The sequence below is a fragment of the Triticum aestivum genome, chromosome 7B (genome assembly GCF_018294505.1).
Source record: "Triticum aestivum cultivar Chinese Spring chromosome 7B, IWGSC CS RefSeq v2.1, whole genome shotgun sequence".
In the NCBI taxonomy this organism is placed as follows: Eukaryota; Viridiplantae; Streptophyta; class Magnoliopsida; order Poales; family Poaceae; genus Triticum; species Triticum aestivum.
In genome coordinates, this window is record NC_057813.1 from 136,598,635 (window position 1) to 136,670,723 (window position 72,089).

Sequence of the window (72,089 nt, forward strand, 5' to 3'; positions counted from 1 at the left end):
GAGCGTCGTGTTAAATTTTGGATTTTTCCGTGGATCATTTGGACATTTTTATACGTTAATTGAGTTTTGTAGGCATTTATGTGCACAATTCAAAATTTAACTACATGCACATGCTCCAGTCCATAAAAAACGGGTTGCAAAATCAAATGTTTGTCTTTGGTTGCAAGATTAGGTCACATGCAAGAAATGAGAACGAATGTCGAACACCTTGACACTGTCGCTCGGCCGCTAACACTGAGATACATGGTTTTAAAATTCTAGTAAATCGAAAACTCATGTGAAATTCATGAAACTTGACATGATATCATGGAATGGCAGCGATATGCCGTGGTAAAAATATTGTCCCATTTGGGGCAGGTGTGGGTATAAGCTTCCCGCAAACCAGAGCTTCTCTCACAACAAGCGTGATGGTTTCGGTAGGGTACGTGCCACCTTGGGGGACGAAACGATATCTGTTGCCTCTTCTTACTTTCAAAATGTTTCTCGTGTCAACATAGAACAACACGAGTGTTGTGTCATTTTTTGGGATTTTTTGGGGTTCACTTGGACATTTTTATACATTAACTGAGTTTTCTATGCATTCATGTGCATAATTCAAATTTGAACTACAAGCACATGCTCTAATGCATATAAATTATTTGAAAAATTAAAATATGTGTCCTTGGTTGCATGCTTAGTTCCCATGCAAGAAATGGGAATTCTAGTAAATCCAAAGCTCGTCTGAAATTCATGGAACTTGGCATGCTATCATGGAGCGGCATCAACATGTCGTGGTAATTTTTTTGTCCCATTTGGGGCAGGTTTGGGGATATGCTTCTCACAACAACCCAATAGGTTTCGATAGGGAATGTCCCACCTTTGGGGACGAAACGATATCCATTGCCTCTTATTGCTTTCAAAAAAATTCTCGTGTCAACATAGAAAAACAGAGTGGTGTGCCAATTTTTGGGATTTTTCGGGGTTGGTTTGGACATTTTTATGCATTAATTGAGTTTTCAATGCATTTGTGTGCATAATTCAAATTTGAACTACATGCACATGCTCTAATGCATATAAATTGGTTGAAAATTCAAATATGTGTCCTTGGTTGCATAGCTTAGGTCCCATGCAAGAAATGAGAATGAATGTCAAACACCCTGCCACCGTCACTTGGCCGCAAACATTGAGATACCTGGTTTTAAAATTCTATAAATCCAAAACTCGTCTAAAATTCATGAAACTTGGTATGCTATCATGGAGCGGCATCAACATGCCATGGTAAATTATTTGTCCCATTTGGGGCAGGTTTGGGTATAAGTTTCTCACAAACCAGAGCTTCTCACAACAAGCCTGATGGTTTTGATAGGGAACATCCCACCTTTGGGAACGAAACAATTTCTGTTGCCTGTTATTGCTTTCAAAAAAATTCTAGTGTCAACATAGAACAACAGGAGTGTTGTGTTCAATTATGGAATTTTTCGGGGTTCGTTTGGACATTTTTATACATTAACTAGGTTTTCTAGGCATTTTATGTGCATAATTCAAATTTGAACTACATGCACATGTTCCAATACGTGCATATAAATTGTTTGGAAAATCAAATATGTATCCTTGGGTGCATGCTTAGGTCACATGCAAGAAATGGCAATGAATTTCAAACACCAGGGCGCCGTTGATTGCCGACAAACTTGAGACACTTTGTTTTTAAATTCTAGTAAATCCAAAACTCGTCTGAAATTCATGAAACTTGGCATGCTATCATGGAATGGCACCCGACATGTTGTGGTATTTTTTGTCTCCATTTTGAGAGAAGGCACATTCGAATAATAGCCAACAAAGGCATTTTGAAAAAATAGCTGCCACTTTAATATATCAAACATTTGTATAATTCAAATCGTGTGTGTTCTGTTAACCATTTACGTGACTCCACGTGTCTTCATTTTAATGGCTATAGGAGGTGCCGTGCTGACAGCTGCTTGACTGAACCGGAGGCGTGCGAGTGCAGTCCGGTGCGCAGGCTCACCGAGAGGCTCATCGGGAAGCATGCAAGTTGTTCAATGCAGGATTTGTGCATCTCTTCAACGCAAACGGTTCAGATTGAATACAGTATGAGATTTTAACCGTGCCATGCTTCAGTTAAGCTGTAAAGCGGCAGAAAATAAACCAAAAAATATACGTGCTGCCACATGCCTCGTGTGCTGTGCGAGCAGGCGTGAATTGAGGGGACGCATGCGAGCAGTCTGCCACGTAGGCATACTGGGAGGCGTGCATGCATGTGTGCATATTGACGGGGAGGCGTGCGAGTAGCTGTGTGAAATGATGGTAGGAATGGTAGAAGTCCGCCGCGCAAGCTCATCGGGAGGCGAGACAACTTTTGATCGCAACCTACCTCGCTCCCACTGGTTCGTATTAATTGCACGCCCGAGCCTCCAGTCATAATAGGCGGCCGCACCCCCAGTCCACAGTGGTCACCAACTTCTGGACTCTGGAGTGATGACGATGCCACCCAAGCGCACCATCGGAGGGAGTGGCAACGCCGGGGCTGGAGAAGCACCTGCGCAACGCGTGATGCTAGGCACAGAGGTTTCTGTTGCTGCCGACAAGATCTCGCGTGGGCAGTAGCACGACCTTGACTTTGTCGGCACCATCGTGCCCCCCTAGCCGGAGCCGGAGGTCAACAGCAACTCCGGCAACGACTGCGACTTCGATGAAAAACCGGTTAGTCATCATATACCCATTTGTGTGGCAAACATATCATGTGTTTTCTGGAATACAAATCCTATGGTTATGTTCTCTCAGTCCATGAAATCAGAGTAGTTAAGATCCGTTAGATGCACGTAGTGTATTGATTGTTTTAATGTTATCCGTATAGAGTTAGTGATTAATTGTTTGCTCTATACAAATGATTTTTGCTAATAATATGACTAGGGTTAGCTTGCGTGCAAATAATTCATGGCCAGATCTTGAGAATTGATTATGAATGTCCTACATATATGTTTGTGCCTTTTTTGTTCCTGATCTTGAGAATTGATTTCGAATGTCCTACATGTTATGCCATTTTTTCTTTCAGATTGGTATGTACACAGATGAGGCTCCAGCCAGCGCTACCACCGGATGTAGATCTTGGACCCGGCTGTGCGGCCAGAAGCGCCTACTGGACCTAAGGAACCAGGAGAATCTCCGGCGGACCGCATCAGCGATCTCCCGAGCGGCATCCTTGGGGAGATCGTATCCCTTCTCCCCACCAAGGATGGCTGCCGCACACAAGTCCTCGCATCTCGGTGGCACACTTGTGGCGCACCGGCGCCTATTAATCTCAACTCTTGTCAGCTATCTCTCGATGATGATTCTGAACTCCCCAAAGCCATCATCTCCTCCCACCAGGGCTCCATTCAACGCATCTGCATCCCGGCATGCTACTTGCTGGACATACCCTACATGGTGGTCCCTTGGCTGACATCCCGTCAATTCCATAAACTCCAACAGCTTGAGTTCTACCATGACTATGTATGTAACATACCACGAACCGATGTATCTGTGCCCTTACCATCGATGTCCATCACGTGGTTTTCCTCCTCTCTCCACACCGCCACCTTTGCCCGGTGCCATCTAGCAGACAATCTGGTACAAATGCTTCGACTCCCACTGCTAAAAAAACTTGCGCTTGTGGTGGTTGATCTGTCGGAGGCCGCACTGCACAGCATCATCCACTCCAGCTGCCCTGCCCTGGAGCGCTTTCTGCTTGTCTTTGCAATGTAAATTCATATCCATTGTCTCAAAATAAAGTCTCCCCACCTTGTAAGCATGGGAATTTGTTTTTTTTGGACATGATCTCATCATTGAAGATGCCCCTTCACTTCAAAGGTTGCTCCTTGATTCTGGTATAGTACCTTCGCAAATAACTGTAGCCTCTGCGCCTAAACTCGAGACCTTGGGTGCAATTTGTGATCCTTTTAGATGGTTCAAGATGGTGTTTGGCTCCACACCTATTGAGGTACTGTATATTATTCATGTAAACTTTTGTAATCTGCCTTTTTCATTTGTGCGCATAAGTTAAGTATCATCTTGGAGTACAGTTTTGGTACTAATATTATGTTCTATTCTCAATGAAGAGCATGTCCACCCTATCAGTGGTGGTGGATTCTGTCAAGACCTTACATATCAGTATGTGGTGTTTTGATCTGAACACGATTATTGGCTTGCTGCAATGCTTTCCATGTCTGGAGATTTGTATATAAAGGTGAGGATTTCACGCACATTGAAAGCCCATATATAATGTCTATAATTAATCGTTCAGCTATCAATCTTTCAACATAATCTTTTTTAGACATTAACTGTTTTCAATCTTCATCTCTATTTAGGCACTAACACATGGAGAAAAAGGTATAACCAATCGATGGTACAAGAAGCTCCGGGATTTTCTCAGATCTCATGACATTCGTTTGAATATAGTAACACTGGAAGGATATGCATCCAAGAATGCAAATACTAGCTTTGTCACAATCTTCATGTTGAATGCAAGGGCACTATTGTCTGTGAGGATTAAGTTTTTCGACAAGAAATTTCTTACGGCTGCAAGTGTTGAACACCATAAAAAGAAGTTTCAGGTGGACCTAAGGGCTTCTCATCGTGCTCGGCTTGTATTTACAATAGCTTGTCATCATGTACCCGTAGAATTTCTGGCCGGGGATCTTGATTTTATGGATCAGACCAATCCATTTGATTGTGACTACCGAAAACTTTGGTTGAGTTAGATGTCGTTGTCCTGTTCAATCTGGATTTTGTCATGAGCAATTAATCCTCGTGCTTTTGTATTGTTTGCAGGCTAGAGTTAGATATCATTTCCCTTTTCAACTCAGTTTTGACCCATATTTTCTTTCATACTAGGCCAATGGCTTGCCATTTATTTAATCAAGACATAAATACTATAAGCATTCACAACATAGGGAAAGAACATCACTCCCGCGGGATCCTTGAGATCTTTGTTCATTACAGAACCCACAAGTTCTTAGCGCCCACCAGCACCCACAAACTTATTTTCAGCTAGCACACCAAATGGGTTGTAATTCTTAATAAGAAAAGTTGCATGGTAGTGATAGATTCGGATTTGTCATTTGGGACCCACGAGGAAAAAGCCTATCTAGGGCGGTGCCGACTCGAAAGTAAACATTGAGAAACCTGGTTTTAAAATTACTGTAAATCTTAAAATCGCCTCAAAATCATGAAACTTGGCATGGTGTTATGACATAGCACCCACTGGTACGCGTCGGTCCTAAACAAATGGTTTTTAACCCCCTTCCACGATGGCATTTGGAACCGTCGCCAAGTGAGTGTGGGCGATAGGGGGGGTCCTTCTCACATGACCCAGAAACCGTCGGGGATATGCCCTCCTGGCACACACGCTCGGCAAAAAGAGGTCGTGTGCGACCGGCGAATGCTCAAATACGAAAATACATACAGTAGAGCTTAAAAAAATACAATTATACAGCAAAATTGTTTCTGGTCGCAAGTACATCCCACACAGTCAGTCCCCGCTAAACGTCCCCGTTCGTATGTATATCCCACACAGTCGCTCCAAGGAAAATGTTTCCATGCACAGGTACATCACACACAATTTTTTCCGTTAAATCATTTGTGATAGTGTTGCCATTGCACACGATATTAATAATTTTATTGTTTGCGTAATTGAATTCATCACACGTTGCGTAGAAGAAACTGTGTGGCAACAGCTGTCCATCACACACCGTTTTTATGTGGTAAACGTTTGCACAAGGTGGCCTAACACAAACAGTTTTCAAGAGAAAGTCGTGTGTGCAGTGGAGATTGATCGAACACGTGGTGGATCCTAGAAACGTTTCTGATCTCCACGTATATCGCAGACATTTCGCTTTCACAAACCGTGTGCCGTGTAATCCCTAATTAATTCCTAATTTAAAAATCACATGTTTTGAGTTTGAAAGTAGGCAATCACTTATTTCATATCAAACCATGTTTATTACAAATATATGTTCAACCACGAATGCATAATTCGATGCACATGTACATATACTGAAGAACTATAGAAGCACCAAGTAAAGAATGATGAACCACAGTTGTACTACAGACTGTAAAGACAAAGGAAAAAGACATTCTGGTTGCTGGAGAAGGTGAAGCGGAATGCCCAGATTGTGCATTCGTCCATGCGTAATGCACGCACGACTCTAGGCCAACACCTTGTGATGGCTGCCCATCCATCCTTCACTCTTTTTCATTAGGACTTCTCGATGCTCATTGCAGTCTAGATGAAATACTTTAACCTTCATTGCGTGTCCACCAATCATGTACTTTGCGAGGTAATCTTGAGTGAACTGCTTCAGGAACCACTGGGAACAAAAAAGATTCAGACATTGTTGTCTAACAACTCATTATGGGCAGTAAAAAGAGAAAGATGCAGAGTTTGTAGTTACCATCCTACAGCTCAATGTTGTGTTGGATAGATCATAAACAAATAATTTGCTTGCCACCATTCGTATATTTTGCTAATAATACTTATCAGTTTCCTCACTTGATGCTTGTTCATCAATATCTCATTGCCCCATACGCAAAAAGGGTCGATGCATGGATTGTTGCCAAGGGCATATGTACCTACAAGCAACAAGTAAATATTAGAAGCTAACTAGTGTCCAGGCTTGGATCTATATGCACTACATCATGGAACGACGGGGGGAGTACAAGCCGAGGGATGAAGCTAACTCGGCGGAAAATGGTGGCCACCCCAGTTGTTCTCCTGCATAAGCGGTGGAAAGGCATGATAAGTACAGCAACCTTAACATCAAACAAATATAGCAAAGGTAAACAACATCATCTCCAAATGATAGCTTGAATGTGTTGGTTTAAGCATGCTGCTAAACCAGGTATAAAATGGAAGGCAATGTTACCGACAGCAGGCTTAACAACCATCAAATATTGCAATTCAAACTGGTATTGTTGAAAATGAATAGAACGTAGGTAATGCTTAAACATCAAACAGGATAAATGTGTAAAACTGAAATAAAGGGCATGTGTTAACTACATCAGGAATAACTGGAACCAAATATAGTCGTTCAAACTAGTATTGATGTAGTCGAGCGACACAGTTCCGACTTGCACATAATGAACAACACATTGTGAATGACTGAAATATACAAGGCATAAATGACCAGTGTAACAACCAAATATAGCCATTGAAAACTGGACAGAGTCTCACTGCAACCAACCTAACTAGCAAATACAGATAAACAGGGCATATGCTTGAAAACTGGACGAATGCTCACTGCAACCAACCTAACAAGCAGATAAAGATAAACAAGGCATCGGCTTGATAACTGGAGAAATGCTAAAAAAGCAACCTAACAACCAAATACAGATAAACAAGGCATCTTCTTGATAACTGGACAAATGCTAAAAAAGAAACCTAACAACCAAATACAGATAAACAAGGCATCTGCTTGATAATTGGACAAATGCTCACTGCAACCAAATTAAGAACCAAATACAGATAAACAAGACATCTGCTCGATAACTGGAAAAATGCTCACTCCAACCAACCTAACAACCAAATATAGATAAACAAGGCATCTATTCACTATAAACAACCAAATATAGCCATTCGTGAAACTGAAGTGGACAATTCATACTAAAACATCACATAGACCTATTGAATAATACATTTTTGCATAACTGAAATAATTAAACACGGCACAGTTAAAGCCCCACACGGCAAATGCTACTACAACAAAGGGTACGGGTTGGCAAGCTAGAAAAGGTAAGATTTGCTGATAGAATGTTGCCTCACATTTCATGGACGGGGTCCTTCTAGTTGGAAGAGAACAGACCCATGGTGCGCTCTCTGATGTCACAGATGAGATGTTTTACCTTGGAAGAACCTTCCTGGGTGCCCTCCTCGTGGTCGTGGTCGCGGTCGATGAGATCTGACTTGGCAATTGAGGATCCCAAGCCGTCGCCATAGAATGTGTCCTTCAACAGTGACAAAATGGGATCGATGGCGTATAAAGCTCGCAAATCCTTGACCGCTTGGCAGAGGAGATCAGCGACAGGGCTGTCGAAGAGATCAACGATCGTTGAACCAGAGGGGGTGTGGATGGACCACTCAACCTGTGACATGGCCCGCGTGAAGCCGTCGGTGTTGACGAGCTTGATGTCGTAGCCAGCTTTCCCGAGATATAGTAATACGCTAGCCCGCTGACATGAAGCCTTTGGCATGGCAACATAGTCAAAGTCTTCGCCGGCTTCCATGGTGACGTGTTGCTCCGGGATCGACAGGTCGGGGCAAACGGCGACCACCTCGCCAACGTCCGCCAGAGAGGCCATGATAAACCTGTTCTTGGCCAAACACTCGCCGGGCTCCCCGGGATATGTGGTCGAGCTTAGGCTGCAACATTCTGGAGTAGGGGATGTGGATCTGGCGGGGAGGGACACCACAGGCCTCATCTAAAAACTCAGGGGAGTGGGGCGGCGGTATGGGAATCACTAGGTAACTTGAACTATGTTATCTAAGCTAGGAGGAACGGGCAGACCGACAGGGGTTGGCGGTGGCCGCGAGGTAGGGTTCGAGTGGGGAGGGGGCCGGTGGGGGACTGTGGAGGGAGGGGGTGTTTGAGGATACGCTGCGGCTACTGAAAATTTTAGTAATGGTGGGTGGAGATGGTGGTGGACGAGGGAGGGCGACGGTTCAAATGCCTCGACTACCGCAATTTTACTATAAGGTCAATGCTGGAAGTGTGTGGGCGACGATTGAAGTACGACGGCTACTAAAATTTGGGTAAAGGAATTGATGCGGGGCAGGAGTGCCCAAGATCGCGCACGGTCCAATAACAATATGCGTGTATGATAATAACGAAAAGTGGCGCGGATCCACCGATTTTTGCAACGCTCAAGGCGGGTAGTTTGTTTTTTATATTTCTAGCTAGCTGGTCTATCGCACACGGTTCATCCTAATTTCCAAATAAATTTACTTGCCTTTAGCTTGCACAGGTGGTGGTTTTACAGCGCACTTGCATCGCACACGGTTAAGGCAGTACCTCCACCTTAATTTCCTCGCGCTTGCACGGTCGTGGTGATTTCAGCGCACTTGCATCGCACACGGTTGAGCCAGTACCTCCACCTTAGTTTGCTCGCGCTTGCACAGGCGTGGTTATTCACATCGCACTTGTATTGCACACGGTTAAGATATTATACCCCGTGTTCGTTGAGCGTCATTGGAGTATTTGCAGCAAAAAATAACGTTAGAGAGGGTCAAAAGATAGCCACACCAGCATGTGGCCCAAATATATATGAGTGGAAAGGGTGTTTGTGATGTTCAAAATTCCAATGCACAACTTTGACCGTGCGGGCCCATGGTTGGGCCCATCGTTGAATATCGACGAGAGGGGCCAGAAGTCAAGAACGACCTGGAAGTGCCCAAATATACGTACGAATATTGGGGATGTTTCAAACTTTAAATACACAATGCATAACTTTGGTGGCACCTGCCTCACAAACCCCAAAGCACCCTAACAACCACCTAGATAGGATATACATAATGACATAATGTCGTACCTAGCTACGATGCTTGGCCCACCACCTCCCACTTTGTGTCAGCGGGGCGGATGCACGTAATGATCGATACTTTGGTCATACATGCATGTCGCCATGACCTACCATAAGACGGACCAATGAATCTATCATTTGGTCAAATGACAGTTGTTGTTGTCGATAAACTGCTTGGGCCAATAGATTGAACCATCATAAAAATCACACGAGAGGGACCACAAAACCAGCACCTGTTGCATTGTAACATCCCAAATTTTCAATTTGGAATGTTATATATTAGATCATCATTGCAGATCATATTTTATTGCACTTTTGGTTTGATCCAAGAAATTCTACGCAATTCAAGGACCCACGGAGAGAGTTAGGGATTTCGATATTTTTCAAATTTGAGTTTTCTCAAATTTTGAAAAAAGGATCAATTGGTTTTAATATTTTTTCTTTCCTAATATTTCTAAAATAAAAATATATGAGAGGAGATAAAATGACTTCTCCAAAACAAATGAAATATTAGAGGAAAAATATTAAAATCAATTTTAGTATTTTATTTGGGTTTTATTGCAATTTTATTTGAATTAGAAAAATTACACGTTTTCAAAATTGCATTTTAGGGCCAAGAAAATGTTCATCTCGTTCTAAATATTTTATTTAAACGGAGAAAAATTTTGTTTTGGCATTTTTAGGTTTTTATTTTATTTTTCTAGGATTTATTTTCGGCGGAACTTTATTTTAAAAAATAAATGTGCACGCCCGACTGGGCCAGCGGCCCAGCCGAGCCGGGCCGGCCTCACCCCGCCTCCGCCTGACCGACTCCGACCGAAGTCCGGCCGGAGCACGCCGCCGCCGCCGAGTCCAGGGAGGACTCCTCCTCCTCGCCCCCTTCCCCAAGCCGCCGCCCTCCTCCTTATATACCCCACCCCGCGGCCGCCACCACCACCCACCACAACCACCGACGCCGCCACTGCCCGGAGCCCGCCGCCGTCGCCTCACCACCGCCCTGCACCCCGCCGCTGCCGCCGGATACCCCCGCCGCCGCCAGAGCCCGCCGCCTCGACCACCGGACCACCGCCGGAGGTAGCCGCCGCCGCCGTCTCACCATTCGTCGGTTTTCTCAGAAAACCGTTCGGTTTTTTGAAACCCTAGATCTGGTTCGGTTATTTTTCGGTTTTGTTAGTTAGCGAATGCCCGTTCGTTCATTCATTTTAGCGAACGATTTTCACTGTTTAGCCGCAGACAGCGAACGTTCATTTGTTAGCCTGTTCATCAGTTTTTCTTTTCCAGGGTTTAAACACGATTATTCTCGATAGCGATTTCTGCCCTGATTTTCGTTTTAGTTTACCTTTTCGCTCATTTATCGGAATCAAGCGATTCAAGCTCCTAGAGTTTTGCCTCGAAACTCTCTTTCTGTTTAACCAACTTAAATATGATTTTGCTACTGTAAAATTTGACTTAAGCCTAGATTAGTAACTGGAGCTTGTTTCTTTTGCAGTTTGAGTTTCGTTTCTTCGTTTGATTTGATACTTTTTGCAAACCGGAGTTCTTAAGTTGAACTTTCTGGTTAGATCCCTTATTTGAGTTTTACCCGTGCTTCTAGTTGCGTGATTGTATGATTGTTTGTTTGCGATAGAGTACCCGGAGTGCGAAGCGTGCTACTAGGAGTCTCTAGGTTTCACGGATCATCAGCAAGGCAAGTAACACTTTGATCATACCTCTTTACTACCCAGTTTTATTGCATTAGATCAATCCTAAAACAATTGCATGGTTAGGATCTGATTAATATGTGGGTTTTGGGAAGTAGATGAGGTAGTACCTATTGTCCTGTTTATTATCAAACCTTTGGGAGTTACTTCTACGTTTGCTTATATTGCTAGGCTATGATGTAGACGTGGATTGGGTGAGCATATCTGAGGGAGTCCTGGACTAGGGGGTGTCCGAATAGCCGAACTATCACCATCGGCCAGACTCCAAGACTATGAAGATACAAGATTGAATACTCCGTCCCGTGTCCGGATGGGACTTTCTTGGCGTGGAAGGCAAGCTTGGCGATACGGATATGTAGATCTCCTACCATTGTAACCGACTCTGTGTAACCCTAGCCCTCTCCGGTGTCTATATAAACTGGAGGGTTTTAGTCCGGAGGACGAACAACAATCATACCATAGGCTAGCTTCTAGGGTTTAGCCTTCTTGATCTCGTGGTAGATCTACTCTTGTACTACCCATATCATCAATATTAATCAAGCAGGAGTAGGGTTTTACATCCATCGAGAGGGCCCGAACCTGGGTAAAAACATCGTGTCCCTTGTCTCATGTTACCATCCGCCTAGACGCACAGTTCGGGACCCCCTACCCGAGATCCACTGGTTTTGACACCGATATTGGTGCTTTCATTGAGAGTTCCTCTGTGTCGTCACCTATAGGCCCGATGGCTCCTTCGGTCATCAACAACAACACGGTCCAGGGTGAGACTTTTCTCCCCGGACAGATCTTCGTATTCGGCGGCTTTGCACTGCGGGCCAATTCACTTGGCCATCTGGAGTGGATCGAAAGCTACGCCCCTGGCCATCAGGTCAGATTTGGAAGTTTGAACTATATGGCTGACATCCGCGGAGACTTGATCTTCGACGGATTCGAGCCACAGCCGAGCACGCCGGACTGTCACGATGGGCATGATTTAGCTCTGCTGCCGGACAGTGCCCTGGAGGCTGCGCAAGAGTTCGCTCCGACCCTTAGCTCGGAGCCGACTGCGCCGATCGAGGATGGGTGGCTGGACACCGCCTCAGGAGCTCCTACCTCTACGGCGATAGAGTCGAATACCGACCCTGTCCCTTGTGAAGCTTGTGACTCCAAGGTGCCGGACTCCTCTCCGGACCCCAAACCTTCCGTGCCCCTGCCAATTGAATCCGATTGGGCGCCGATCATGGAGTTCACCGCTGCGGACATCTTTCAGCACTCGCCTTTTAGCGACATCCTGAATTCGCTAAAGTGTCTCTCGTTATCAGGAGAGCCCTGGCTGGACTATGGTCAGGACGGCTGGGATGTGGACGACAAAGAAATTCTAAGCCCACCCACCACCCACTTCGTAGCCACTGTCGATGACTTAACCGACATGCTAGACTTCGACTCCGAAGACATCGACGGTATGGACGAGATGCCGGAGACGACCAAGAACCAGCGCCTACAGGGCACTGGAAGGCCACCTCGTCATACGACATATACATGGTGGACATCCCAAAGGATGGGAATGGCGATGGAACAACGGAGGATGACCCCTCCAAGAAACAGCCCAAGCGCCAGCGTCAGCGGCGCCGCTCTAAATCCCGCCACAACAAGAATGGAGATTCCGGCATCGGAGACAATAACACCCCGGATAGTGCCGAAGACAACCCCCTCCAGCAAGATTCAGCACAGGAGGATGGAGAAACCAGCCCTCATGAGAGAGCGGCAGACAGAGAGGTAGAGGACGATAATTATATGCCTCCCTCCGGAGAAGAGGCAAGCCTCGACGACGACGAATTTGTCGTGCCTGAGGATCCCGTCGAACAAGAGCGTTTCAAATGCAGGCTTATGGCCACGACAAGAAGCCTCAAGAAAAAGCAGCAACAACTTAGAGCTGACCAAGACTTGCTAGCCGACAGATGGACTGAAGTCCTTGCAGCCGAAGAGCATGAACTCGAACGCCCCTCCAAAAGCTACCCAAAACGCAAGCTGCTACCCCGATTAGAGGAGGAAGCAAATAAACCTATATCACCAGCACACAATACGGCCGACCGCCCACCTCGTGGCCGCGACAGAGAGGCCTCTAGGCCCTCCACTAAAGCCGCACCCCAGCGTCGCTCGAAAAGCACAAAGCCACGAGGGAATGCGCCGGACTTACAAGACATATTGGAGGATAAGGCAAGACAAACAAGATCGATCTACGGATCGCGTGGGCGCCCCACCATATGTAACGACAGCCGTCACGCCGGATACAGCAATGTCGGCCGGGCAGAACACAGTAGACAAAACTCGTTCGAGCTGCGTCGTGATATAGCCCAATACAGAGGCGCCACACACCCACTATGCTTCACAGATGAAGTAATGGACCATCAAATCCCCGAAGGTTTCAAACCCGTAAACATTGAATCCTACGACAGCACAACAGATCCTGCGGTTTGGATCAAAGACTATCTCCTTCATATCCACATGGCCCGTGCTGATGATCTTCACGCCATCAAATACCTCCCACTCAAGCTTAAAGGACCAGCTCGGCATTGGCTCAACAACTTTGCCAGCAGAATAAATTGGGTGTTGGGAGGACCTGGAAGCCGCATTCCTTGATAACTTCCAGGGCACATATGTGCGACCACCAGATGCCGATGACCTAAGCCACATAATTCAGCAGCTAGACGAATCGGCCAGACAATTCTAGACACGGTTCTTAACCAAGAAAAATCAAATCGTCGACTGTCCGGATGCAGAGGCCCTTGCAGCCTTCAAACATAACATCCACGGCGAGTGGCTTGCCCGGCACCTAGGACAGGAAAAGCCGAAATCCATGGCAGCCCTCACATCACTCATGACCAGCTTCTGTGCGGGAGAGGACAGCTGGCTAGCTCGCAGTAACAACCTAACCAAAAACTCTGGTAGTTCGGATACCAAGGACAGCAATGGCAGGTCACATCGCAATAAGCACAAGCGCTGCATCAACAGCGATAATACTGATGATACGGCAGTCAACGCCGGATTTAGAGGCTCTAAACCCGGTCAGCGGAAAAAGCCATTTAAAAGAACTACTCCGGGCCCGTCCAATTTGGACCGGATACTCGATCGCTTGTCTCAGATACACGGCACCCCCGAAAAGCCAGCCAACCACACCAATAGGGATTGTTGGGTGTTCAAGCAGGTAGGCAAGTTAATTGCCAAAAACAATGACAAGGGGTTGCATAGCGATGACGAGGAGGAGACCCGGCCGCCGAACAATAGAGGATAGAAGGGTTTCCCCCCACAAGTGCGGACGATGAACATGATATATGCAACCCACATACCCAAAAGGGAGCGGAAGCGTGCGCTTAGGGACGTATACGCGATGGAGCCAGTCGCCCCAAAGTTCAATCCATCGTCCTCCTGCCCGATCACTTTTGATCGAAGGGACCACCCCACTAGCATCCGCCATGGCGGATTCGCCGCATTGGTTTTAGACCCAATTGTCGACGGATTTCACCTGACTAGAGTCCTGATGGACGGCGGCAGCAGCCTCAACCTGCTTTATCAGGATACAGTGCGCAAGATGGGCATAGACCCCTCAAGGATTAAACCCACAAAGATGACCTTCAAAGGCATCATACCAGGTGTAGAGGCCAATTGTACAGGCTCAGTTACACTTGAAGTGGTCTTCGGATCCACGGATAACTTCCGAAGCAAGGAGTTAATCTTTGACATAGTCCCGTTCCGCAGCGGCTATCATGCACTGCTCGGACGAACCGCATTTGCAAAGTTCAATGCGGTGCCGCACTACACATACCTCAGGCTCAAGATGCCAGGCCCTCGAGGAGTCATTACGGTCAACGGAAACACCGAACGCTCTCTCCGAACGGAGGAGCATATAGCGGCTCTCGCGGCGGAAGTACAGAGTAGCCTCTTAAGGCAATTCTCGAGTCCGGCTATTAAGCGACCGGACACCGTCAAGCGCGCCTGGAGTAACCCACAACAAGACCACCTGGCATGTTCTGAGCACGCGTAGCAATGCGGCCCCAACCCCAGCCCTCGCGAAATCGCGAGACCAGTACCATGCGTACATCTCTACACTCTGGAGATACCATGGGCATAGGGGGAGGGGCACGACCACGGCATGCCCAGAGTGCGGCTCAACCACACCAGGGGCTCCCAAATGTGTCATTCTTCTTTTTTTATTTTACCCTCAGGACTCCGTTTTCCAGAAGCCCTGTCCGGCAATAGACGTGCCGAACTCACGATGCAACAGCCAGGGAAGCAGAAAAGCTACGTCGAGTATCCAGGTGGTCTCCATTACGAGCATTATACCTGTCTTACATACCATTCCGCAGCCTACCCCTGGAGGGGGACATGTTAAATAGTCCCATCCATTGCTTATCGCACTATTTGTATCGTTCTGCTTTGATTCCAGTATTTTTTGAATAAACAATGCATCTCTTTTTGCCTATCATTGCATTCCTTTTTCTATCTATATATGTTCACTTATGACATGTTGCATCTGTATGCTTTGGTACGGCCAAATACACCAGGGGCTTAAGTTCCCCAAATTATGGTGTGATAAGTTCGAACACTTTCACAAGTGCGCACCCCGAACGTATAGCATTATATGCATCGGCTCCGAATCATGTCTTGGGTCAATAGTTGGGTTTGCCCGGCTCCCATGTTTTGGTACCTTACGTTCCATTATATCGGTTAAGGTAGCGCTGGGAGAACCACTGCGATTGTGCCCCAGTTGAGCTGGGTCGAGCACCTCAGTGGAGAAAGCTAAAACTGACCGTCATGATAAGGCGAGAGCTGGTCGCTGTTCGAGAGGTTTTTTCGAGACCCTAAAGACTTATGCCGCTTAGAGCAAGGAGCCGGCTTTGTCCGGCCCCAGGCGTGGATAGCGCCCCGAATTCGGTCTTCCGAACACTAGGGGCTTCGCCGAAATTTCAAATTATAGAATTCTATGGCTAAGTGGGAGTGTTCAAGCATTATAAGTCCGGTTGCCTTGTTCGTTGTGTTGAGCGCCTCCCTAGAAGGACCCAAAAATGGGAACAAGAGCGCTCAAGTTTATCCCGAACACCCCAGCACTCGTGGCATGGGGGCTGAAGCCAACGACTTGCCATCTCTCAGATTTGATAAACGGCCGCACAGAAGGTAATATTTTAAATTAACAAGCGTTGCTTAGCGCACATGAACAAAGTTTTCAGCGCACAGGATAACAAAATGCGAGTCTACTCAAAAATTACATCTTTGGAGCATTCACCCGCTATAAGGCGGGCACCCTCCAGAACACCCTTATGGTACATCTCGGGCGTGCGATACTCCTTGCCCGGCGGTGGCGCGTCCGTCACAAGCTTCTCGGCGTCCATCTTGCCCCAGTGCACTTTAGCACGGGCAAGGGCCTGACGGGCACCTTCAACGCAGGTGGAGTGCTTGATGACTTCAACCCATGGACAGGCGTCCACCAGCCGCCGCACCATACCGAAGTAGCTCCCAGGCATGGCTTCTTAGGGCCACAACCGAACTATGAGGCCCTTCATGGCCTGTTCGGCCACCTTGTGGAGCTTGATCAGCTGCTTCAGCTGGTCGCTCAGGGTCACCAGATGTCCGGCCTCAGCATACTGAGACCAGAATACCTTCTCCATCGAGCTCCCATCCTCGGCCTGGTAAAATGTGGCAGCATCGGAAAAACTGCAGGGCAGATCTGCGAATGCTCCTGGAGAGCTCCGTATTCGGGTAAGTAACAAGTAATTCACTTTCACGTGCTTGCTTTGCATGAATAATGCCTTACCCGCCGCTATCTTCTTTATCGCCTCAATCTCCTGGAGGGCTTTTTGGGCTTCGTCCTTGGCGGCTTTGGCACTCTCAAGAGCCGAGGCGAGCTCGGACTCTCGAGTCTTCGAGTCACGCTCCAAACTCTCGTGTTTTTCCACGAGAACCTGGAGCTCTTGCTGCACCTCTGCCACCCACGCCTCATGTTTCTCTCGCTCGGTGCGTTCCGCGGATGCATTGCGTTCGGCCTCGGACACCGCTTCCTTCAGGGTCGCCACCTCGTTCGTAGCCCCTGCAATACCCATGTTATTCCTGTCATTTTTTGCAACCAAATCCTTTTCTATAAGGTATAACTTTAATAAGGTATTACTTACCTTCCTTGTCCTCGAGTTGCTTCTTGGCACGGCCGAGCCCGTTCTCAGACTACTCGAGGCTCTGCTTCAATGCATTAACCTTTGCAGTCAGTGCGGCAGAGGTCAGCAGCGCAGCCTGCATTCCCATATTGACATACTTATGTTAGACTCCTGCGTATATCTTAGTAGATCCTCAGTTCGGCTTTTCTTTCCGAACACCAAAGTGAGCATTAGGGGCTACTGTCTATGCGGTACTATTCTTACATATCTTAAATTACTTACCTCAAAGCCTGTTAGAAGGCTGGTACAGGCTTCAGTCAGCCCGCTCTTGGCGGACTGAACTTTCTGGATCACCGCACTCATAACAGTGCGGTGCTCCTCGTCGATGGAAGCGCTGTTGAGCGCCTCCAGCAAATTATCCGGCGCCTCCGGTTGGACGGAGGCCACTGGCGTCGCAGTCTTGCCCTTCTTACGAAGAGCCCGCCCACCGGACTTCGGAACCACTGTAGGTTCCGGTACGGAGTCCGGCACAGGGCCGGACTTAGAACCCTCGGGGGTTCCGCCCTCTTTTCTCCCAGAGTCCGGAAGGTCGCCTTGCGGCGCCTCCAGGACCTCCTCCTCCTGGTTGGGCCCCTTCTGGGACCCCACCTCGGCATCGTCTGCGTTGCGGGGGGAGGAGGCGGTCGGAAGTGAAGCGCTATTCACATCCGACGAACCTAGGGACCCGCTCGACGAAGCGGGGAGATCGTCCTTGGGCGGTCTGCATGGTTGTATTCGGCGTTAGAAGACACTATGCGACAAAAGAGAAATCATGAGTTATTATGGGATCCGGACACTTACGATCTCGCCAGGGGCTTGGCCCTCAAAGGCCACCCCTCTTCACCGTCGTCGGCGTTGGTGGAACAGTCTGGAGGAAGGGTCCTTCCCTTCTTGGACCCTTCGGCCTCTCCCGTTAGGGAAGCCTTCCTCTTCTTCTCTTCCCCTGTTGGGGGAGAGGCCTCCTTGTTCTCCTCCTCTTCTTGATGGGAGGAGTCCGCCTCAGAGTCATTGGACGACGAGTCCGATAACACCTGGCGCCGGGAACTCCTCCGAGTTCCCGTGGCCTTCTTCTTGGCCTTCTTCTCCGGCACCACGTAAGGCGCCAGAACCAGCAGCCCCGTTAATCGGGCGTCCGCTGGGTCTTCTGGTAAGGGAGCCGGACAGTTAACCTGCCCGGACGTCTTCTGCCAGGCCTGTTAAAGGTAAAGGGAGTTTAGATCCCGCATAGAGTCAAACTATGGAAAACAAGCATCCCGTAAAGGGTAAAATAGCTTACCTCGCCGGCTTGACGCTGCGAGCTGAATCCGCGATCTTCGGAAGCAGATGCGGGAGCCTCGGCGCCCTTGAGCAGCACCCTCCAGGCATCTTCGTACGTAGTGTCAAAGAGCCTACTCAAGGTCTGGTGTTGTGTCGGATCAAACTCCCACAAGTTGAAGGCCCGTTGTTGGCACGGGAGAATCCGGCGGATGAGCATGACCTGGACTACGTTGACAAGCTTGAGCTTCTTGTTCACCAGGGTTTGGACACGGGATTGAAGTCCGGTCAGCTCCTCCGAATCACCCCATTTCAGGCCCTTCTCTTTCCAGGAGGTGAGCCGTGTGGGGATGCCAGATCTGAATTCGGGGGCCGCTGCCCATTCAGGGTCACGCGGCTCGGTGATGTAGAACCACCCCGATTGCCACCCTTTGATGGTTTCCACGAAGGCGCCCTCGAGCCATGTGACGTTGGGCATCTTGCCCACCATGGCGCCTCCGCACTCCGCTTGGCGGCCGCCCACTACCTTCGGCTTGACATTAAAAGTCTTTAGCCATAAGCCGAAGAGGGGCTGGATGCAGAGGAAGGCCTCGCACATGATGATGAACGCCAAGATGTTGAGGATGAAATTCGGGACCAGATCATGGAAATCCAGGCCATAGTAGAACATGAGCCCCCGGACAAATGTGTGGAGTGGGAAGCCCAGTCCACGGAGGAAATGGGGAAGGAACACCACCCTCTCGTGGGGCCTGGGGGTGGGGATGTGCGGACTTGGGCGCTCGAGCTCGAGTGCGCGGAGATGGATAAGCAAAGGAGGAAGAAGGCGTAGGCAAAAAGGTGGATCCTTATCCCCTTATATGGACGGACGAAACTATGCGTTCCCACCAGCCTGGTAAAACTCGCTTATCTCCCAAGCGCCGTAATCAATGGCGCGGTTGGGTTACCCACGCCCGTATGGATGAGAATCCCGGAATAAGGGGACACGATCTCTGCTTCGACAAGACGTGCCAAGGAAACCGCTTCGCTAAACGCACTAAGGTGGGACCATAAAAACAATTCGAATAAGGGCTTGGCCGTGGTGTGACGTCATGCCACAAGATACATCAGCAGATTGAACTTGTGTAAATATTATTCTCTCTACAGTGGTATGTGGAACTTATTTTGCAGAGCCGAACACTATCCTGGTGTTCAAAATCTTCTATGAATTATTCGGAGGAGGAACCCGCCTTGCAATGCCGAAGACAATATGCGCGCCGGACTCGTCATCATTGAAGCCTGGTTCAGGGGCTATTGAGGGAGTCCTGGACTAGGGGGTGTCCGAATAGCCGAACTATCACCATCGGCCGGACTCCAAGACTATGAAGATACAAGATTGAAGACTTCGTCCTGTGTCCGGATGGGACTTTCCTTGGCGTGGAAGGCAAGCTTGGCGATACGGATATGTAGATCTCCTACCATTGTAACCGACTCTATGTAACCCTAGCCCTCTCCGGTGTCTATATAAACCGGAGGGTTTTTGTCCGTAGGACAAACAACAATCATACCATAGGCTAGCTTCTAGGGTTTAGCCTTCTTGATCTCGTGGTAGATCTACTCTTGTACTACCCATATCATCAATATTAATCAAGCAGGAGTAGGGTTTTACCTCCATCGAGAAGGCCCGAACCTGGGTAAAAACATCGTGTCCCTTGTCTCCTGTTACCATCCGCTTAGACGCACAGTTCGGGACCCCCTACCCGAGATCCGCCAGCTTTGACACCGACAGTATCCATGACAGATGTGAGTGTTGTTAATTAATGGTTAACTTAAGGTGACTTCTTTAATTCACATCTAGGTGGATTGAGGCCCCTTGGGAACCCAGTGTTGCCTGTATTTTTGGAAATCCCGGGGTACCGTGTGATTCTCCTATGGACCGCCACCCAGGCTCAAAGGGATCATAAGATTATTCATGCTAGAAACTTCCGTGTGCAGCCACAAGCTATTATGGGCTCTAGCATAGTTGAGTACGTTGCAAGACCTCTTTCAGTGGTGGGCTAGCAGATGTAGGGGAAAGTAGGTGTAACTGTCCACCCGGAGTAAAGAGTTATTGTTTCAGAAAGACTGTGTCTCGTTTCTCCGACCATGGATGTATTCGAGTCTTGTGGGGAAAAGTGCGCAAACCTCTACAGAGTGTACAAACTAATCATGGTTAGTCGTGTCCCCAGTTATGGATGTTTTGAGTATCTAGTTCTTGGATTATCATGTGGATCTCATCACTCTTAATATAATTTGATTGGGTTTAATTATGATGCTTAATTGGGATTGAGAGGGGGATTACCTTCTCAATGTTTAACAACCACCATGATAGTTAAATAAAATTTATTCCTTTGTTGTAGGGAAAAATTGGCTTTATGCAAAACTGTAACCATAGAGCTTTCCACCAGTCATATATGCATGTAGTGATAGCATTATTCTGTTCATTACTCTCTTGTGTTACATTGCCAGCATATTCCATGTGCTGACCCGTTTTCGGGCTGCAACGTTCATGTTGCAGACTTTTCAGACGACGAGTAAGATGCCTTAGGTCGTGATCTTTCACTTAGTGATGTCGTTGGAGTTGTTGGACTCGCTTTATCTTCCAAGCCTTCCGCTGTTATCGTATTTAGATGGCCTTAAGCCATATTTATTGTAATAAGTTCTCTTTTGAGACATTCTATGTAATAAGTGTGTGATTGCTACTCTGTTATAAATCCTTCAAGTACTGTGCGTGTCAGCATTACCGATCCAGGGATGACACTAATGCACAGGGATCAGATTGTTTGAGGTCTGGTCGCTACACATGCGGCCCAAAATGATGTACGTTGGGAAGGGGTGATGTGTGTTTTCAATATAGAATAATGTACAATTTAGATGTGGTTCCTACCTCTCGATACAGACAACAACCATGAAGGCAATGTAGTTAAGGATGAGATACGCAGGGTTTGATGTAGGTCAAACCCAGCAATCCGAGCATGTGGGAGGGAATCCTGACAACGCATGAGCTCGAGCTTTGGTTGAGCGACATGTGACAGTGATCATCCCTAACATGAACTAGGAGGAATCCGTTCATGGCAACCACATAATACCCCTCATTATCGGTCAAAGGGATGATATATATACACTCAGGGAGCCCACATATATGTGTGTCTTCATAGAAAACCGCACAAGGGAGACGTGGTCGATCAGAAGACCCCGTATACACTGTATGCGGCCTGAAAATATGTATGGGTATGGTGATGAGTGATGTGTTTAAATCCCAAATGCACAACTTTGATGGGCCATCAACTACATTACAAACCGAACACAGTACCTGACTCCAAGCCTGGTTCAATACGTACGATGTTAGTTTCCCAACTTCGAGGCGGCGAGGGGGGGGTCGTCCAACGCATGCGCTCAAACTTTATTTGGTCTAGCATGGGACACATTTATACATCTATACACCTATATAGTGTGCGAATAACTTTGAAAGTTGGTCATTGGATGAAGCCAATCCGATGGTACAGAGATGGCAAATCCGAGCAGTACTGGCTGTTGGATATCATCTACATTCCACCAGATTCTGCCACATGCATGCATGTAAACAATCTAGAAGACTCCATGGTTGAACTTAAGCATAATGCACAAACCCCAAACACACAAGCACTTCTCCTTTGTTCTCTAGAATCTTCCGTATCTGCCCAAACCTTTTTCTAAATGAATTGTCACCTTTTGTTTTTAATTTTACAATGCACAATTCCATGAATCTTAAAATAGATTTTTTTAATAAAACTAATTGATTTTGGATGAGATGAACTATAAGAATTAAACTAACATCTACATCATGCATATATGACTCAAAGCTTACATGCTATAGTGTGGTATCCTCCAAGGTTAAGCCAAGAGTAACTCCTTCTGCTCCTGCTGGCCCTGCTATGTCTGTGGATCCACCACCTCCCCCAACTCCTATTTGCAACATGCAAGACATAGGCATCAACCGCTGTGTCGTCCCCCCCAGGAGCTCACTGATGTTGTTCTGCTGGCCTCGGATGATGCGGCCGCCACCAGCACTATGGAGGAGGAACCACCTTCTTCCGCTTGATTTCTGCGCTACCCTATGCCGCTGCTTCGGAACTGGAATGTCCTATGTTGGAACATTAGGGGTTTAAATTCAGAAGAGAAACTTCTCACGCTATCTAATGTGATTGCAGTTAGTGGGTGTGCTATCATTTGTTTGCAAGAAACTAAAAAAAACCTTTATTGATCTTGCTTTTGTTAAGTCTTGCTGCCCCACGCGTTTTGATTAGTTTGCTTATATCCCCTCTCGTGGTGCCTCGGGTGGCCTTCTTACTGTCTGGAATAGCTCCATGTTTTCTGGCTCTGTCATCGTCCAGGAGGATTTTGCGCTAGGTATCCAGTTTACTAGCACACTTTCTACGCAGGCCTGGACTCTTTTCAATATTTATGGCCCTTGTGTTGGCCCTGCTCGGGACATTTTCACGCAATGGCTTTATGACATGGACATCCACACTAATGATGACTGCCTCTTCCTGGGTGATTTTAATTATATTCGTAGCCCTGAGAATCATAATAAACCAGGTGGTGATGCTAATGACATGTCAACCTTCAATGATATCATCTGAAAGCATAATCTCATTGAACTACCCATTAAAGGCAGGCTTTTCACATGGAGTAACATGCAGCAGGACCCCTTCTTGAGCAACTGGACTGGTTCTTCATGTCTCTTCATTGGACGCATGTGTATCCCAACACGCTGGTTAAACAACTTTGCAAACTCACGTCTGATCACACACCCTGTGTTGTAACTATTGAGACTAAGATTCAACGTGCCAAAATTTTTCGCTTTGAATCCTATTGGCTACTGCATCCTGGCTTTATGGATGTGGTTAAGAAAGTTTGGGATCGTCCGGTGCACTCTAATAATGCTGCCACAATCTTGTGCCGCAAGTTCAAGCTCTTGAGACAGGAGCTTAAAGCATGGAGTAAAAATATCTCCCGTCTCTCAATTGCCATTGAAAATACAAATAAAACACTTACGGACTTGGATGAGCTTGAAAACCTACGCCCCCTCACTCTTCCTGAGGGAAATTTTCGTAAGATCATCAAGAACCACCTCCTACGCTTATTGGACTATTAGAAGAAATATTGGAAGAAAAGATGCACCATTCGCTGGGTTCAGTTTGGTGATGAGAACTCAAAAAATTTCCAGGCAGTAGCTACAGAGAGATACCGTAAGAACAACATTGCAAATTTGCAAACTGATGATGGTCTCATGGTGGAAGACCATACGGGGAAGGAGGCCCTACTTTTTCACGCTTACACCGAAAGACTTGGTACCTCAAATCCAACGCAAATGCAATTTGACCTTCCATCTTTGATAAGGCCAACCGAAAATCTTGATCATCTCACATTGCCATTCACACATGAGGAAATAGACTTGGTGGTTAAGGAGATGCCAAGTGATAGGGCACCTGGCTCGGATGGTTTTAGCGGGCTGTTCCTCAAAGCTTGCTGGCAGATCATTAAGGAGGATTTTTACAACTTATGCAATCAATTTCATGCACGAACTCCAATCTAGCAGAGCTTTGCGGGAGAGTTCCGTCAGCACGACGGTGTGATGATGGTGTTGATGATGCTACTGACGCAGAGCTTCGCCTAAGCACCACTACGATATTACCAAGGTGGAATATGGTGGAGGGGGCACCGCACACGGCTGGGAGAGATCAATAGATCAACTTGTGTGTCATCGGGTGCCCCTAGCCTCAGTATATAAAGGAGGAGAGGAGGGGAGGGCCGACCCTCTCTATGGCGCGCCCTGGAGGAGTCCTACTCCCACCGGGAGTAGGATTCCCCCCTTCCAAGTAGTAGGAGTAGGAGTCAAGGAAAGGGAAAAGAGAAGAGAAGGAAGGCGGGGGCGCAGCCCCTCCCCCTAGTCCAATTTGGACTAGGCCTTGGGGGCGCGCAGCCTCCCCTCTCTCTTTCCCCTAAAGCCCAATAAGGCCCATATACTCCCCGGCGAATTCCTCTAACTCTCTGGTACTCCGATAAATACCCGAATCACTCGGAACCTTTCCGATGTCCGAATATAGTCGTCCAATGTATTGTTCTTTACGTCTCGACCATTTTGAGACTCCTCGTCATGTCCCAGATCTCATCCGGGACTCCAAACTACCTTCGGTACATCAAAACACATAACTCATAATATAAATCGTCACCGAGCGTTAAGCGTGCGGACCCTACGGGTTCGAGAACTATGTAGACATGACCAAGACACATCTCTGGTCAATAACCAATAGCGGAACCTGGATGCTCATATTGGCTCCTACATATTCTACGAAGATCTTTATTGGTCAAACCATATAACAACATATGTTGTTCCCTTTGTCATCGGTATGTTACTTGCCCGAGATTCGATCGTCGGTATCTCAATACCTAGTTCAATCTCGTTACCGGCAAGTCTCTTTACTCATTCCGTAATGCATCATCCCGCAACTAACTCATTAGTCACATTGCTTGCAAGGCTTACAGTGATGTGCATTACCGAGAGGGCCCAGAGATACCCCTCCGACAATAGCAGTGACAAATCCTAATCTCCAAATACGCCAACTCAACAAGTACCTTCGGAGACACCTGTAGAGCACCTTTATAATCACCAGTTACTTTGTGACGTTTGGTAGCACACAAAGTGTTCCTTCGGTAAACGGGAGTTGCATAATCTCATAGTCATAGGAACATGTATAAGTCATGAAGAAAGCAATAGCAACATACTAAACGATCAAGTGCTAAGCTAACGGAATGGGTCAAGTCAATCACATCATTCTCCTAATGATGTGATCCCGTTAATCAAATGTCAACTCATGTCTATGGCTAGGAAACTTAACCATCTTTGATTCAACGAGCTAGTCAAGTAGAGGCATACTAGTGACATTATGTTTGTCTATGTATTCACACATGTACTAAGTTTCCGGTTAATACAATTCTAGCATGAATAATAAACATTTATCATGAAATAAGGAAATAAATAATAACTTTATTATTGCCTCTAGGGCATATTTCCTTCATGATGATCATCACACTTTTATTTACTTACAACTCAAGAATTACAACTCAATACGTAGAACAAAATATGACTCTATGTGAATGCCTCCGGCGGTGGACCGGGATGTGCAATGAATCAAGAGTGACATGTATGAAAATCGTGAACGGTGGCTTTGCCACAAATACAATGTCAACTACATGATCATGCAAAGCAAAATGACAATGATGAAGCGTGTCATAGTAAACGTAACGGTGGAAAGTTGCATGGCAATATATCTCGGAATGGCTATGGAAATGCCATAATAGGTAGGTATGGTGGCTATTTTGAGGAAGGTATATGGTAGGTGTATGATACCAGCGAAAGGTGCGTGGTATTAGAGAGGCTAGCAATGGTGGAAGGGTGAGAGTGCGTATAATCCATGGACTCAACATTAGTCATAAAGAACTCAAATACTTATTGCAAAAATCTATTAGTTATCGAAACGAAGTACTACGCGCATGCTTCTAGGGGGATAGATTGGTAGGAAAAGACCATCGCTCGTCCCGGACCGCCACTCATAAGGAAGACAATCAATAAATAAATCATGCTCCGACTTCATCACATAAGGGTTCACCATATGTGCATGCTACAGGAATCACAAACTTTAACACAAGTATTTATCAAATTCACAACTACTCAACTAGCATGACTCTAATATCACCATCTTCATATCTCAAAACAATCTTCAAGTATCAAACTTCTCATAGTATTCAATGCACTTTATATGAAAGTTTTTATTATACCCATCTTGGATGCCTATCATATTAGGACTAGTTTCATAACCAAAGCAAATTACCATGCTGTTTAGGACTCTCAAAATAATATAAATGAAGCATGAGAGTTCATCTATTTCTTCAAAATAAAACCACCGCCGTGCTCTAAAAGGATATAAGTGAAGCACTAGAGCAAATGACAAACTACTCCAAAAGATATAAGTGAAGATCAATGAGTAGTTGAATAATTATGTAACTATGTGAAGACTCTCTAACATTTAAAAATTTCAGATCTTGGTATTTTATTCAAACAGCAAGCAAAACAAAAAAGAATGACGCTCCAAGCAAAACACATATCATGTGGTGAATAAAAATATAGCTCCAAGTAAAGTTACCGATGAACGAAGACAAAAGAGGGGATGCCATCCGGGGCATCCCCAAGCTTAGGATCTTGTTTGTCCTTGAATAATAACTTGGGGTGCCTCGGGCATCCCCAACCTTAGGCTCTTGCCACTCCTTATTCCATAGTTCATCGAATCTTTACCCAAAACTTGAAAACTTCACAACACAAAACTCAACAGGAAACTTCTAAGCTCCGTTAGTATAAGAAAATAAATCACCACTTATGTACTATTGTGAACTCATTCTAAATTCATATTGGTGTAATATCTACTATATTCCAACTTCTCTATGATTCGTACCCTCCGATACTACTCATAGATTCATCAAAATAAGCAAACAACACATAAAAAAGAGAATATGTCAAAAACAGAACAGTCTGTAGTAATCTGTATCATTCGAATACTTCTGTAACTCCAAAAATTCTGAAATAAATTGGAGGACGTGAGTAATTTGCCTATAGATCTTCTGCAAAAATAATCAACCTAAAATCACTCTCCAGTAAAAAATGGCAGCTAATCTCGTGAGCGCAAAGTTTCTGGTTTTTACAGCAAGATCGCAAAGACTTCACCCAAGTCTTCCCAAAGGTTCTACTTGGCACAAACACTAAATAAAACATAAAACCACATCTAAACAGAAGCTAGATGAATTATTTATTACTAAACAGGAGCAAAAGGCAAAGAACGAAAATAAAATTGGGTTGCCTCCCAACAAGCGCTAACGTTTAACGCCACTAGCTAGGCATGATGATTTCAATGATGCTCACATAAAAGATAAGAATTGAAACATAGAGAGAGCATCATGAAACACATGGCAAGCACATTTAAGTTTAACCACTTCCTATGCATAGGGATTTTGTGAGCAAACAACTTATGGGAACAATAATCAACTAGCATAGGAAGGCAAAACAAGCATAACTTTAAAACTTTTAACACATAGAGAGGAAACTTGATATTATTGCAATTCCTACAAGCATATGTTCCTCCCTCATAATAATTTTCAGTAGCATCATGAATGAATTCAACCATATAACCAGCACATAAAGCATTCTTTTCATGATCTACATGCATAGAAATTTTATTACTCTCCACATAAGCAAATTTGTTCTCATAAATAGTAGTGGGAGCAAACTCAACAAAATAACAATCATGTGAAGCATAATCCAATTCAAAATTAAAATCATAATGACAAGTTTCATGGTTATATTTATTATTTATAGCAAACATGTCATCACAATAATCATCATAAATAGGAGGCATGTTATCATCATAATATATTTTCTCATCAAAACTTGGGGGACAAAAAATATCATCTTCATCAAACATAGCATCCCCAAGCTTGTGGCTTTGCATATCATTAGCATCATGAATATTCATAGAATTCATACTAACAACATTGCAATCATGCTCATCATACAAAGATTTAGTGCCAAACATTCTTATGCATTCTTCTTCTAGCACTTGAGCACAATTTTCCTTTCCATCATTTTCACGAAAGATATTAAAAAGATGAAGCATATGAGGCAACCTTAATTCCATTTTTTTGTAGTTTTCTTTTATAAACTAAACTAGTGATAAAACAAGAAACAAAAAGATTCGATTGCAAGATCTAAAGATATACCTTCAAGTACTCACCTCCCCGGCAACGGCGCCAGAAATTGCTTGATGTCTACTACGCAACCTTCTCCTTGTAGACGTTGTTGGGCCTCCAAGTGCAGAGGTTTGTAGCACAGTAGCAAATTTCCCTCAAGTGGATGACCTAAGGTTTATCAATCCGTGGGAGGCGTAGGATGAAGATGGTCTCTCTCAAACAACCCTGCAACCAAATAACAAAGAGTCTCTTGTGTCCCCAACACATCCAATACAATGGTAAATTGTATAGGTGCACTAGTTCGGCGAAGAGATGGTGATACAAGTGCAATATGGATGGTAGATATAGGTTTTTGTAATCTGAAAATATAAAAACAGCAAGGTAACTAATGATAAAAGTGAGCAAAAACGATATTGCAATGCATTGAAACAAGGCCTAGGGTTCATGCTTTCACTAGTGCAAGTTCTCTCAACAATAATAACATAACTGGATCATATAACTATCCCTCAACATGCAACAAAGAGTCACTCGAAAGTCACTAATAGCGGAGAACAAACAAAGAGATTATTGTAGGGTATGAAACCACCTCAAAGTTATCCTTTCTGATCGATCTATTCAAGAGTCCGTAGTAAAATAACATGAAGCTATTCTTTCCGTTCGATCTATCATAGAGTTCATACTAGAATAACACCTTAAGGCACAAATCAACCAAAACCCTAATGTCACCTAGATACTCCAATGTCACCTCAAGTATCCATGGGTATGATTATACGATATGCATCACACAATATCAAATTCATCTATTCAACCAACTCAAAGAACTTCAAAGAGTGCCCCAAAGTTTCTACCGGAGAGTCAAGACGAAAACGTGTGCCAACCCCTATGCATAAGTTCACAAGGTCACTGAACCCGCAAGTTGATCACCAAAACATACATCAATTAGATCACGTGATATCCCATTGTCACCACAGATAAGCACATGCAAGACATACATCAAGTGTTCTCAAATCCTTAAAGACTCAATCCGATAAGATAACTTCAAAGGGAAAACTCAATCCATTACAAGAGAGTAGAGGGGGAGAAACACATAAGATCCAACTATAATAGCAAAGCTCGCGATACATCAAGATCGTGCCAAATCAAGAACACGAGAGAGAGAGAGAGATCAAACACATAGCTACTGGTACATACCCTTATCCCCAAGGGTGAACTGCTCCCTCCTGGTCATGGAGAGCGCTGGGATGATGAAGATGGCCACCGGAGAGGGATCCCCCCTCCAACAGGGTGTCGAAACAGGGTCCTGATTGGTTTTTGGTGGCTATAGAGGCTTGCGGCGGCGGAACTCCTGATCTAGGTTATTTTCTGGAGGTTTCTATATTTATAGGAATTTTTGGCGTAGGTCTCACGTCAGGGGGGTCTCCCAGCCGTCCACGAGATAGGGGGCGCGCCCAGGGGGTACGGCGCGCCCCCCACCCTCGTGGGCAGCCCGGGACTCTTCTGGCCCAACTCTTTTACTCCAGGGGCTTCTTTTCATCCATAAAAAGCATCAAAAATTGGCACGTCAATTGGACTCCGTTTGGTATTCTTTTTAGTAAAACTCAAAAACAAGGAAAAAACAGAAACTGGCACTGGGCTCTAGGTTAATAGATTAGTCCCAAAAATCATATAAAATAGCATATAAATGCATATAAAACATCCAAGATTGATAATATAATAGCATGGAACAATCAAAAATTATAGATACGTTGGAGACGTATCACTCATCCATTGGATGGACAGTCTCGCAAAGCTGCCTCCCATTCCACCAATGACGACTTTGCAACTCAAGATTCTACCGCTAAAGCTTGAAAGCAAAATCCTCAAGCCACTGCTCCGCGTGTGATGACTGATCGTGAACTTCTCCTCAGTCTTCATCGGAAAGTTGATCGAAATCACAAGTGGCTCAAGTGTCAGTTTGGCACAATTCTTCAGAACATGACTGTCATGCAAAACACTGTGAAGAAGAACCACTACTACTTGCATGAAGTTTTTGATCGCACTTGGGCCATATTGTCTCACCTCTATGGTGATGAAGCTCTCAAGGAGATGGGCTTCTAATAGGACTTTGACTGGTCTCAGCCACCTTCGAAGAAATTCAAGAAGGTCAAAGTTCCTCAGCTAGTCGCCAGTTCATATTTTTCATCGCGTAAGACAGATGAAGCTAAAGACTTGAACAACACTGCGGTAGCCCTACCTCAACGGACGACCTCAACAACATTGGCGCTCCTCCATTGACATCATGATGATATTCTTTAGGGGCGTTAGTCCTTATTTTTCGTCCCTTTTGGTCATTCGATGACAATGGCGGAGAAATTTGAGTTAGTCTTCAAGCGGGTCTTATATTTGGGCGTTTATTCGTTAAGTTACAACTCTTGCTCTTCTGAGGTGTTTGCTCTGATGAGTTGTAAACTTAAGTCCTATTGTGCTCTGACTCTTTTGAACTGCTTTTCTGCATGTTTATTTCCTCAAGTACGTTAATGCACGCATGCTGAATTCGTCAGAGTCCATATTTCATCATGCATTTCAAATTCTTCATATTATATGTTAAATGCGTGTATGAATTACAAGATATATGGGGAGATCTCCATGATTTTACTCTAAAATATGCATTTTCTATTCAAAGCAAATTCCTCAAATATGCACATCTTCAGGGGGAGTTCTTTTATATCTTGCAATCAAATTCCTTAATATCAGTATTTACACTTCATATGTTTATCCCCGTTGAAAACAGAATCGATTTGTCATCAATCACCAAAAAGGGGGAGATTGTTAGTGCATCTAGTGCCCCTTAGTGATTTTGGTGTATTGAAGACTTATAGGTTAAGGGACTAATGTGTTTGTGAGTGTACACTGATTCTATAAGTCTATGAGGAGTTTGATATTTACGATGAAAGTCGACCCCTAAAAATGAATATCTTCAGTTGAAGACTTTGGTTTTCTTGAAGACTTTGAAAGTGAGGAAATTGGAGTGACCTTGAAGACTTCGATATTGATGCGAGGATTATGTAGCGTGAAGACTTTTGTTTTCATAGTTTCATTTTCTCTTTCTTAAGTCATAGGAAACACCGTACTGTTAAAGGGGTTCGAGGTAAAACTAAGGAAAGACTTTCCAAGTGATGCTCATCTCAAAATCCTACACCTACCCAATCCTTTCGAGTGAAGCCATTGGAAATCTCATACAGTTCAGTCAATTTCTTCAGTGATAGAGACTAAGATCTTCTGGTCTTTGAAGAATTTGTTCTGACTGAGGAGTTAGGAATTCGATAGTGCGGATTGCCTACAAGTGAGGAACACGATAGCCCTGAGGAATTTGAGAGCTCAAATTTCCGACTGTTGCTGTGCTATGCACCAGCTGTCCCAAAATATCTTATCCACCTGACGGTCATATCATTGAAGGGCGTTTATGTCTTATCATGTCGGGCTGCTCCCTAGGCTATAAATAGCCCCCCCTACAACCACTAGTTGGTTGGCTGCTCCGAGAGAAACTGGCACTTGTCGTTGAGAGCATCCCATCCTCCGAGGACTTTGAGCAAAATCATCAAGTGAGGAAAAATCCAAACCTAAACACCTACAAACCCAAAGTGCTCGAGCATCACTAAAGAGATTGTTCCTATATGGAACCGATGCTTGTTACCTTTGAGGACTGTGCATCCTTCAAATGATTAGGCGTCATGGTCTAGAGCATCCAAGATGAATTGTGGATCGCCGATTGACCGAGTCTGTGAAGGTTTGGAAGTCACCTGAAGACTTACCACGAGTGATTGGGCGAGGTCTGTGTGATCTTAGCTCAAGGAGAATACGGTGAGGACTGTGTGTCCTTAGGTTTAAATACCTAGCCGCTCCAACCAGACATACGACTGTCACAACAGTTGGAACTGGTCTACCAAATCATCGTCTTCACCAAGCTACTGGTTCTATTTCCTCAACCCTTTCATTTCCTCATTCAAGTGTTGATGAACTTGATCATTACTGTTTGATGATTTTGACTGAGGACTTTCTCAATTTCTTCAATCCAAATTCTTCAGTCACTTTGTCTTTAGCCTGCTTATCCTGTTTTCACGCTACTTGTGCTCTGTGTATGTTTCATTTCATCATGATGACTATGCTACTGCTTTGTTATGCATGCACCTGAGTCTCTTCACCGCAGTGTCGTAGCCAATGGTGATGCGGTACTCTGATGCGCCCGGAAGTGCCGCGAGCAGTGTGATATGGATATGATGTGTGGAGATTGAACAACCATGTGTGGGCTTTTTGCTACCTCATCTATTACAGAAAAGAGAAGACGGAAGAGCTACTAACCCAGGGATGGCAACCATTTGTAGTTACAAAAAGTTGTACCTCATGATTTACTAGAATTTTCTTGTGAGGTGGTATGGGTGAGTCCTGGATGATGAGGTGGATAAGATGCATGTCAACAGAAATAGGATAATGAGGTTTTGAGTGAGCATGAATTATTTAGGTAGTATTACAGATGAAGCATAACATTATAGTCCATATTAGACTTTTCACTTGGGCAATAACTCTAGTGGACATAAAAGGTAGTTGGTAATGGACGAAGGAGAACGGGAGACATGATAATAGTGCGAGAAGGCAATAGGTGAGGCAGCTCTTGGTTTAATGGGTTCGCCTGTAGCTTTTTTTAGAAACACCAGTAATTTTATTCATACTAATAAAAATTACAGTACACTGATTTGGACCTAAGGTCCAAGAAAATACAAAATAACCCCTATGGCTAAGAGTTACAGTGATATCTCTTGAAAACACTTTCTTCGTGGTATCGATCTCTGCTCGAAGAAATACTCCAAAGACTTCGGTAAACAGGCTACAATTGAACTGGAGCAATGATGTTATCACTCTTTCACCCACACGAACATTAATAATAATGGTTTTTGAAAGCGCCTTGAGTCGCCCATCTAAAAAGATGGGAAACCATGATCGATGAATGTATTTCGGCCGAGGATGAACCCCTATAAGTGCAGGACGTTGAATTACTATATCTTCACCATGATGTCGATGAAAGATTTCACCTATCAGACCAACAAAAAAGCTTGATGCAACATAAACTCATCAGATTCGAATAATCGGATATGTGAGGACAGAAAACTCTCTAACATCATGGCACCGCCATAAGAGCGAGAGGAAACTTATTCTCAAAAAACTATGATGATCACTAGACGTTGACGAAGAACATAGAGGTTTTGAAGATCCAAGGTCCCCCCACCTCTCAGTGCCAAGATGGCAGCCAAAGGCGAGGGGACCTAAAATTCTCAGATCGCGGCGACGGCGACGGAAGAAAACCCTCGTACACCAAGTCAAATAATTTTGGCCGGTAGCTTTTTCCAAATCTATCGCAAGCCCACAAACAAACGAACGAAAAACAAAATATGGGTCAAGCCCACATCCTCCGACGTCTAGAAACAGGCTGATGGAGAAAGGAAAACAAGGAGGCTGAAACAATGGTCGTGACAAAGGAATCACACAGCAGAACGATGCGGATGATTCTCGATAAAAAAGCATAATGTTGCGGATCGGGGTTAGGACGAGATTTACAACAAAGAACGGATCAAATAAGGATCCCAAGGTCCAAGATTTAAATCTGAGGTAGCTATTTCACATCTGAAATAGCAAACTATAACATTATAGTCCATATTAGACTTTTCACTTGGGCAATAACTCCAGTGGATAAAAACCGAAAATATGTAACTCGGTTATGATATAACTAGCAAAAACGGCTGTGCGTTGCGATGGGAGAAAAATAATAATCTGCAATTGCCATGACCACATTTTGTTGCATCACCGAGATACACTATCACTCTCATTTTCATAAAATCGTGAACAATTATAAAAATCATGAGCATTTTTTTAAACTTGTGAACATATCTGAAACTGTGAACATTTTTCCAATTAATGAACATTTTTATAGATTTTCGAACATTTTTCTAAAATCATGAACATTTTGCAATTTGCAAATATATTCTAAAATTTTTGAAAATTTTCTAAAATATTTTTCTTGAATAGGCGAACATTTCTAGAATCAACGAACATTTTTTTGAAATTGGTGGAACAATTTTTAAATTGACAAACATTTTTAGAAATAGGCGAACATTTTCAGAATCAAGCGATGGTCATTTTTTAATCAGCAAACATTTTATGTATCAATAAACTATTTGTAAGTCAACAGTTTTTTAATTTTTAGTATATTTTTCAATTCTTGAACATTTTTAATACACAATTTTTTTTATAAAATCATGAACACTTTTTTATTTCCCAAACATTTGTTTTAAAAATTACGATTATTATGTGAATATGCGAACATTTTAGAAATCCAAAAACATTTATGAATTACGAAAAAATATTTCGAAATTTCTTTTTAAAATTTTTGAAACTTTTTTTAAGTCCCAAATTATTTAAAGTAGAAAAAACAAAGAAAAAAAAGGAAAACAAAAAAGATATAACGAAATTTAAAAAACCTTCTGCCTAGACATAGGCCGGCCCAAACAGGCGCGGTGGGAGGCGCGCAGTGTCTTATCCCAGCGTGCAGAGAGCTGTATAGAAGGTTTCTAGTGCATGGACCATCCCAAGCGGAGATTCTCTGTGTGAAACTTTTTTTAATCACTTATAGGTTGCATTACTGCGCAATATTTTGTAAATTGGGGGCAATTTCGGTGACATACCGCCAGAAGCAATAGCCCATTTATCTTTACCTACTAATAAATCACGCATTGGTTCACCGTCGTGGACTTTTTACGAAAAAGTACTTATGTTTTTTCCTTATTGAACACGCAGTCCCTAATTTAGTCGATCCGGAATGTTCGTTTCTTAAAAAAACTGGCCATCACGCGGAGCGCCGCTGCTCCATGGAGTTTCATAAATAAAAAGGTCAGCGAGGTGGTCTTCGAGAGGAGCCTGCCGCACAAAGCAGCTTGTGGGACAGCGGTGGCGAGCGAGGCAGCAGCAGCAGGACGAGGCTGCAACGGCTGAGCGAGGCAGGGAAAAACGGCAGCAAAGGGGATTGGACATGGAGCTCGGGCAGGGCTTGGTGTAGAACGGGAGGTTTGAGTTGGAGAAGAACAGCAGGAGCGGAGCTCGGCCAGCGTTTTGATTTTCGGCCGAAAAAACTAAATTTCGGCCGAATTTCGGCCATCTCGCCTGGGCTCGGTATATGGGTCTTTCGTCCGAATTATTTGGCCCAGTTTGAATTTATTTGCCCGGCCCAGCTTCTAGGGCCTTCATGTTACGCTTCTGCTCATATAAAAGCACGAACGCAAATGTCCCAACCCTAGTATCGCTGTTTTTCCTCTCGCTCCTCCTGTGGGCGGCGCCGCCGCTGCGCACAGAACACATCCTCGCCAGCGTAGCTTCTCCGGCGTCCGGCCAACGCGCTCACTAGCCTCCCGCCTTCCTCCACATCTCCTCGCCTCCACCCCATCTAGTTCGTGCCATTCGCTGCTCCAAGACAAGGGCATGGCGCTCGGCGGCTGCGGCAACGAAGCTGATGGTGCACGAGCCAACAATGGAGGCAGTAGCACGGGGCAGCGACAGCAGCATGGAGGGCGTCCTCTTGTTTGGGAAGGTACAAGCTTTCTTGATGCGTATACATCTCAATCAAGTACGTAGATGCAGTTTCAGTTTCAGTACGTAGATGCAGTTTCAGTTTCAGTACGTAGATGCAGTTTCAGTACTTGTGCTTCTTTAGATGAATGAGAGGCTGCAATATCATACAGGGGTAAGAAAAACTCACTCTTGATGATTTGAACAGAGTAGTGGCATCATTAATCTGAAATACACATGCATCTTGTAGTCACCAAGGATTCTGACAATGTTTTGACTTGGTATATAATCTGAAACGTACATGCATTTGGTAGTCAGAAAGGTTGCCCACGATCTGGTAATAGAAAAGTGGTTACAACCAGTGGCTTGTGCACAAAATTAAAGCTTTTATTATCACATCCAACCACTGGCTTGTATATTTGCAGAAGCATCCCATGTTTGAATCGATCATTTCTTTAGATCTACAACGCGTCCAATATAAACTTCAGTTGTGTTTGTGTATTTAACTAAGTAGTTGTTGACCACTGATTAATTTCAATGTCCAGCGGTACTAGAGCATCAGCTTGTATATAAATTATTTATTCCTTAGTATCTAAACTAGATAATCTGTCTGTACTGTTTTTGTTCCTCATTCATATCAGGACACCCTAGTAAGAAAGGTTTGCTTTCTTAGCTGTCTACTCTTTATAACTGACCGTCGTTCTTTTGTCATGTGATTTTCAGGTAATGGAACTGCAAATAGGAGTGGCAGCGGCGACCAGGATGCAAATGGAAGTGGTTCCCAAAGACCTTGGAAAGGTATTACTATGCTTTGCTTGGTCACACGATGCTATTGGAACCATGATCTTTATTTGCTAGGTTCAATTAAACTGATGTTTGTAACCTTGCAATGCAGGACTTAAAGACAATAACTTATATGATCCTTGGAACCATGCATGGCCGTATTATGGGGGTTTTGATTGCACGTACTGCAGCCTAAAGCACAAAGGTGGAGGTGCAACCCGTGTCGCGGAGCACCTTGGTGGTATTGTAGGTAATGTGAGGAGCTGTCCCAATGTGCCAAGAAATGTGAGAGATGCAATGAGAGAGTGCCGGGATGAATCAAGGAGGAAGAAAAGAGACAAACAAAATAGCAGGCTGAGAATTGAAAGAAATATTATGGAAGGGTTGTATAAAAAAGGAGGGGTGGTTAACGTACCAGATGATGATGAAGAAGAAATTCAGATGAATATTAGAGAAGCATTGCGTGACCAGAATGTCTCTCGCAGAATTGAAAGGAGAATTGGATCTGTCCTACAATTGTCTTATGTTCTTAAAATATTTGCTTTGTTCTAATTAGGTATGTACATATGTTATTACAATATTGTTCTTGAATACTTGGATCTGTCCTATAGTTGTTTTATGTTCTCAATGCCTTGTTCTCATTAGGTATATATGCATTTTACGTATGTTATTACAATATTGTTCTTGAATACTTGGATCTGTCCTATAGTTGTTTTATGTTCTTAATGGCTTGTTCTCATTAGGTATATATGCATTTTACGTAATTTTGCAGACTTTATCTATAGAGAGATTGAAAAGGTTGTCGAAGAGATAGGGCATGAGCATATAGTTCAAATAGTAACCGATAATGGATCCAATTATAAGAAAGCTTGCAAAACCCTTATAGAAGAACCAAAATACTCTCATATTGTTTGGCAACCGTGTGCGGCCCATACCGTCAATCTTATGCTAAAAGATATAGCAAAATTTCCTGAGGTTGATGTGATAGTCAAGAGTACCAAAGGATTGGAAGGAGTGTCAGTGGAGGTATGAGCCTGGGTATGTGTTTGCTGAAGAGTGTTTGTCTAGTAATGTTTGGTGGAACGCACTAGAGTGGGTATTGAGTTCATTGAGGCCACTTTATACGGCCATGAGGTATGCTGATACACAAAAACAATGCACACTTTCTGGCTTCAAAAAAAGCATGATGCTTGCTATACAAAGGATGGAAGCCCATCTTGGCCCTACATCAAGGTTGTACCTTTCGTTCATGCGCAAGGTGGGCAAGAGGATAGATGCAATGGAAGAAGATACATTTATGGTTGCAGGTAGTGATAAATGATTCGGCCTTCGCAATTTATGTTTCTCTTTTTTCTGTTCTTTAACTCATGTGGCTCTATTGTTTTTCAGCTGCTGTCCTTGACCCATATACACATTACAAGCTGAACCTTTGCAACCACACAGATTATGCCACTTCACTAACAGATGCGATAGCGAAGATATTAGACCCAGTGAGTGCTCTTTCAGCCATTGATGAAGTGAGCAAGTTCAGGGAGTGCCAAGGGAGGTTTGGGACCAGATTGGCAGAAGAAGCTGCGGCGAGAATGGGGCCAAGTAAGTTATGGTGTTTTAGTTCTAGAATTTCCATTTCCTTTTGGTTTGCATTCCTGAAAATTTCATTGGTGTTATCTTGCAGCCCAATGGTGGTTTCAGTTTGGAGGGGATGTTCCTGCATTGCAGAAATGTGCAATGAGAATTTGCTCACAATGTGTCTCCTCTAGTGGGTGTGAGAGAAATTGGAGCGCTTTTGCTTTGGTGCACACAAAGCAAAGAAGTCGTCTTCTATATGACAAGCTCCACAAGCTAGTTTCTGTACGCTACAACTTAAAGGTATAAACCATCACTTTTACTTTCTACTTTGTGTTGTCCTTGCATGTCATATAATTTACTTGTTTACTATTCAAACCTTGAAGATACGTGCTGAAGAAGATCAAGAGAAAGAGAGATATATAGATAAAGAAATTGATCCAAGTGCATTGCTAATGGATACCACAATGTTTGATGAAACAAACCCAATAATGGAGTGGCTGAATGAGGATGTAGAGGATCCGATTGTGGATGGAGCTGATGCAGCTAGTGCTGTTTTTGAGCAAATAAGGCGCCTCAACTCAAGCAGGAAGGCGTCTTATGTTGGTTCAAAGGGTAATAACAAGAAAAGAAAGAGGAATGATGATGATGAGAATGAGTTTCTTGAAACTGAGAGTGAGGATGATGAAGAAGAGAATGAATATGTTGATAATGACATCGAGGATGATGATGGGGTGAGTGAGGATGATGAGGATGGTGAACAAGATCAGCTAGAGACACAAATGCAACTTGAAGAAGAGACACAAGAACAAGTTCAAAAGGAGGCACCAACAAGCACTGGCCATTTGGAGACTAGATCTGGACGACTTATTAGGAAGAAGACCAAGAACGTCAACAGCCTCTACTCGTAAATTTGGTAAGTCTCTTCTTTTTGGTGTTTCTGATTCAGGTTTGTTACTTAGAAAAATCTAGCTTGATGTATATGTTCAAAGCGGCTGATCTTTAAATAGCTTGATGTATATTGCTTTCTTTAAGTAGGTTGATCTTTAATTGTTCTCGTGCTCTAATGTTTATGCTCACTGTGTATGATTAGTACTGCTGTTCTAATTGCTCACCTAGTAGTGTTGCTGTAATTGATACTTATCTTCTTGTATTGTTGCTATAATTGCTACTTATCACATACCAGTGATGTTCTAGTTGCTACCAATCACTTAGTAGTGTTGTTCTAATTGCTACTTAACACAGTATTTTAGTTGCTACTTGGAACTGCTAGTTACTTAGATGTATGCACTCTGTATCATGACCCTTCCTCTGTTTTCTCCAAACCAGAAATGGCACGTGAGCAAAGGATATCAAGAAGCTTTTGGATGTTGGGAAGCTTGGAGCTGATGCTTCAAATAAGCTGATGGTTGTCTTTTGGAGATGTTTCTATGTTTAATGCTTTAAAGTCTTTTGGCTGTACTGGACTATTTAAACTTTGAACTATGCTGTGATGGTTGAACTGATGCTGGACGGTTAAGGGTTTATGTCAGAGGCAACTTTATAACTAATGTGTGCCTGTTATGTTGGACTGTTAAGGGTTATGTTGGAGGCAATTTTATAACTAATGTGTGTCTGTTATGTTGGATTGTTAACTGTTATGTTGGAGGCAACATTATAGCTAACGTGTGCCTGTTATGTTGGGCAGATTCAATTTTCTTAATCCCTAGAGCTTATTTGCTAAAGTTTATAAGATCTCTCCTGATGGTTGTTGTGCTGATATGTTTTGCTCTATTTTATTTAAAGTTTTGTTCAAATTTCGGCCGAATTTCGGCCAAATTTCGGTTAAATTTTGGCCAAATTTTCAAATTTTGATTTTGCAATTTCGTCCGAGATTTTGCTGAATTTTTTGAAATTCCCGAAATTCGGCCATTTCGGCCAAGGACGAAAAAAAACACAAACCGAAAAGGTAAAAAATTATAGTCCATATTATTATGGACTTTTCACTTGATAATAAGCCCGGACGACATAAACCGAATAACATGGCCGCTGGACAATCTTAAGCCACGAAGAACTGACCCTTTATTACCCACATTCGCAAACGTTTAAGATACCAACATGCGATGCGTGTGTAATGCACCCATGATGATCAGTTATAAGCAACTCTTGGGGACGAACCCGACCTTGCCTCCTCGCAGGTCGTAAACCACCTCCGTCGTCGCCTGAGCCAAGGAGCCGATAACCGTGATGCCCCGTGCGTGCGCCGGCACCGGCGCGTACGCGAGGCACCCCACGGAGAAGATGTTACCGCGGTCCTTGAAGTACATCGTCTGCTGGACGCCGGGCTCCAGGCCCGCACCGCCCTCGAAGGTGAGCTTGACCGCCGGCACCCCGACGCTGCTCTGGCCGGTGAAATTGTAGCACGTGTCGAGCTCGCCGTACGGCGGCGCCACAGGGTACTGCCCCATCCACCCCCTGAACTGATCGCGGAGGGCCGCGTAGACCTCCGGCTGCAGGTAGGTGAACGTCGTGTGCAGCTCCATCAGCGCGTCGCCGGCGAGTGCCGGAGGCGGAACCGGGATGTCCTGCCCGGCGACGCTCACGCCGACGAGCCGGAGGAAGTACAGGTTCGGGTGGGAGGCTTTGCTCTTTAGGGTGGCGTAGCTCACTATGTTCGGGCGCTTGGCGCCGAAAGAGAGGAAGCCCGCCGAGTAGGGGAAGGCCGAGGGCAGGCAGTAGGAGAAGGCGACCGTGTCCGGCGACAGAACGACCCGCGACGCCAGCGAGTGGGGGTCCCGGCTGAGGTCGAGGACTCCCGACGAGCGGCCCTCCGTGCTGGCGCCGCGCATCTCCACGCAGACGAACCTGAAGTCGTCCACGGCGACCGACCGCGAGACCGTGAGTGTGTCGGTGACGAAGGTGGCGTTGAGCACGACGGCGCCCTTCTTTGTCAGGGTTGCCGTGCAGCTGGGTCCGGAGCAGTCGCTCAGCGGGCAGTTTCTCGAGCCACACGGGATCTGGGCGAGGGAAGACGACCGGGACGGGTCGAAGAGGTGCTTCTTGCCGCACCGCCCCCCGGTGCATGGCTCGCACCGGAGGAGCGTGGCTCCCACGGTGGCCGTGTCGAATCCCACGGTGAGTCTCTGCACCGGGGTGCCGTAGCCGACGGTGACGTGGTACTCTGATGCGCCCGGAAGAGACTGGAGTGGGGTTCCGATCGAGGGGATCGTCACCCCGGACTTTTTATAGTCGCCTGAATCGCCGAAGAGGGCGCGCAGGCGGAGGGCGTCGCCGATCGAGGGCATGCTTTGGCCCGAACGGGCACCGGCGCCAGAAGCAGGAGCGCACGGGCTAAGCCGATGCATTACCGGCAGCCATCCTCCATCTCCTGAAAAATGACCACAAGTTCATTAGCATGAGAGGTATTGGCTCTGAATTAAATTGATGCAAGACACTTCACCAGAAGGGACGGGCGAGCAGGTCGACGGACTCCTCGGATCGGATGAGAGGACAACAAAGTGCTTTCCACCATTGGAGTAGCTGGTGTGGTAAGAGCTGCCAAGGTGAGCAGCAGCAAGAATCAGACAGAAAAGCAGAGAGGGAATGGCGGAAGCCATTGCTTGTTGTGCTATGTAATGGTGGTGCAGTTGCATGGTACCTCGTAGGAACCTGCCCTATATATAGCCGTGACATCCAGCTAGGTTGCCAGCGTTTGAAACTGTCATCTCTCCTCCTACGACGCCCGACGACGGGGATCAGTCTTTTGTCGTGTGTTCTCCTATGACGATCGGCCCAAAGCCAGGTACATACAAGCGCTAATGCCTGCGGAAATAGATAGGGATTTACGCCCATCCTTCCAACATGGGAGGAGAATTAATTATGCACAGCTAGCTACTAGCCGGAAGAATCAGCGACCAAGTTATCCATATCAATAGCTTCATTGCTAGCTGTTAGAGCATCTTCAACAGGCGCGCTATCTTAGCCGTGCGCTAGAAAAAGCTGTTTTTTCTGTGCACGCGGAGTCGAAACGGGCGCTCCAGTAGCCACGCAATAATCACGCGCGCGGTATAATGGGTTCAGCGCGCGGAGGAAAATGGCATCACACGCTGCTTATTTCGTGCAACGACGACTCGCGCGTGACTTCACCAACCGCCAGACCTCCAGGCGCTGTTTTAGGATGAACATCGAGTTGTTCAAACACATTGCAGAGAAACTGGCGAGCCATGATCGGTTTTTTCAGTAGAGGAGGAATGCCGCCGGAGAACTCGGGCATAGTACCTTTCAAAAGGTGACAGCCGCTTTGCGTACGTTGGCATACGGTATTCCGGCGGGTCTAGTTGATGATCACTAGGCCATAGGTGAGAGTCAAGCCATCATGTGTGTCAAGCGTTTCGTAGTCAGAATTATGCAAGTGTTTGGTCTGGAATATTAGAGAGCTTCCGATGCTGAAGACACTGCAAGGCTTTTGGAGATGAACAAAGCACGCAGGTTTCCAAGTATGCTTGGCTCAATAGATTGCATGCATATGGACAATTCCACGGCATGATATGGACAATTCCACGGCCAGAAAAAGGGTTCCTCTATAATCCTTGAAGCAGTGGCCGATTAGGAGACTTGAATTTGGCATGTGTTTTTTTTGAATGCCTGGATCTTTGAATGACATCAACGTCCTTAATCGATCACCACTCATGTATAAGATTGCAAATGGTGAAACTACACCGGTGGAGTTTGTAGCAAATGACCATACATATAACTATGGCTACTATTTTACGGATGACATCTACCCAAAGTGGCAAACATTTGTGAAGCCATTGAAAAAAAGGAAGGTAAGAAAAATCTTGATTTCCACAATGCTCAGGTGGCGGCTAGGAAAGATGTGGAGAGCGCTTTCAGGATTTTGCAAGCCTAATTTGCTATTGTGAGAAAACCGGCTAGATTTTGGGATCAAAAAATCATTTGGTACATCATGAACGCTTATGTGATCATGCATAACATGATCATCTGGAATGAGTGTGGGCAAGATATAGACTATTCTCAGTATGAGTTATTGGGACGTCTCGTGCGAGTGCGGAGGAGGGCTGTGAGGGTGGCCCGATTTATTGCCTCCTATAATTCCATTCGACGTGCCGAAACGCATGATGATCTTCTGTAGAATCTAATCGAGGAGTGGTGGGCATGGAATGGGCGACAAAACTAGTTTGTTGTTGTATGTTTGATGTTGTATTGTTGAACTATTTGTTGTATTGGAATATAAACTATTTGTTTGAGTTGTAATAATAATTAAACTATTTATTGTTGATTTTTTTTGTGTTTGATCTTTTTGGTTTAGTGAGAAATGTAGTTTGTGCTGGGCGCACTGTAAATTTAGCGCGCCTGCTGGAGCTATAGTAAGTAATGTAAACACTCCTACTCGAATATGTTCCGGAGTGTTAGACTCTGCCCTATTTAACCATGCCCCGAAAAGACTCGATATAGAGGTGAAGGACTGCACCGAGTGAAACACGAATAGTACGCCATAGCTCAAAACAGGCTCGCGTCCCGTACACCAGAGTAACCTGGCTAGCGGGCATGTCAGAAATAAATGTTGTATCTGAAAGTGCGTTATATCGACTAGAGGGGGGGGGGTGAATAGGCGATTTTTATGAATTCTTCACCGAGGAATTTGCTGGTGAGGAAATTCCTAACTGAAGAACTACTAGCAGCGGAATAAGTACTCAGAAGTAAACATAACAGAATACAAGCATAGTCATCATGGCGAGATGAAGACAAACATAGAGTACAGAAAGCATAAACACAGGATAACACAAGAAAGAAGACGGACAGACTAAAAAAATTGAACTGAGGAAATTGAGAAAGTATTCAGTCAAAGTCTTCAAACAGATATGAACAGGTACACAACAACAGACATGAGGAAATGAAAGAGTTGAGGAAATAGAACCAGGAGGCTTGGTGAAGACAATGATTTGGTAGACCAGTTCCAACTGCTGTCTCAGTTGTACATCTGGTTGGAGCGGCTGAGTATTTAAACTCGAGGACACCCAGTCCCGGACACACAGTCCTCACCGTATTATCCTTGAGCTAAGGTCACACAGACCTTGCCCAATCACTCGTGGTAAGTCTTCAGGTGACTTTCGAACCTTCACAAACGCGGTCACTCGGGGATCCACAATTCCTCTTGGATGCTCTAGACCTTGACGCCTAACCGTCTGGAAGAAGCACAATCTTCAAAGGTAACAAGCATCGGATCCACGCAGGATCAATCTCTTCAGTGATGCTTAATCACTTTGGGTTTGTAGGTGTTGGGTTTTGGGTTTTCCTCACTTGATGATTTTCGCTCAAAGTCCTCGGAGGTTGAGATGCTCTCAATTGACAAGTGTCAGTTTCTCTTGGAGCAGCCAACCAGCTAGTGGTTGTAGGGGCGGCTATTTATAGCCTCGGGAGCAGCCCGACATGATAAGACATAAATGCCCTTGTCTGATATGACCGTTAGGTGGGTAGATATTTTGGGACAGCTGGCGCATAGCACAACAACGGTCGGAATTTTGGCTATCAAAGTCCTCAGGGCTATCATGTTCCTCACTATGTAGGCAATTCACACTGGTGAATTCCTAACTCCTCAGTCAGAACAAATTCCTCAGAGACTAGAAGAACTTCGTCTCTCTCACTGAAGAATATGACTGAACTGTATGAGATTTCCAATGGCTTCACTCGAAGGGATTGGTAGGTGTAGGATTTTGAGTTGAGCATCACATGGAAATTTTTCCTTAGTATTTCGTCAACCCCCTTTAACAGTACGGTTTTTCCTATGACTCGAGAAATAGAAAATGAAACTACGAAGACAAAAGTCTTCACGCTTCATATTCCTCGGATGAATACCAAGTCTTCAAGGTCACACCAATTTCTTCACTTTCAAAGTCTTCAGATATCCAAAGTCTTCAGACGAAGAACTTCATTTTTAGGGGTCGACTTTCTCTGTAAATATCAAACTCCTCATAGACTTATAGACTTGTGTACAGTCACAAACGCATCAGTCCCTTAACCTATAAGTCTTCAATACACCAAAATCACTAAGGGGCACTAGATGCACTTACAATCTCCCCCTTTTTGGTGATTGATGACAATATAGGTTAAGTTTTCAACGGGGATAAACATATGAAGTGTAAATACTGATATTGAGGAATTTGATTGCAAGATATAGAAGAACTCCCCCTGAAGATGTGCATAGTGAGGAATTTGCTTTTGAAGCGATGCACACTTAAAGAGTATAATCATGGAGATCTCCCCCTATATCTTGTAATTCATACACGCATTTGATATATAATGTGAAGAATTTGAAATGCATGATGAAACATGGTGACTGATGTAATTCAGCATGCGTGCATTAACATTAATGAGGAATAAGCATGCAGAAGAACACAACAAAAGTATCAGGTCACCATAGAGTTTAAGATTACAACTCGATCCAGCAAAGTCATCAGAAGAACGAGAGTTGTAACTTAGCAAACAAACGCCCATATAAGATAGACCCGCTTGAAGACTAACTCAAATTTCTCCCTCTTTGTCATCGAATGACCAAAAGGGTTGAAACTGAGGACTAACGCCCCTGAAGAATATCAAGAAGATGGAGGAGCGCCAGCGTGGTCAGGGTCTTGAGTCGATGTAGGGCCTGCCGCAGTGTCGTCCAAGTCTTCATGCTCGTCTGTGGCGCGTGATGAAGAATATGAGCTAGCCACCAAGGAAGGAACCTTGACCCTCTTGAATTTCTTCGGAGGAGGAGCAGACCAGTCAAAGTCTTCCTTGGAGCCCATTTGTTTCAGATCTTCTTCACCATATAGATGTGACAGAATAGCCCAGGTGCGATCAAACACTTCATGGAGGTAGTAGTGGTTTTTCTTCACTGCATTATGTGTGGAAGTCATGTTGTGAAGAATGGAACCAAACTGACGCTTAACCCATTTGTGGTTGCGATCCACCTTCTGGTGAAGACTTATCAGCAGTTCACGATCAGTCAGCACACGAGGAGTAGTAGCTTGAGGACTTGTCTTGGTAGCATTGGCAGCAGTATCATGAGTGGCAGAGTCATCATTGGTGGAGTAAGATGCAGCTTTGCGGAACTGACCATCCAATGGACGAATGCCTTCATCGATCACGGTTGGTGACTTGCCCTTTTCTTCACCTGAAGAATATGTCCGTTTGAGGACTTCAATCGGAGGCAAGTAGCTGCCATAGTTGAGAGTGTCAGCCTTGTAGTTGAGTGAAGACCTTGTTATGAGGAATCTCATGATCCATGGCGCGTAAGGCTTCAGCTCAAACGAAGAAAGTGCAACATTTGCAAGAGTCCTCATGAAGAAATCATGATAATTGTTAGGGATGCCATGCATGATGTTGAAGAGCATATTCTTCATCATTCCCACAATTTCTTCATCAGAGGAGTCATGACCTTTGATTGGACTGATAGTCTTCGTCAGAATGCAATAGACTGTCCTAGGCACATAGAGCAATTCCTTCACGAGGAATTTGGTCCTTGGAGCTTGTCCTGGCTTCAGCGGCTTCATGAGCACTTGCATGTAGTGATCAGTGAGTTCAGGCTCATCATACAGACAACGAGCACCGTCAAGTGGAGGACTGATTGGCAGGGCACGAAGCAATTCAGTGGCTGGTGCCTTCTAATATGTGTTTTCAGTCATCCAGTCCAACACCCATGAGTTGACGTCAGCAGCATCGCCTGTGATATGCAAAGTTGCGTAGAACTGAAGAATAAGCTCTTCGTTCCAATCAACAATGTCAGAGCAGAAATTTAGCAAGCCAGCGTCATGAATCATGCTGAGGACTTGACAGGAGCACGACATGGATTCCATGTCCACATGAGGAATATGCTCATGATCGAAGACTTTGTCCTTGTTGAAGAGCACTGAGGAATAGAAGTTGGCCTGGCTGGCAGTCCAGAAACGCTTCCTTCTAAGACGAGCATTGTCATAGGGGTTGAAGTCAGTGAAGAACACGTGCTCGCCGAAGAAATCATCAGCCCTGAATTTTTGCTTCTTAGAGAAGGGATCCTTTGGCTTGGGCTGAGGAGTGTCAGTCAGTTGCAGCACCACCTCAGGAATCGCAATCTCAGGTTCCTCAGGCTGAGGAATTCCAGGCTCTTCAGCAGCTTCAGGGTTGCCAATTCTTCATTGACAATTTCTTCAGCACTAGCGGCTGGAATTTCTTCATGAACACTTGGGGTTGCATGAGGTTCTTCAGATCCCATTTGTACTACAGTGGTAGTAGGGGACTGAGGAATAGCTTGGAGGGGAGTGAACATTGGGGAGTTGGGATGCTGACTGTCCCAAAATTCATCATTGAGGACCGGAGTGATACAGCCAATATCCACATCCTCCTCTTAAATTTCTTCAACACCTGCCTCTTCAGCAGTAAACTGAGGCAAAGGTGAGGAAATGATTGGGGTTGAAGAGATCTCATCCACTTCAATTTCTTCGTCCAACTGCTCTAAAGAAGCAGCAGAATGAGGTTCTTCATCAGATTCATTAGGAATCACATAGTCTTCACCAAAAGGAACAAGGTCCTTTGATGGCATTGATGAAACTGGAATGACATCAATTGGTTTGTCAATTGAACTGATCAGAGTCTTCATCTTCTTTGGAGTTGTAGAATTTGATGAAGCTGATGCCTTCCTTTTCTTCACAGTTGCACGTTCTGTAGCCTTGGTCTTCTTCGCATCTGATGCAGATGGAAGGATTGGAGTTGGTGTAGGCGCAGGAGGTGCAGAGGACATTGGTTCATGTTCCTCAGGCGCAACTGATGCAGTTGCCCTGATTTGTTCACTTTCTTCAGGCGCACCACTAGTGGATGCCCTGGCAATATCTTCAGCGGCTGGAATGGAGTCATCAGCCCTGGCACTCTCATTTTCTTCAGTAGGCTGAGCAGATGCCTCAGCCTGAGTAACTTCAATGTGTGCAAGTGGAGCAGCACTTGAAGTGAATTTCTTTGTCAGATTGACGAAACGTACCTTGGCGCCCTTCCAGTCAGCATAATAGCGATCAAATTCATCGCTCGGTTGCTTGATTTCAGCTTGCAAGGCAAGAAGCTGATCAGGGGTGAGAGTGAGGACATTGTCCTTGAGGTAGCGCTGTTTCTTGTACTACGCTTTCTTCAGACTTCTGCCTTGTTCAAATTTCCATTTCTCTTCTTCAATGAAGGCAGTGAGGACATGGCTTTGACCAGGAGTGAGGTTCATCTCTGGCAAAGGCGTGTTGGGGTCCTTGTGTTGGGGAACATAGTAATTTCAAAAAAATTCCTACGTACACGCAAGATCATGGTGATGGCATAGCAACGAGAGGATAGAGTATTGTCCACGTACCCTCGTAGACCGTAAGCGGAAGCGTTATGACAACGCGGTTGATGTAGTCGTACGTCTTCACGATCCGGCCGATCCAAGTACCGAACGTACGGCACCTCTGAGTTCAGCACACGTTCAGCTCGATGACGATCCCCGGACTCTGATCCAGCAAAGTTTCGGGGATGAGTTCCGTCAGCACGACGGCGTGGTGACGATGATGATGCTCTACCGGCACAGGGCTTCGCCTAAACTTGGCGACGATATGACCGAGGTGGAATATGGTGGAGGGGGCACTGCACACGGCTAAGGAACGATCCATAGATCAACTTGTGTGTTCTGGGGTGCCCCCCTGCCCCCGTATATAAAGGAGCAAGGGGGAGGCCGGCCGGCCCTTGTGGGCGCGCCAAGGAGGAGGAGTCCTCCTCCTAGTAGGAGTAGGACTCCCCCTTTCCTACTCCTACTAGGAGGGGAAAGGAAGGGGAAGAGGGGGAAGGAAAGAGGGGGGGGGGCGCCGCCCCCCTCCTAGTCCAATTCGGACCAGAGGGAGAGGGGGCACGCGGCCCACCCTGGCCGCCCCTCTCTCTTTCCACCAAGGCCCATGTGGCCCATTATCTCTCCCCGAGGGGTTCCGGTAACCCTCCGACACTCCGGTTTTCTCTGAAAACGTCCGGAACACTTCCGGTGTCCGAATATAGTCGTCCAATATATCAATCTTTATGTCTCGACCATTTTGAGACTCCTCGTCATGTCCGTGATCACATCCGGGACTCCGAACAAACTTCGGTACATCAAAACTTATAAACTCATAATAAAACTGTCATCGTAACGTTAAGCGTGCGGACCCTACGGGTTCGAGAACTATGTAGACATGACCTAGAACTATTCTCGGTCAATAACCAATAGCGGAACCTGGATGCCCATATTGGTTCCTACATATTCTACGAAGATCTTTATCGGTCAAACCGCATAACAACATACGTTGTTCCCTTTGTCATCGGTATGTTACTTGCCCGAGATTCGATCGTCGGTATCCAATACCTAGTTCAATCTCGTTACCGGTAAGTCTCTTTACTCGTTACGTAATGCATCATTCCGTAACTAACTCATTAGCTACATTGCTTGCAAGGCTTATAGTGATGTGCATTACCGAGAGGGCCCAGAGATACCTCTCCGACAATCGGAGTGACAAAACCTAATCTCTAAATACGCCAACCCAACATGTACCTTTGGAGACACCTGTAGTACTCCTTTATAATCACCCAGTTACGTTGTGACGTTTGGTAGCACCCAAAGTGTTCCTCCGGTAAATGGGAGTTGCATAATCTCATAGTTGCAGGAACATGTATAAGTCATGAAGAAAGCAATAGCAACATACTAAACGATCAAGTGCTAAGCTAACGAATGGGTCAAGTCAATCACATCATTCTTCTAATGACGTGATCCCATTAATCAAATGACAACACATGTCTATGGTTAGGAAACATAACCATCTTTGATTAATGAGCTAGTCAAGTAGAGGCATACTAGTGACACTATGTTTGTCTATTTATTCACACATGTATTATGTTTCCGGTTAATACAACTCTAGCATGAATAATAAACATTTATCATGAAATAAGGAAATAAATAATAACTTTATTATTGCCTCTAGGGCATATTTCCTCCAGTCTCCCACTTGCACTAGAGTCAATAATCTAGTTCACATCGCCATGTGATTTAACATCAATATTCATATCTGTATATGATTAACACCCATAGTCCACATCGTCATGTGACCAACACCCAAAGGGTTTACTAGAGTTAATAATCTAGTTCACATCGCTTATGTGATTAACACCCAAAGAGTACTAAGGTGTGATCATGTTTTGCTTGTGAGAGAAGCTTAGTCAACGGGTCTGTCACATTCAGAGCCGTATGTATTTTGCAAATATTCTATGTCTACAATGCTCTGCACGGAGCTACTCTAGCTAATTGCTCCCACTTTCAATATGTATCCAGATTGAGACTTAGAGTCATCTGGATCGGTGTAAAAGCTTGCACCAATGTAACTCTTTACTACGGGCTCTTTTATCACCTCCATAATCGAGAAATATTTCCTTAGTCCTCACTAAGGATATTCTTAACTGATGTCCAGTGATCTACTCTTAGATCAAAATTGTATTCCTTTGTCAAACTCAGAGCAAGGTATACAATAGGTCTGGTTCATAGCATAGCATACTTTATAGAACCTATGACTGAGGCATAGGGAATGACTTTTCATTCTCTTTCTATTTTCTGCCATGGTCGGGTCTTGAGTCTTACTCAAATTCACACCTTTGCATCACAGGCAAGAACTCCTTCTTTGACTCTTCCATTTTGAACTATTTCAAAAATTTATCAAGGTATGTACTCATTGAAAAATCTTATCAAGCGTCTTGATCTATCTATATAGATATTGATGCTCAATGTGTAAGCAGCTTCACTGAGGTCTTGCTTTCAAAAACTCTTATTCAAGTATCCTTTCATGCTATCCAGAATTTCTATATCATTTCCAATCAACAATATGTCATCCACATATAATATTAGAAATGCTACAGAGCTCCCACTCACTTTCTTGTAAATACAGGCTTCTCAAAAAGTCTGTATAAAACCATATGCTTTGATCAACTCATCAAAGCGTATATTCCAACTCCGAGAGGCTTGCACCAGTCCATAAATGGATCGCTGGAGCTTGTACACTTTGTTAGCACCTTTAGGATTCACAAAACCTTCTGGTTGCATCATATACAACTCTTCTTTAATAAATCCATTAAGGAATGCAGTTTTGACATCCATTTGCCAGATTTCATAAAATGTGGTAATTGCTAATATGATTCGGACAGACTTAAGCATCGACACGAGTGAGAAAATCTCATCGTATTCAACACCTTGAACTTGTCAAAAACCTTTTTGCGACAAGTCGAGATTAGTGGATAGTAACACTACTATCAGTGTCCATCTTCCTCTTGAAGATCCATTTATTTAACATGGCTTGCTGATCATCGAGCAAGTCAATCAAAGTCCATACTTTGTTCTCATACATGGATCATATCTCAGATTTTATGGCCTCAAGCCATTTCATGGAATCTGGGCTCATCATCGCTTCCTCATAGTTCGTAGGTTTATCATGGTCTAGTAACATGACTTTCAGAACAGGATTACCGTACCACTCTGGTGCGGACCGTACTCTGGAAGACCTACGAGGTTCTGTAGTAACTTGATCTGAAGTTTCATGATCATCATCATTAGCTTACTCACTAATTGGTGCAGGAATCACTGGAACTGATTTCAGTGATGAACTATTTTCCAATTCAGGAGAAGGTACAGTTACCTCATCAAGTTCTACTTTTCCTTCCACTCACTTCTTTCGAGAGAAACTCCTTCTCTAGAAAGGATCCATTTTTAGCAACGAATATCTTGCCTTCGGATCTGTGATAGAAGGTGTACCCAACAATTTCCTTTGGGTATTCTATGAAGACGCACTTCTCTGATTTGGGTTTGAGCTTATCAGGTTGAAAACCTTTTTCATATAAGCATCACAACTCCAAACTTTAAGAAACGACAGCTTAGGTTTACTGCTAAACCATAGTTCATACGGTGTTGTCTCAACGGATTTAGATGGTGCCCTATTTAAATGTGAATGCAGCTGTCTCTAATGCATAACCCCAAAACGATAGTGGTAAACCGATAAGAGACATCATAGATCGCACCATATCTAGTAAAGTACGATTACAACGTTCGAACACACCATTACATTATGATGTTCCAGGTGGCGTGATCTGTGAAACTATTCCACATTGTTTTAATTGAAGACCAAACTCGTAACTCAAATATTCGTCTCCGCGATCAGATCACAGAAACTTTATTTTCTTGTTATGATGATTTTTCCACTTCACTCTGAAATTCTTTGAACTTTTCAAATGTTTCAGACTTGTGCTTCATTAAGTAGATATACTCATATCTTCCCAATTCATCTTGTGAAGGTCAGAAAATAATGATACCCGCCACGAGCATCAACATTCATTGGACCGCATACATCAGTATGTATTATTTCCAATAAGTCACTAGCTCGTTCCATTGTTCCGAAGAACGGAGTTTTAGTCATCTTGCCCAAAAGGCATGGTTCGCAAGCATCAAATGATTCACAACCAAGAGATTCCAAAAATCCATCTTTATGGAGTTTCTTCATGCACTTTACACCGATATGACCCAAACGGCAGTGCCACAAATAAGTTGCACTATCATTATCAACTTTGCATCTTTTGGCATCAATATTATGAATATGTGTATCACTACGATCGAGATCCAACAAACTATTTTCATTGGGTATATGACCATCAAAGGTTTTATTCATTTAAACAGAACAACAATTATTCTCTGATTTTAAATGAATAACCGTATTGCAATAAACATGATCAAATCATATTCATGCTCAACGCAAACACCAAATAACATTTATTTAGGTTCAACACTAATCCCGAAAGTATAGGGAGTGTGGATGATGATCATAACAATCTTGGAACCACTTCCAACACACATCGTCACTTCACCCTCAACTAGTTTCTGTTTATTCTGTAACTCCTGTTTCGAGTTACTAATCTTAGAAACCGAACAAGTATCAAATACTCAGGGGTTACTATAAACACTAGTAAGGTACACATCAATAACATGTATATCAAATATACCCTTGTTCACTTTGCCATCCTTCTTATCCACCAAATATTCAAGGTATTTCCGTTTCCAGTGACCATTTCTTTTGCAGTGTAAGCACTCAGTTTCAGGCTTTGGTCCATCTTTGGTCTTCTTCACGGGAGTGACAACTTGTTTGCCATTCTACTTGAAGTTTCCCTTTCTTTCCCTTTGCCCTTTTCTTGGAACTAGTGATCTTTGTCAATCATCAACTCTTGATGCTCTTTTTTGATTTCTACCTTCGTCGATTTCAACATCACGAAGAGCTCGGGAATCGTTAACGTCATCCCTTGCATACTATAGTTCATCATTAAGTTCTAGTAACTTAGTGATGGTGACTAGAGAATTCTGTCAATCACTATCTTATCTGGAAGATTAACTCCCACTTGATTCAAGTGATTGAAGTACCCAGATAATCTGAGCACATGCTCACTAGTTGAGCGATTCTCCTCCATCTTTTAGCTATAGAACTTGTTGGAGACTTCATATCTCTCAACTCGCGTATTTGCTTGAAATATTAACTTCAATACCTGGAACATCTCATATGGTCCATGACGTTCAAAACATTTTTGAAGTCCCGATTCTAAGCCATAAAGCATGGTGCACAAAACTATCAAGTAGTCATCATATTGAGCAAGCCAAACATTCATAACGTCTGCATCTGCTCCTGCAATAGGTCTTTCACCTAGCGGTGCATTAAGGACATAATTCTTCTGTGCAGCAATGAGAATAAACCTCAGATCACGGATCCAATCCGCATCATTGCTACTAACATCTTTCAATACAATTTTCTCTAGGAACATATAAAAATAAACATATGAAAGCAACAACGCAAGCTATTGATCTACAACATAATTTGCAAAATACTACCAGGACTAAGTTCATGATAAATTAAAGTTCAATTAATCATATTACTTAAGAACTCCCACTTAGAAAGACATCTCTCTAATCCTCTAAGTGATTACGTGATCCATATCAACTACACCATGTCCGATCATCACGTGAGATGGAGTAGTTTCAACGGTGAACATCAATATGTTGATCATATCTACTATATGATTCACGCTCGACCTTTCGGTCTCCGTGTTCCGAGGCCATATCTGCATATGCTAGGCTCGTCAAGTTTAACCTGAGTATTCTGCGTGTGCAAAACTGGCTTGCACCCGTTGTAGATGGACGTAGAGCTTATCACACCCGACCATCACGTGGTGTCTGGGCACGACGAACTTTGGCAACGGTGCATACTCAGGGAGAACACTTCTTGATAATTTTTAGTGAGAGATCATCTTAAAATGCTACCCTCAATCAAAGCAAGATAAGATGCATAAAGGATAAACATCACATGCAATCAATATAAGTGATATGATATGGCCATCATCATCTTGTGCTTGTAATCTCCATCTCCGAAGCACCGTCGTGATCACCATCGTCACCGGCGCGACACCTTGATCTCCATCATAGCATCGTTGTCGTTTACACCATCTATTGCTTCTACGACTATCGCTACCACTTAGTGATAAAGTAAAGCAATTACAGGGCGTTTGCATTTCATACAATAAAGCGACAACCATATGGCTCCTGCCAGTTGCCGATAACTTCGGTTACAAAACATGATCATATCATACAATAAAATATAGCATCACGTCTTGACCATATCACATCACAACATGCCCTGCAAAAACAAGTTAGACGTCCTCTACTTTGTTGTTGCAAGTTTTACGTGGCTGCTACGGGCTTAGCAAGAACCGTTCTTACCTACGCATCAAAACCACAACGATAGTTCATCAAGTTAGTGCTATTTTAACCTTCGCAAGGACCGGGCGTAGCCACACTCGATTCAGCTAAAGTGAGAGAGACAGACACCCGCCAGCCACCTTTAAGCACGAGTGCTCGTAACGGTGAAACCAGTCTCGCGTAAGCGTACGCGTAATGTCGGTCTGGGCCGCTTCATCTCACAATACCGCCGAACCAAAGTATGGCATGCTGGTAAGCAGTATGACTTGTATCACCCACAACTCACTTGTGTTCTACTCGTGCATATGACATCTACGCATAAAACCTAGCTCGGATACCACTGTTGGGGAACATAGTAATTTCAAAAAATTTCCTACGTACACGCAAGATCATGGTGATGGCATAGCAACGAGAGGATAGAGTATTGTCCACGTACCCTCGTAGACCGTAAGCGGAAGCGTTATGACAACGCGGTTGATGTACTCATACGTCTTCACGATCCGGCCGATCCAAGTACCGAACGTACGGCACCTCCGAGTTCAGCACACATTTAGCTTGATGACGATCCCCGGACTCCGATCCAGCAAAGTGTCGGGGATGAGTTCCGTCAGCACGACTGCGTGGTGACGATGATGATGCTCTACCGGTGCAGGGCTTCGCCTAAACTCCGCGATGATATGACTGAGGTGGAATATGGTGGAGGGGGGCACCGCACACGGCTAAGGAACGATCCGTAGATCAACTTCTGTGTTCTGGGGTGCCCCCTGCCCCCGTATATAATGGAGCAAGGGGGAGGCCGGCCGGCCCTTGTGGGCGCGCCAAGGAGGAGGAGTCCTCCTCCTAGTAGGAGTAGGACTCCCCCTTTCCTACTCCTACTAGGAGGGAAAAGGAAGGGGGAGAGGGGGAAGGAAAGAGGGGGGGGCGCCCCCCCTCCTAGTCCAATTCGGACCAGAGGGAGAGGGGGCGTGTGGCCCACCCTGGCCGCCCCTCTCTCTTTCCACCAAGGCCCATGTGGCCCATTATCTCTCCCCGGGGGGTTCCGGTAACCTTCCGGCACTCCGGTTTTCTCCGAAAACGTCCGAAACACTTTTGGTGTCCGAATATAGTCGTCCAATATATCAATCTTTATGTATCGACCATTTCGAGACTCCTCGTCATGTCCGTGATCACATCCGGGACTCCGAACAAACTTCGGTACATCAAAACTTATAAACTCATAATAAAAGTGTCATCGTAACATTAAGCGTGCGGACCCTACGGGTTCGAGAACTATGTAGACATGACCTAGAACTATTCTCGGTCAATAACCAATAGTGGAACCTGGATGCCCATATTGGTTCCTACATATTCTACGAAGATCTTTATCGGTCAAACCGCATAACAACATACGTTGTTCCCTTTGTCATCGGTATGTTACTTGCCCGGGATTCGATCGTCAGTATCCAATACCTAGTTCAATCTCGTTACCGGTAAGTCTCTTTACTCGTTACGTAATGCATCATTCCGTAACTAACTCATTAGCTACATTGCTTGCAAGGCTTATAGTGATGTGCATTACCGAGAGGGCCCAGAGATACCTCTCCGACAATCGGAGTGACAAAACGTAATCTCGAAATACGCCAACCCAACATGTACCTTTGGAGACACCTGTAGTACTCCTTTATAATCACCCAGTTACGTTGTGACGTTTGGTAGCACCCGAAGTGTTCCTCCGGTAAACAGGAGTTGCATAATCTCATAGTTACAGGAACATGTATAAGTCATGAAGAAAGCAATAGCAACATACTAAACGATCAAGTGCTAAGCTAACGGAATGGGTCAAGTCAATCACATCATTCTTCTAATGACGTGATCCCATTAATCAAATGACAACACATGTCTATGGTTAGGAAACATAACCATCTTTGATTAATGAGCTAGTCAAATAGAGGCATACTAGTGACACTATGTTTGTCTATTTATTCACACATGTATTATGTTTCCGGTTAATACAATTCTAGCATGAATAATAAACATTTATCATGAAATAAGGAAATAAATAATAACTTTATTATTGCCTCTAGGGCATATTTCCTTCACCTTGTGCCATAAGTTAATGTAATCAAGGATCAGCTTGGGATCCAACATCAGTGGCACATTGCTGCCTTTGGTTCTAGCGGCCCTGGCTTGCCTATTTCTGATGATTTCGGCAAGTTCTTCATCATCAGCCTCATCATCATCAAAAGGTACATGGAAGGCTACCTGCTTCTTGTGAGGACTTGGGCGAGTGCCTCGTCCAGCAGTGGCCTTTTTCTTCGGCAGAGAGGTACCAGTTGAGGAATTTCAAGCAGCAGAGGAGCTTGCAGATGCTCCAGAGGCAATAGAGAAGCCTTGAGTCCTTTGGCACGTGGCGAGATGCACAGGTGCCGAGGATTTTGTGGGAGCAGCTGAAGACTTTGTCGGAGGATCTGAGGACTTTGATGGAGCAGGCTGAGGAGTTTGCCGTGAGGGCCTTAAGGAATCTGGCCTTGATGGCATAGCAGAGGAGCTTGGCCGTGAGGGCATTGAACGTGAAGCACTGGACTTGTGTGCAGGCTTCTTGGGCATAGCCTTCTTGGGCTGACTGGCAGAGGCCTCAGCTGAGGCAGCAGTAGCAGCAGAGTCAGCGTTGAATTTCCTCACTGCTTCCTTTGCTTGCTTGGCCAGTTTGGCTTGGCGTTTTGCCCATTCGTCAGGATAATCCTCACCGTGCTTGAGGCTAGTGGGATCCGCCAACTGGCTTGGTGCCAATGGAGATCTTGGGCATGGAGGGTTGAGTGCGAATTTCTTCATGTACTTGGCAGTTACATACCTGTACTCCCTCCATTCCCGTGCCCATCTCCTTTCAATCCTCTGGATGCACCTTGCGCTGATTTTTGTTCTCCTTACCAAACTTGGCTTCATCAGGTGTGCAATAGCCTGCGTAAATGTCCTTAGGAATTTCAAAAGCAGTCATGACCTCAGGCTTCTTTCCTCCCTTCTGTGGCTTCTTACCATCTGCCATTTTCTTTAGTTGAGGAATCTGAACAATCGAATTCTCTGAAGAAGTATGCAACTTTTCTTCGAGGAATGCTGCAAATGAGTTAAGTTGATGAGAACCTAGTGATTCAGCAGTGGACATTTGTACCTGTGAATAGAGTGTAGTTGCGAGGAATTTGGAGAGGTCATATGCGTTCTCAGAGGGTTTTTCAAAAAGGAACAAGTTTGAGGAATTTGACCAGATGAGTCTTGAGGAATTTCACTAAGCGTTCTTTGTCTTAGGTTCCAGAGTTGTATAGATTGAAAAATCCACACAATTGAGGAATCTTGAAGAAAATCATAGCTTAGAGAAACGAATCAAGAACAGATGATATGTGAGGTGTTCATGTGTGTGAAGAATTGAAGAATAAACACCTTTGAAGATTTTCAGAAACACTTGAGAATCAAAGCGAGCAGTTAAAAGTAACTTTTAATTACCCGAAGTGAAGAACACGACGAACTGGGAAGAACAGATGTGAAGTTCGTCAGTTCAGATCTTCCACGCCCTAACTTGGCAGAGGAAGACGGCTATGGCGGCGACAGAGGGAAGATTTCTGCGGCCGACGCGAGTACGACGGTGACGAGGTCGAGGCAGTGAAGCTCTTCCTCACCGGCGACGATGGAGTAGCGGCGGCGCTAGGGTTTGAGAAGCTCGAGCGGGAGAGAGAGGTCGAGCGGAGTAAAGGAAGTGAGGAAGGGGTGAGGGGGTGAGGGGGTATTTATAGTCGCAGTGAAAAACTGTTTGCCCAAAGATTTAGGACGAACGTGCCCCTGACCCTTCTCATTCGCATGACATGTGTCACCCACATACTGTGAGGTGGTGATCGTGTAAGATCATGGGTGAATAGATAAATATATCGTGGGATGCGAAACGGTTTGAGCGGCAAAGCCGAAAATTCAGATAAGATAAGTTTTAAAGTTTCGTTCGCAATTTCTTCAGCTGACAAGGACACAGTGAAGAATTTGAACGAGTTTCAAATAGAACGCATATGAGGAATTTGTGAATAGACTGGGTTGAGTTTAGCATAGAGGGGGAAAGGGTCCGATCACATTCACTTAGCATAAGAAATCAACTTTGAAGAAATAGCAATAAGTGAATGCTGTAGAGGACTTAAAACTCATATATATATATATATATATATATATATATATATATATATATATATATATATATATATTAGAATGAAGAACAACACTGGGAAGAGTGAAGACAATGCAAAGTTGACGAATTTGAAAAACTGAGGAATTTCAAAAACGAAGAAAAACTCAAACTGAAGATTTTTCAACTTCGGTTGGTGGCGTAACCCACCGTATAAGAAAGCTAATTTCAGACACCGCGTACAACTGTCGTAGGGCTCTGAGAATCAATTTCCTCATTAATTTCTTCACACTTAGAGGGTTAGTCTTCATTGACTGAAGAAAAATGTTACTTCGTGTGTTGCGCATCTAAGTCATCAAGTCAGCATAAGTGTTAGGATGTGTGTCCATTTCAGAGAACATTCGAAGATTCTAGGATATTTAGCTCACACCGCAACTTGCTAAATCTCTCCTCATCCAAGTGTTGGTGTGTGAGCTAAGTATCGAAGAATATGCTTCACAGCCTTATGGTGTGATTCGTTCGGTGTAGCTTGAAATCGGGCACACATGCAAACACTAAGCATAATATCCGGCCTAGATGCACATAGGTACAATAAAGAGCCAATCATGGAGCGGTATACCTTTTGATCAAGTCTTTACCATTTTCATAAGTGCATAGATGGCCATTTGTGGGCATTGGAATTTTGACCCCTTTGCAATCTTGCATGCCGAATTTCCTCAATACGTCCTTGAGGTATTTCTCCTGAGATATGAATATTCCATTGCACTGTTGATGAATTTGAAGACCTAAGAAGAATTTCAACTCTCCCATCATAGACATTTGATATTCTTCACTCATCATATAGGCAAATTCATCACTATATCGTTGGTCAGTACAGCCGAAAATGTATCATCAACATATATTTGGCACACAAACAATTCACCATCATAAGACTTAGCGAAAAGAGTAGGGTCGAGTGAACCGGGTTTGAAGCCATTCTTCACGAAGAATTCCTTCAAGGTATCATACCATGCCCGAGGGGCTTGCTTGAGGCCATACAGGGCCTTGTTAAGCTTGAAGACTTTGTCGGGATTCTTTGGATCTTCAAAACCTGGGGGTTGAGCAACATATACTTCTTCCTCAATCTTACCATTGAGGAATGCACTTTTCACATCCATTTGTTGTAAGATAATATCATGATGGTTAGCGTAAGCAAGTAATATGCGAATAGCCTCAAGTCTAGCAACAGGTGCAAAAGTTTCTTCAAAGTCAACTCCTTCAACCTGTGTGTAGCCTTGAGCTACAAGTCGTGCCTTATTCCTCACTACAAGACCATTTTCATCTTGCTTGTTGCGGTAGATCCACTTTGTGCCAATAATCTTGTGCTTGCGAGGATCTGGATGTTTGACCAGTTCCCAGACATTGTTGAGCTCGAACTGGTGTAATTATTCTTGCATAGCTTGAATCCACTCAGGCTCCAGAAATGCTTCATCTACCTTAGTGGGCTCTGTGATAGAGACAAATGCGAAGTGCCCACAAAAGTTAGATAAATGTGAAGCTTTTGAGCGTGTGAGAGGACCTGGTGCTTTAATGTCATCGATGATCTTCTCGATTTGCACTTCATTTGCAATACGAGGATGAGCGGGTTGACTTCGAGGAATCTGATCCGCATTTTCTTCATGAGCATTTTCCTCAGCACCATTTTCTTCAGGTGCGCCAGCCCGATGTTCATCATGTTCTGGAATGAATTCTTCTGCAGATTCTTCAGTAGGAATCACATCCTCAGTGGCTTTGAACTTGATAGAATCCTCAGGTGCTTGTTCATCTATCACAGAAGGTAGGTGCTCTCTTTGCGAGCCATTAGTTTCATCGAACCGCACATCTACAGTTTCAACAACCTTGTGAAGAACGTTGTTGAAGACTTTGTAGGTGTGCGAGTCCTTTCCGTAACCAAGCATGAAACCCTCATGTGCTTTCGGTGCAAACTTAGAATTCTGATGAGGATCTCTAATCCAGCATTTAGCACCAAAGACTTTGAAGTAACTTACATTGGGTTTCTTGTTAGTGAGGAGTTCATAGGCAGTCTTCTTGAAGAATTTATGAAGATATACTCTGTTGATGATGTGGCAAGCTGTATCAATTGCATCAATCCAGAACCGACGAGGTGTCTTGTATTCATCAAGCATAGTGCATGCCATTTCAGCGAGGGTTCTATTTTTGCGCTCCACGACGCCATTCTGTTGAGGAGTATAAGGAGCAGATAACTCATGAGTAATACCAAGTTCATCAAGATAGCCATCAAGACTGGAATTCTTGAACTCAGTTCCATTGTCACATCTGATGTGCTTGATCTTCACACCAACATTGGTTGAAGCCCTCGAAGAAAATCGTTTGAAGACTTCCTGCACTTCATGTTTGTAAGTAACAATGTGTACCCACGTGTAACGAGAATAATCATCAACAATAACAAAGCCATATAGAGATGCATCATTTGTCACAGCAGAATAATGATTAGGACCGAAAAGATCCATGTGAAGCAATTCAAATGGTCGAGTGGTAGTCATGATAGTCTTCGCTGGATGCTTGGCCTTTGTCATCTTCCCAGCTTCACAAGCTCCACATAAATGATCCTTGAGGAATTTGACATTCTCAATGCCAATGACATGCTTCTTCTTCGCGAGCGTGTGCAGATTCCTCATGCCAGCATGACCAAGTCGTCGATGCCATAGCCAGCCTTCTGAAGCTTTTGCAAGTAAGCACACGACAGGTTGTGGTCCTGTAGAGAAATCAACAATGTACAAGTCTCCTCTCCTAAAGCCTTCGAAGACTTTGGAATTATCAGCTTCCATGATCACAACACAACGATACTTGCCAAAGACAACAACCATATCAAGATCACAAAGCATTGAGACAGACATGAGGTTGTATCCTAAGGACTCGACAAGCATGACTTTGTCCATGTGTATGTCCTTAGAGATCGCAACCTTACCTAGACCCAATACCTGACTTTTGCCTTTGTCAGCGAAGATGATATGCTTCAGATGTGACGGTGATAAGGGAGCATCCATCAATAGATTCTTGTCACCATTCATGTGATTTGTACATCCACTATCGAGGACCCACTCATTTGCTTTGGGTTGATCATCCTGCAGATGAATTAGTGAATCTTACAAACTCATATACTTCATCAGTGAAGAATATGACATCAGTATCATCAGGTCAATTTCATCAAGCAATGTAAACAGATAATCAGTAGGAGGACGTGTGAAATGAAGGTTCATTTCATCATGATTAGCCTGCGTCCTATCAGGCATTGTTCAGGTCTCCAGCAAATTCTTCAGTCGTTTTGAGCACGACTGGAGACCTGACCCTGCATAAGAGATTAGTTCTTTTTCTTCACCACCCACATCTGGAGGGGTGGCAAAGAATTCATCACTCTGCGAGCATCATATGAGAAAGGTGGCATGGACGCCAGTCCACTTCGTTTCACATAAGATGGGTTAGGGTAAGCATATGAATAAGCAGAGAAATTCTTCGAGGACTTATGAACATAATGATTTGAAGAATAATGCACATATTCATAGCCCTTAGCTCTACCCTGCGAAACAGAAGGGTTAGCACGATAATGATCATATGAGGACTTTGATCCTTTTGAGGAATTTGATCCACGTGAGGAATTTTGTCCGTATGAGGACTTGGATCCATATGAAGAATTTGGTCCATATGAAGAATTTGATCTGGAGTTCCTTTTCTTCACAGGTGGTGTCATGAGGACATTCACCTGAAGGCTTTCAAGGCAACTTTTGGGAACCCAGATTTTCTTCATAGGGGAACCATTCCTGCAGTTAGTCCCAACATATCTAGCAAATACTTCACCATTCTGATTTTTGAACAGTTTATAGTTAGAGTCAAATGACTCATCAGAAGAATGAGGAGATTCACATGTAAAGCCAGATAAGTTGGATGGATCAACTGTAGGTCCCTTTGCAGCAACCCATGAGGTTTTGGGGTACTGCTCAGGCTTCCAATATGTTCCATCAGCATTGAGTTTCCTCTCAAAGGCAATACCCTCTTTCCTAGGGTTTCTGTTGAGGATCTGCTTTTTGAGCACATCACAAAGAGTCTGATGCCCTTTGAGGCTTTTGTACATGCCTGTCATGTACAATTCCTTCAGCCCTGCATCATCAGTGATATTTGCATTGTCCTCAGATGAGGAATTAGTGACAGCAGAGACATATGAAGAATTTGTAGCATTAGAAGCATTTGAACATTCAGGTGAAGAATTAGCAGTTTCACGTTCAATGCACTTCAGACATGGAGGAACAAATTCTTCCTGTGTAGCGCTAATTTGTTGAGCAAGTAATGAATCGCGCTCCTTCTGAAGATCTTCATAATCCACTCTTAGATTTTCAAGATCTTGCTTTCTTTGAAGAAATTCAGAAGAAAGCTTCTTGTGATCAGACAAGAGAGTATTATGTTGATCTTGAAGGGCGTCAAACTTGGAATGAAGTCTCTGAAGACTCTCAGCCAATGCTTTTGACTGATTCATTTCTTCACCCAACATATCATCGCTCTTATTAAGCATGTATTGAACCTTTTCCAAGGCTCTTTGTTGTTTAGTGGAAAGGGAAGCAAGTTTGACATAGCTGGGGCCAAATTCATCACTTGATTCATCATCACTAGATTCAGAAAGGTAGCATTCAGTTACCTTGGCACCCTCTGCCATGAGGCATGGTGAAGATGACGACGATTCAGGTGTGAAGGTCATCTCTTTGAGAGAATCCTTGTAATCCTCAAACCAAGGATCATGACGAGTACGATGACCTTCATAAACCTCAGAAAGCCGGTCCCATATTAGTTTCGCGTGATTGAGGTGCATGACGTTCCTGAACTGATTTCGAGACAGACAGGAGCAGATGACATCCTTCGCCGTGAGGTTCAGTAGAGCGTACTTGCGAATGTCATCAGCCTCCGCCATCTTGCATAGATCGGTAAGACCAATCTCAGTGACGGTCCACAGTTCGCTGTCCATAGCCATGAGTCGCTTCTTCATCATGGCCTTCCACCGAGGATACTCATGACCGTCAAAGATGGGGCAAGATACGTTCCTCAATCCTGCAGTCCACATAACTAAAACTCCAGGCGATTAAACCAAAATCACACAGAACAAGAGAGTACCTTCCTCTGATACCAATTGAAAGTGCGTTATATCGACTAGAGGGGGGTGAATAGGTGATTTTTATGAATTCTTCACTGAGGAATTTGCTGGTGAGGAAATTCCTAACTGAAGAACTACTAGCAGCGGAATAAGTATTCAGAAGTAAACATAACAGAATACAAGCATAGTCATCATGGCGAGATGAAGACAAACACAGAGTACAGAAAGCGTAAACACAGGATAACACAAGAAAGAAGATGAACAGACTGAAGAAATTGAACTAAGGAAATTGAGAAAGTCTTCAGTCAAAGTCTTCAAACAGATATGAACAGGCACACAACAACAGACAAGAGGAAATGAAAGAGTTGAGGAAATAGAACCAGGAGGCTTGGTGAAGATAATGATTTGCTAGACCAGTTCCAACTGCTGTCTCAGTTGTACATCTGGTTGGAGCGGCTGAGTATTTAAACTCGAGGACACCCAGTCCTGGACACACAGTCCTCACCGTATTCTCCTTGAGCTAAGGTCACACAGACCTCGCCCAATCACTCGTGGTAACTCTTCAGGTGACTTCCGAACCTTCACAAACTCGGTCACTCGGCGATCTACAATTCCTCTTGGATGCTCTAGACCTTGACGCCTAACCGTCTGGAAGAAGCACAGTCTTCAAAGGTAACAAGCGTCGGATCCACGCAGGATCAATCTCTTCAGTGATGCTCAATCACTTTGGGTTTGTAGGTGTTGGGTTTTGGGTTTTCCTCACTTGATGATTTTCGCTCAAAGTCCTCGGAGGATGGGATGCTCTCAATTGACAAGTGTCAGTTTCTCTCGGAGCAGCCAACCAGCTAGTGGTTGAAGGGGGCGGCTATTTATAGCCTAGGGAGCAGCCCGACATGATAAGACATAAATGCCCTTGTCTGATATGACCGTTAGGTGGGTAGATATTTTGGAACCACTGGCGCATAGCACAGCAACGGTCGGAATTTTGACTATCAAATCCTCAGGGCTATCATGTTCCTCACTATGTAGGCAATTCACACTGGTGAATTCCTAACTCCTCAGTCAGAACAAATTCCTCAGAGACTAGAAGAACTTCATCTCTGTCACTGAAGAATATGACTGAACTGTATGAGATTTCCAATGGCTTCACTCGAAGGGATTGGTAGGTGTAGGATTTTGAGTTGAGCATCACATGGAAATTTTTCCTTAGTATTTCCTCGACCCCCTTTAATAGTACGGTGTTTCCTATGACTCGAGAAATAGAAAATGAAACTATGAAAACAAAAGTCTTCACGCTTCATATTCCTCGGATGAATACCAAGTCTTCAAGGTCACACCAATTTCTTCACTTTCAAAGTCTTCAGAAAGTCTTCAGATATCCAAAGTCTTCAGACGAAGAACTTCATTTTTAGGGGTCGACTTTCTCTGTAAATATCAAACTCCACATAGACTTATAGGCCTGTGTACACTCACAAAAGCATCAGTCCCTTAACCTATAAGTCTTCAATACACCAAAATCACTAAGGGGCACTAGATGCACTTACAGTATCATTTCATCCTGATTACAAAAACAACAGCATTTACTCCCCTCTCAACTACATTTTTCCAAGTTTTATCTGGTCAAGATCACTCCCTTATGCACAAACCACATAAAAACCTTGATTTTAAATGACACCTTTTCCAGATGTGCTGCGACCTAGGGATCGGACCGGTGTTTATCAAGTCTATGTACATATATTTCACCGAAAAGACTCCAGACACTAAAAGTTGCCAGTGCAAGGTATCTGGCTCATCAGAAAGGTTAACTTCCATCAACCCGCGCACAAGATGTAGCCATCTATCCCATCGATCGCCGACCAAAGCCTGCCTAAACTGAATATTTAGTGGAACGGAACAGAGAATTGTACTAACAAGGGTTCCTTTACGTTGTACAATGTTATACAAGGTAGGGTACTGTAGTGCCAGAGGCGTCTCCCCCAGCCAAGTATCCTCCCAAAAACTAGTAGTATTTCCATTCCCTACTATAAACTTGCACCTATTGAAAAAGGCTGCTTTCGACCTCATTGACCCTTTCCAAAAAGGTGAGTCACTCGGCTGCGCAGTGACCTGTGCAAGAGTTTTGGATTGTAGATACTTGTTACACAATAACTGTAACCAAACCCCACCCTTCTCGACATAAAGACTATATAACCATTTACTCAGCAGACACCTATTCTTTACTTCAAGATTTTGGATGCCTAAGCCTCCTTGGTCCTTTGGCCTACAAATGATATCCCATTTGGCTAAACGGTATTTTGTTTTTCTCTCGTGGCTTTGCCAAAAGAAGCGAGATCGATAGAAGCCCAATCTCATGGCTTTTATTTTGTTTTGTTCTCATGGCTTGGACGAATGTCAAAGAAGGATAATAGGAACATAGGCAAGCTTGTGAGTACATAATTAACAAGGATTACTGATCTCCATAAGACATAAGCTTGCCCTTCCAGCAACTTAGTTTCTTCTCAAATCTATCTTTCCACTCCTTGTTTGTGAGTTGGCGGTGGTAAATTTGTATTCCCAGATAACTAAAAGGGAGGGACCTCAACTCACACCCGAACAACTACCGTAGTCTTCCTGCTCATCCTTGGTGCGCCCAAAGTAAATAAGTTCATTCTTGTTGAAGTTAATCTTCAATCCAGACAGTTGTTCAAAAAGACATAGGACCAATTTCAGGTTTCTAGCCTTTGCCATATCATGTTCCATGAAAATAACAGTATCGTCCATATATTGCAGGATGGACACTCCACCATCAACAAGATGAGGAATGAGCCCACCCACCTGGTCGACCTCCTTGGCTCTAGCAATAAGAACTGCTAGCATATCTGCAACCATGTTAAAAAGTATAGGAGACACCGGATCACCCTGTCTCAATCCCTTTTGCATCTGGAAATAATGACCTATGTCATCATTAACCTTTAGAAAAAGCACCAGACATTAACGATAGGAGACATCGGCTTCAACCAAGGTGAGTGTTGTCAGGCAAGTTCCTCGCCGGCGAGCGCCACAAACAATGTCATCGGATTCCAACGCCCACACGGTTATGCCAGGGAAGTTCCTCGCTGCCTTGCAGACAACGGCTTGCACCCTCTTATCCTAGCAAATATGTCGCGAGTTATACAAGTTGATGGCCCCAGAAGCAACCTCTCTGGTCGTGCCTAGAATGTTAAGCAACCAACTATCAAAGTTAGATGACCCCGTGGGGGCCTCCACAACGGTGTGTTCCTGTGCCTCGTCCTGACGATCCTCCTCTCTCCTGGCACGCTCTGTCAAAGGCAACTCCGAACCCATGACGACGATCATCTGGTCTCAGACATCCTCGTCGGCGGTGGTATGGCAATTGACACTCGGCTCTGCCACAATGACGGTTATGGATGTGCGGCGCCATGGTGGTCATTTTGGGGTCTAGAGCGAGCCACTAGTTCAATATACAATTGCTGGAATAACATACTAGCTAGCCAACAACTTCTTGTGCTTGCGTTAGGGAGTTGGTTCTCTTGACTGAAAACTGATTACAATTGAACACTAAATAGTGTCTGGTTTTTAAACCGAACCAAATAGCCAGAATCGGATTTAGCCTATATTTTTTCAGTTAAAACGTTTGGTTAGGTTTCGGTTTTCGGTTTGAAAGTGGCCAACCCCAGATGGGAGACGTGTCTCGCTGGCACGAGCTGTTCTTTTTGTCGGGGCCAGTGCTAGGCGCCGGCGCACCGGCCCAAATTTGGGCCGGTCGGCTGCCGAACGTACGATAGAGCTTTTTTTAACCATAGGATACAACCTTTCTCCGTCCCTCAAAAAGTCAAACGCGGATGAAAAGCAGATCGAGTGGAAAAAGATAGCGAACTAGCTCAGCCACACTAGCCGCCGGACTCCGCACGCGCTCGCCGGCCGCCTGCACTTGTCCTCGGTTTCTCGTACTTGCCGGCCACCCGTGCCACCACGCCCGCCAGCCGCGCTCGCCGGTCGCTTGTGCCACGCTCGCAACAAAAACAGACTATGGTTGTAGCAAAAATAGATTACAATGGTAGCAAAAATGCTCACCGTCGATGCTCGCAACAAAATTACCCCAAGGTAACTATGAGTCAACGTCCCAATGCATCCTTTGAAAAAGTTGGTTCCAGCAAAAAAAACTACGGTGGTAGCAAAAGACGTTTCCAGCAAAAATAATCTCAGAAGAACAAATCTGGAAAAAGGTCAATTGTAGCAAACAAAAAAGCCAATTCTAGCAAAAAAAACACTAGTTCCAGCAAAAACACTGCTAGTCGATTGTAGCAATAGAAAAAGCCAGTTCCAGCAAAATTTGATGATGGTTCCAGCAAAAAAATCTCATCACCAAATATATGTGTCGATTGTAGCAAAGAAAAGAACTACTTCCAGCAAAAATCTCTCTCGGATGCAGCTCCTCGTCGCCGCGGTTGCAGCTCCATGAACCTGGGGTTGTAAGTCATGTCGCCGCCGGGAGCATCAAGTCGTGGCACCTCGTCGCAGAAGCGAGGCCCCCAGTTGCATCCACTGCCTGTCTCCGCGCGTATGCGCTGCTCCTCTGCACGCGGCACCGATGGTCGCCGAGGCCGGCGCCAATGGTGGCCTTGTAGCACCCGTGGTATTTGTCCCGCGTTGCCGCCGGTGACCGCATCTGCAGCAGCCAAAAAGGTGGGTGGGGAGAAGAACGAGAGAGGATATGCATCATGTGTGAGAGAGAAAGGAGTGGCTGAGAAATCTCCCCGTATCTGGAAATTCGCGGCCGCGGCGGCTCAGCGGGAATCCCAGGCGTGGAAACCGTGGGTTTGCCGCCGCTGCGCTTGAGCCTGCCTTGCGTCACTCCGACGCCGGCGTCCACCCTCTCCCGGCGCTTGCCACTCCGGCCGCGCCGGCCACCCTCCCTCTCCCGGCACTCGCCTCGGCTGGGCCGGCCCCGTTCCGCCCTTCCCGCCATGGACGGCAGTCCGCTTGCACACTCCACGACCGCGCGCCCCGTGGGGGAGCGTCCCGTGGTGTCCGGTCTTGGTCTCTCGTCCTGCTCGGAGTCGTCGGCCGCCCCGGTGGGGGCGGAGGCCTCGTCCTTGCCGCGGGCTGGGGAGGTGCCCTGGGTGCATCCTCGCCCGTCCAGGCGCGCCATGTGGCGTCGACGCCATGACCCTTCTGCGCCTCCGCCGCAGGTCCCGCCTCGTTCTCCCCCCCCCCCCCCGCGTGAGGTGTCGCCGGAGATGGTGGGGCTGTGCTTCCGCTGCTTCCAGGATGGGCACTTCCGGAAGGACTGCACCAACGACATCGTGTGCTTCAGATGTGGTCTGTCTGGCCACGGCTCCAGGGACTGCAAGCGCCCCCGCAGTCCGGCGCCGCCGGAGGAGTTGAGGCGGAGGGTCGTGGCCAAGGTGTCGCGCCAGGGCGGCTGTGCTGCGCCTGCTGGCAGGGGCTCCGGTGGGCAGCCCGGAGGCCTTCCCGCGAGGCATGGCGCGGGGTTCCCCGCTCCGCCGCCGCCTCCGCCGCCCTCCCCGCCGTCCTCTGCCCCGTCGACCTGGCCTCGCCTCCCGGCGCCGAGGCTGGTCCTTCCCCTGGAGTCGGAGTTCGATCCTGCTGATCTGTGCATGGTGCGCCGTTCCCAGTCCATGGAGGACATGGAGCAGCGTATGCAGCTGTCCATGGTGGCGTACGCGGCTGGCGCGCGGCAGGATATCTCGCCGGAGTTCATGTTGGAGGTCCTGCAGGCCAAGGCGGGCATTGAGCCACAGTGGGTGTCGGTACATCGCTTCCGGCCTGAGGATTTCCTCATCGTCTTCGCACGGCCCGAGCACAGGAGCCGGGTGTGCGCCATGCCGTCTATGGATCATCGTGGTGTTAGGATGTTCTTCCGTCAGTGGAACCGGCAGGCTCAGACAGTTCACGCGGTGCTCCGGAGCAAGGTGTGGCTCGAGATCGAGGGCGTTCCTCCCCATGCTTGGGAGCGGGAGGTGGTGGAGCGTCTGCTGGGATCGTCGTGCGTGGTCGATGCAGTGGCGCCGGAGACGAGCTCCCGGGCTAACCTCTCGTCCTTCAAGCTTACGGCGTGGACGGCGGACCCGGAAACCATCCCTACGCTCCGATGGTTGGCGGTGCCGGAGCCTGGCCTGGGTCTGCAGCCCTCCCAGCCAGCGTTGCTGCATTACAAGGTCCTCATCCATCTGGCGCAAGTTCAAGATTTCACGGAAGCAGAGGAGCCATGGTTCCTTGGAGGTTCTTCATGCAGTGGGCAGAGTGGGATGCCGGATTCGGATGGTAGCATGGACGGAGGTGGTGGCGCTCCGGCTCGCCGGCGGACCTGGCAGTTCGGTGCTCGGGACGTCAGAGGTGGAGCGCAGGCGGGGCATGGTGGTGGCCCGTCCAAGAGGGCTGGCGACGGTCGAGGGGGTGAGCCTGGCCGGAGTACGGCCGGCACGGCATGGCGGCTGCCGGCCATGGAGGAGTTGCCGATGGTGGCACCGGTGGGCCAGTCGGCGCACGTCAGGGATCGGATTGCGGTCAGGCCCTCTGCTTTTGACCGGCTGACCAGGCTGGAGACACCAAGGCAGGATCAGGTGGGACCCGCGGAACTTTCGTCAGATGATAGAGCTGTGGTGGTGGTAGTTGATCAACGGTCTTCTCCGGCGGGCGATGAGATGGAGACAGGGGCCAGGGGCCTACAGGCGCAGCAGGGCCTGCACCAATCGGCTGGCCTGGAAACGACTAGTCCAAGGCCACAGCTGGCTTCCATGGTGGTGGGGCCGGCCGTGCAGGACCCAATGGCACAGACGGGTGACGCCTGGGTTGGCGTGGGCCAACAGTTGGATGCCCAGGGCGGGGAGATCCCTAGGCCGGACTGCGATCAGGGTGGGCCAAAGCCTAATTGCGACGGCTAATCGCATGCCGTCCAGAACGGGGGGTCTCCGAGGCGGATCCGCGTGATGGTGGGGCCAGAGTTGGAGGGGGACAGGACCGCTGTCTCGGCTGATAGGGGAGATGTGGCGACGGCCGCTACGCGCCAGGCACGCCCTGCGGAGGCGGTTGCGAGGGACCCGGCTCAGGACAATGATTGTGGGACTCTTCCTACGAGGCTGGAGGTGGAATATTCTACACCTGCATTGGATCTTGCGATCGTGCCAAGGACTGATGGTAACCATGCATGCATGGACACTGTTCACGTAGCGTCCGGGGATTCCGCTGCATGCATGGGCGCGTCCCAACAGGAAACGGAGGGCATGACAGCACAGGAAGTGGTGGCTTATGGCAAGCTTAAGAGTTTCTGCACGAACATTATCAAGAAATTGGCACCACCGCTGCTCCGTGAAGTCCAAGAATCGCACCTACGAACGGAGGCGGAGCCGTTCACGCCAAAACGCACGACGCGCGCATCCAAGAAGATGGCAACTGCGAGCCGGTCCAAGGATAGTCCAGTTGAGAATGTGCTGCTGCATGCTCTGGGTCTAGTTCCAGATGACCTTGTGGTGGATGATGGGGTGGTAAAGGAGCTGAAGGCACTGTTCGATTCCCCCCTTCGTGAGCAGCATGTCAGGGTCATCGCGGCTCTCTTCGGAAGACGGTGCCCAGTGAACAGGAGATGAACGTGGAGAACGCGGTGGTGGTGTGTACGCGCTAAGCGGCCCGTGGTGGT

At 45.4% G+C, this 72,089-nt stretch overlaps 2 protein-coding genes across 2 annotated transcripts; one reads left to right on the forward strand and one right to left on the reverse strand.

Annotated features, from left to right (window-relative positions):
- The first annotated feature begins 35,778 nt into the window (after window positions 1-35,778).
- LOC123156018 (uncharacterized) lies at window positions 35,779-39,972 on the forward strand. Its single transcript, XM_044574184.1, has 8 exons — window positions 35,779-36,068; window positions 36,770-36,844; window positions 36,942-37,385; window positions 37,602-38,136; window positions 38,219-38,422; window positions 38,505-38,698; window positions 38,782-39,311; window positions 39,725-39,972. Exons 4-7 carry the CDS (start codon window positions 37,959-37,961, stop codon window positions 39,304-39,306), a joined length of 1,101 nt encoding a protein of 366 aa, XP_044430119.1. The 5' UTR covers window positions 35,779-36,068; window positions 36,770-36,844; window positions 36,942-37,385; window positions 37,602-37,958; the 3' UTR covers window positions 39,307-39,311; window positions 39,725-39,972.
- A 397-nt stretch (window positions 39,973-40,369) lies between these two features.
- LOC123156257 (aspartyl protease family protein At5g10770-like) lies at window positions 40,370-41,991 on the reverse strand. The gene is made up of 3 exons (XM_044574400.1): window positions 41,835-41,991; window positions 41,524-41,759; window positions 40,370-41,391 (listed from the first exon to the last, which is right to left on the reverse strand). Exons 1-3 carry the CDS (start codon window positions 41,989-41,991, stop codon window positions 40,528-40,530), a joined length of 1,257 nt encoding a protein of 418 aa, XP_044430335.1. The 3' UTR covers window positions 40,370-40,527.
- Window positions 41,992-72,089: the final 30,098 nt, after the last annotated feature.

Coding starts and splice junctions, on each gene's coding strand:
- LOC123156018 (XM_044574184.1), top strand. CDS start 37,959: ATGAGGTATGCTGATACACAAAAACAATGCACACTTTCTGGCTTCAAA. Junction 38,423..38,504: donor TGCGGCGAGAATGGGGCCAA/GTAAGTTATGGT, acceptor GTTATCTTGCAG/CCCAATGGTGGTTTCAGTTT. Junction 38,699..38,781: donor CTGTACGCTACAACTTAAAG/GTATAAACCATC, acceptor CAAACCTTGAAG/ATACGTGCTGAAGAAGATCA.
- LOC123156257 (XM_044574400.1), bottom strand. CDS start 41,991: ATGGCTTCCGCCATTCCCTCTCTGCTTTTCTGTCTGATTCTTGCTGCT. Junction 41,760..41,834: donor CTGCTCGCCCGTCCCTTCTG/GTGAAGTGTCTT, acceptor ATTTTTCAGGAG/ATGGAGGATGGCTGCCGGTA. Junction 41,392..41,523: donor CCGTCGGCTACGGCACCCCG/GTGCAGAGACTC, acceptor TCCCTCGCCCAG/ATCCCGTGTGGCTCGAGAAA.